Source organism: Cinclus cinclus, chromosome 28 (assembly GCF_963662255.1).
Source record: "Cinclus cinclus chromosome 28, bCinCin1.1, whole genome shotgun sequence".
Classification (NCBI taxonomy): Eukaryota; Metazoa; Chordata; class Aves; order Passeriformes; family Cinclidae; genus Cinclus; species Cinclus cinclus.
This window is the reverse complement of record NC_085073.1, coordinates 3175869-3229398: the sequence shown is the minus strand read 5'-3', so window position 1 is coordinate 3229398 and position 53530 is coordinate 3175869. Positions and strand designations below refer to the sequence as shown.

At 58.3% G+C, this 53530-nt stretch overlaps 4 protein-coding genes across 5 annotated transcripts; 2 read left to right on the top strand and 2 right to left on the bottom strand.

Moving 5' to 3' along the window:
* The first annotated feature begins 1069 nt into the window (after positions 1-1069).
* On the top strand, positions 1070-11022 carry ARRDC2 (arrestin domain containing 2). Of its 2 annotated transcripts, none has more exons than XM_062510419.1 (8): positions 1070-1563; positions 7664-7730; positions 7823-7970; positions 8309-8411; positions 8685-8941; positions 9057-9216; positions 9452-9603; positions 9689-11022. In XM_062510419.1, exons 1-8 carry the CDS (start codon positions 1308-1310, stop codon positions 9740-9742), a joined length of 1197 nt encoding a protein of 398 aa, XP_062366403.1. In that variant the 5' UTR covers positions 1070-1307; the 3' UTR covers positions 9743-11022. The 2 variants fall into 2 exon arrangements, with proteins under 2 accessions (XP_062366403.1, XP_062366402.1); XM_062510418.1 differs by lacking the exon at positions 1070-1563 and adding an exon at positions 6072-6875.
* An 8995-nt stretch (positions 11023-20017) lies between these two features.
* IL12RB1 (interleukin 12 receptor subunit beta 1) lies at positions 20018-24414 on the bottom strand. Its single transcript, XM_062509854.1, has 14 exons — positions 24053-24414; positions 23805-23974; positions 23553-23722; positions 23001-23043; positions 22763-22885; positions 22597-22679; positions 22293-22518; positions 22028-22198; positions 21845-21946; positions 21607-21747; positions 21370-21513; positions 21137-21335; positions 20962-21055; positions 20018-20867 (listed from the first exon to the last, which is right to left on the bottom strand). The coding sequence occupies exons 1-14, from the start codon at positions 24412-24414 to the stop codon at positions 20424-20426; spliced, it is 2472 nt and encodes an 823-aa protein (XP_062365838.1). The 3' UTR covers positions 20018-20423.
* A 2160-nt stretch (positions 24415-26574) lies between these two features.
* LOC134054248 (uncharacterized) lies at positions 26575-27423 on the bottom strand. The gene has a single exon (XM_062509853.1). It carries the CDS (start codon positions 27421-27423, stop codon positions 26575-26577), a length of 849 nt encoding a protein of 282 aa, XP_062365837.1.
* Positions 27424-33081: 5658 nt separating this feature from the next.
* On the top strand, positions 33082-53254 carry MAST3 (microtubule associated serine/threonine kinase 3). Its single transcript, XM_062510232.1, has 27 exons — positions 33082-33167; positions 38889-38977; positions 39211-39283; positions 39465-39485; positions 40659-40737; positions 41364-41521; positions 43146-43221; positions 43793-44002; positions 44085-44186; positions 44691-44823; positions 45327-45394; positions 45719-45804; positions 45926-46134; positions 46417-46555; positions 46766-46898; positions 47000-47165; positions 47404-47505; positions 47778-47900; positions 48206-48315; positions 48454-48599; positions 48882-49114; positions 49226-49426; positions 49510-49736; positions 49840-49962; positions 50081-50217; positions 50398-50579; positions 50688-53254. Exons 1-27 carry the CDS (start codon positions 33082-33084, stop codon positions 51713-51715), a joined length of 4440 nt encoding a protein of 1479 aa, XP_062366216.1. The 3' UTR covers positions 51716-53254.
* Positions 53255-53530: the final 276 nt, after the last annotated feature.

Here is a 53530-nt window from a genome sequence, read left to right as displayed (position 1 = left end):
TATTCCCTTATTATCTGTTTGGATTTTGGTGTCAAGGCCTGCAACCAAAGGTCAGTGAACAGTAGGACAACGAGGCAGCTCTGCCCAGCTTGTGATGAGTGGGCTGTTTTCCGAGAGGTGAGCCCTGTGTTTTTGTTGAGCTGGTCATTCACATGGGTGTCCTGACTGCTGAGCTTGCACTAACTCTGTTTGGGATCTAGGTGTGTTCCGGAGGGATCAGTGGGGGCTGGTCAGCCCCATCCTTTGGGGATTGAGAGAGCAGGGTGGCACAGCTGCCATTTCACAAGCTCTTTTCAGCCTTTTCATGCACATGGGTTTGATTCTTTGGACACAGGGCTAGAGAAGTTTCACAACTGCTTCAGTCTGTGTGTGAGCAGTGCCGGGGCCCATGAGCCCTGTACTTTCCTTTATGGATTTGACTCTTTATTTTTCAGGAATGGGACGGTCTCTGCTCCACACATGCTTCAAAGAAGCTGGGCACCCACATCTTCCAAGTGCATGCAGGCACTCACATCAGTCCATCATGCCAGCATGTTGTTAAACACCTCCAGTCAAACACCTCAGTTGCATCATTTGGTGGAGTAACAAGGACTTGCATCTGCCCCATTACTTTGATGTGACCCTGAGGTGGCACTGCCACCTGTGCCGCTGCAGGAACAGCCAGGGGGATAAGTGGTGGAATCACCCTTGGAGGCACCAGCTGGCTGGGAGAGCTATTGCTGGAAGTCCCTATGATTATTCACTGTCTTTTTCCTGTGGATTTTAATGCAACTTCAGACACGGAAAGCAAAGCTGTTTTTTGTAGTGAGTGACTCTGCTTTCTGAACTCCTCTCCCATTCCAGCAGTGCCCCAGGAATGCCTGAACCAGGAAGGCCAAACAAGCTTTCTTTGATTGCCTCGCTGTGTGAAATCTGCCAGCGCGGTTGGTGCTGTGTGACACCCCTCCCTGCCAGCGCAGCCACCAGCACGTCCCGGTGTCACGTCACCAGTGTCTGTGACTCAGAGATAAGATGGAGTCACTTTTTTTTTTGGGTTTTTTTTTCTCTTGGTCACTTTAAAAACACGTCCCATCCCTCGTCACCACAGCCCCGTCCGGAACACCTCGTCAGCCTCACGCACATGAGGTCAACGCTAAAGCACCGCTGCAAAAACAGGGGCTCAGTCCAACCCCGGGCAGGGTGGGGCCTGCTAGGAGCCTGGATAAATTCAAGGATTTTGGTGTAGCCTTCGCTCTTCTTCCTTTCCCTGGAAAGCTCCAGGCAGGCAGCGGCCTCGTGGAGCAGCGGGGTGCGGGTGGGCAGCAGCCATGCAGCCGCCGGGGCGGGTGCGCAGGCTGGCGGTGAGGCTGGAGGAAGGCCGTGCCCATGGCAGCGGGGAGCTGCTGCACGGGCGGGTGCAGCTGGAGCTGCGTGGGGCGCTGCGGGTGCGGGCGCTGGAGGTGTGCGCCCGGGGCATGGCCACCGTGCACTGGCTGGAGAGCCACAGCATCGGCCTCAACGTCGTCTACCGCGACTTCACAGCCTGCCAGACCTTCCTGTACCGCCGCCGCCAGCTCATCCCCGGTAAGCCCGCGGCACTGGGTGGGTGTGTGTGCCAGGACAGGGGGTTTGGACTCCCTTGGATGGGTGTGTGTGCCAGGACAGGGGGTTGGGACTCCCTTGGATGGGTCTGTGTGCCAAGACAGGGATTTGGGACTCCCTTGGATGGGTGTGTGTGCCAGGACAGAGATTTGGGACTCCCTTGGACGGGTGTGTGTGCCAGGACAGGGGGTTGGGACTCCCTTGGATGGGTGTGTGTGCCAGGACAGGGGGTTGGGACTCCCTTGGATGGGTCTGTGTGCCAGGACAGGGGGTTGGGACTCCCCTCGTGTGCCTGTGTGTCAGGGTGTTGGGTTGAACCCCCTTGGATGGATCTGTGTGCCAGGTTGTAGGGCCGGGACCCCTCAGGCTGCAGGTGTCCCCTCAGAGGAACCTCTGCCCTTGTGGGTGTTGCTGACCCACAGAGAGATGTTTGCTCCTCTTCTCACCCTGGCTGAGGGTTTCTTTCTCTGCCACTGGTTTCCAGGAGGCTGCTGGCAACCCCAGGGCTGGGTAGCACCAGAGATTTGTGGCTTTCTTTGTGTTTACACAGGGAAGAGCAAACACGAGTGTCTGTTCACAAGTGTGGAAAGAGCACTTAGTGCTTCAGGCTGTGTTTGTTTTCGGGTCCCTGATGCTGGGACTGTGTGCCCAGCTGGCATGTTGCTTAGCTCTGCTGCCAGAGGACAAGCCACTTGCATGCCACAAGCCATTCTTTGTGTGCTTGGGATGAAATGATCCAGAGCTGAGGGATATGGGATGTCTCAACCATTCATCCACTCATTAACTCTGGCTTTTCTTAGGAACGTGCATATCTTTTATCCTCCTCTCCAATAACAGTGTCACAGCCATTCCTCTGTTGCTTTTCCTCCTGGTCTCCCTCTTTCTCATGGCCTTGTTACTACCTGTGGTCTGGTTGTCCAGCCCTGGAGATGGTTGTAGGACTTATGCTGAGGGCATTTCATTGTGTCAGTGGCCAAGTGCAACCCAGAGAGTGGTGCCAGCCCAATCTGGCAAATGTAGATGTTGCAGGAATAAACTGGAGGGACGGAAAGAGGGCATGAATTGGCTTCCTGAAGGTGTTCCTGTCTCTGCACTGCACTGCACTGGGAAGGTAGTTTTCTCTGTTTCTGGATGACTGTGCCTTGCCATCTGCTCCAAACACCTGCACTGAGCTGGAGTTTGTGTCTTTTGGCAGCAGCTCTTCCATACTGTGCCTAAGGATGTCCCTTTGGCAGCTGCACCTCTACAAAGTGTCCAAATTACAATTAAGCCCTTGCCCTGTAGTCCAGCAGTTATGGTCCTGAGCACCTGGTCATGCAGTACTTGGCTCTGAGTAACAGGGTGAGCTCTATCCCCCATTATCCCTGTGGGGAATGTCTGTAGGGAAGCCACAAGCTGCTGCCAGCACGTTTGGATTCTGCTGCTGGGATTGTGTGAGATAGGAGCCCCTGGAGCCGTCTGGGGGAGGGCACTTGGCCAAGGGCTGCAGGAATTGCAGGAGCTGCTTGGCCTCACAGGCACCCTGCACACCTGTAGCTCAGAGCTGATGGTTCCTGGCCCTCCCTTTGTGCACAGGGAGCGCTGAGCTGGAATGCCTGGAGGGCAGAGTCTCACCAGAACTTGGGAGCTGGAATTTTATTGTCCCTGTCCGTACACAGATGCTTTTCTGCCTTGTGAGAGGGACATATGTGATCACCAGGGTGTTTTAAGGAAGGGAACAGCAGAGAGGGGCTGTCCTGCAGCAAAAATAACTTCCTTTGGATCCCGTTGTCCCCTGTTCTGTCCCCAACAGCAGCGTGAGAGTCTTCCTGATGTCAGCTGGTGAGAAACGTGCCACCATCCGACAGTCAGTCCCTGTGACTGCTCCTTTCTTGTTGCTTCTCCACGAGATCAGCTGTGACTGCGTGGTGTTAAAAAAATGCAGGTTTTGTCATGGTAACAAGGCAGTGCAGAGGAGGGAAGATGGGCACAGATAAGTGCCCTCCCTTCTGCTTTCCCCTCAGCTGAGTTTATCTGCAGTTTCCTGGCAGGGTGGTGAGTGCTGGCACTGGGGTGCTGTGCTGAGACAAGAAAAAAGTGTGCAAGAAGGATGTTCAGGCAGGGCCTTTAAACGTGTGTTGTGTAATTATCTGAGAGAGGGAGCAGGAGGAGAAGAAAAGACGGGGTGAATGGGCAAAGGCATCACAAGGAGAGCCCTGGACTCTTCTGCATGAGGTGATGGGAGGGTGCCCTAGAAAACATAAATAATTATTGTGCAGTGATCTTTTCTGTCCGAGGATCCTGCAGCACTTCCCAAAGGTGTAGTTCCTGCCCTGGTGAGAGGTAAACATCCAGAAGCCATTTGATTTTCATGGAGACATCCAGGAGAGTTATGGCATCGGGACTCTCCTTCCTTTGTGGGGTGGCCCTCAATTAGCACCCTAATCTTTGTCCATACACAGCAGTCCCAACTCTGGCAGGGATGGAGCTGGTTACTCAGTCTGGAGCACGTGCTTGTGCCAGGCTCTACATTGTGCCATCTCACCCCACATTGGGCTGCTGCCTTACCTGTTTAGCTGCTGCATTCCCTTCTCTCTGGCGTTCCAGGTCCCGTCGTGTGACCCCGGGCTCTATGGGGAGAAGCCACCAGGCCCCAGAGCGGGCCAGGAAAGGCTCAGCCCCCCATGAGCAGGACAGGGTGTGTGTGTGTGTCTGTCCGTCTGTCAGCTCCTGCTGGGAGCGGCTCCAGCCTGGCCAGACTCTAGATGGGGCTGAAGAGTTGGAGATCGTGCCCTGAGCGCTGTGCCCGGCACGGCTGGCTTTGCCCTCGGGCACCCAGCACCGTTCTGGAAAGCAAAGCCCTTGGCTGTGCTCCCCCGGCCCCTGGAGATGCCAGGAGAGAGGACAGACCCTGTCTGGGTGCGGGGTCCCAGAGGGGTCAGGGAGGGCACAGAACCTCGGTCCCGCGTGGCAGCAGCCAGGGACAGCCGAGGGCATGGCGTGCGCTGCCACGGGAGCGGGTTTGGGCTTTGGTTTGCAGGGATCCGTCCCGTGGGCGAGGCTGAGTCACGGCCCAGGGCTGTGTGCCGACAGGCGGGAGGAGGAGGAGGAGGATGCCAAGCAAAGAGAGGGGCCCAGCCAAAGCTCCGGCTCCTCTCAAGAGCCTCCCCACCTCTAATGTCACTGCAGGGACACCAGGAACCTTCCCAGAGCTGGTGTCACCAGTTAACTCGTGCTGTGACATGCCTTCCTTCCTCCTTTCCCTCTCCCTCAGAGTATTTGCTATGATTCATGTTTGCCCGTGGCAGCAAATTGTCGTGCACATAAAACAAACCACAGTCCCCTTCCCATGGGGAGGGACACAGACAATTCCAGTCCAGCCTTGGAAACAGCTAAAGCAGTGCCAGGCTTCAGCCCAGCTCACTTTTTAAGTGGCTGCGATCAACCGAGTTCAGCACAGCAGGTCCTGCCCCGCATGGCTGCGAGCAACTCAAAAATCCCCAAAACTGAGGCAGCCAAATGCTGAGTAACATTTCTAATGCCTGTTCTGTCTTATCCCCTGCCTGTGCCGGTGTGCAGGGCTCTCTCTGGTGCTCCACAAACACGAGAGCCATCACTAAAGTGGAAGTTTCTGCGGCTACATTAACCCTTTTGGGGGGCAGAGATTCCTTTCTCTTCCCTTTTACAACATCTTGGGGTGCTGCTGATGGTGATGTCCACCCTGGGAATCACCAGTTCCAAGTTTCCACTCCGCCTGAGCACCAGGAACCGATGGAGTGTGTCCCTGTGCTGCTCCTGCCCATGCAGGTGGAATTTATCGCGGGGTTTTGGACACCAATCCCAGCAGGATCTGGCGGAAAACTGGCGCTCGCCTGGTTAACAAACTCAGGGAAGAGGATTGCTCACCCTGTTTGCACAAGCTGAACCCCAGCCAGTTCTTGATTTCTTAGAACTAAGTGAAGTGATGTCCCAGACATCACCGCGTCACCAGTTGGCCGTGTCAGAGCCCAGATCCAGTTGTGGCCTGTTCCCAGCCCTGGGAATGGCTCTTGGGAAGGGAAGGATATGGGTCAGTGTGTGTGGTGTGGCCCTTGGCTCTGGCCTGGGGACACTGGAAAGAAAGAGGCTTCCAGTGAGGAATCCCCCCTGGCCACAGCCCATGGCTGTGACGCTGGGAAGGGGGATTCTGGACAAAGATGGGGTGGGATGTCAGCACTGGAGCTGCATGGGGAGTTTGAGGGGCAAGGATAGAAGCTGGTGAGGGAGCTTGAGGGGCAAAAATGGGAGCTGAAAAGGAGCTTTGGGCGACAAGGATGGAGGCAGAGGGGAAGTCTGGGGGGCAAGGATGGAAGTTAGAAGAGGGCTTGGGGTTCGAGGATGGAGATTTTAAGAAGCAAGGATGAGGATTTTGGGGGGCAAAGATGGGGATTTTGGGGGTCAAGGTTAGGAGCTGGAAGGGAGTTTGAGGGGCGAGGATGGGAGCTGGAAGGGGATTTTGAGGGTCAAGAATAGGAGCTGGAAGGGAGTTTTGGGGTGCAAGGATGGAGCTCGAAGGGAAATTTGGGGGGGGTAAGGATAGAGCTGGAAGGGAAATTTGTGGGGCAAGGACAGAAGCTAGAGAAGGACTTGGGGACCAAGGATGGGAGCTGCAGGGAGTCTTGGGGGGGCACTGAACGACCCGGCAGCACCAGGGGTCATCCCCGGAGCACCGGCAGGGCTCAGCCCCTCTACCCAGCCCACGTTTCCGCGGCGATGTCTCGGTGCGGCACCGGGATAAGTTGGGGAGCCCCGCCGGGACCGGACACGGCACCGCACGGTCCAAACCCCCCCCGGGGAGCTCTCGTCAGCCGCGGTCCGTGCGGAGGGGCCGATCCGCACATGCTCCCTGCCTTGTTTTGCAGGGCTCGGCGGGGCCGTCCCAGCCCGGCCCGTCCCGCCCCGCCGGGGCCGCCCCCGGCCGCGCCGGGCGCTTAAAGCCGAGCCGTGCCGAGCCGAGCCGGGCTGAGCCGCTTCGAGCCGGTCGGGGCTGAGCCGCGCCATGATTTTCGATCGCTTCAAACGCTTCTCGATCGTGCTGGAGGGCTCGGAGCCGGACGGCCCGGCCGCCTTCAGCCCCGGGCAGGCGGTGTCGGGCCGCGTGGTGCTGGAGCTGGCGGCGGCCGCGCGGCTCGGGGCGCTGCGGCTGCGGGCGATGGGCGCTGCCCGCGTCCACTGGACCGAGTCCCGCAGCGCCGGCTCCAGCACCGCCTACACGCAGAGCTACAGCGACCAGGTGGAGTTTCTGAGCCACCGCGACACGCTGATGGCACCCCCAGGTACGGCATCCCCTGCCCCAGGGGCATCCCAGGGGCTGAAACAGCGGGGATATGGGGCAGCCTGGACAGCCCCGGCTGTTGGGTGCTGCGGACACCCCAGTGATGAAATGGATGAAATCTGGGTGCTCGGGGCCAGCTGCCGATGCTGGGTGCATGGCGCCCCAAAACTGCACAAATCTGGGGTCCGGGGACAGCTTGGCTGCTGAGTTCGTGACATACCAGCAAGATGAAATTTGGGTGCGTGGGGTGCCTTAGGGCCTGAGCGCTCTGGGAATGGGCTGTGTAGGTCCCTGCAGACACCGCTCGTGCTGGGTGCACCCTGAAATCTGCTAGGGACAAGACTCCCCCTTTTCTCTGAGCTGTCCATGGCAGGGAAGCAGCGTTGGAAAACTGGAGATTCAGGAGCTTGTTTTGAGCGGCTGGGGTTGGCCTAAATGACCCCCTCTGCAAACTCTTGAGGGGCACGGGGGCTTGGCTGGCCACTCTCCTTCCAACTGGGCATCCTGGGCTCTCACTCCAAAGCTGTGGAGCAGGGTGGCTGCAGGATGAAGCAGAGCCCACCTGGGAAAGCTGCCCAGCTCTCCGAGGAGGTTCCCCTGGGCCATGCAGACACATGGAATGCAGACAGTGCCCAGCTCTTGTGTCACAGCTGCTGCAGATCAGCCCTGGCAGAAACTCTGCTGTGCCCTCGTGCTGCTCCTTGCTGGGTGCTGCACACCTCTGTGACCTGTCTGGAGAGGAAGTTCTGCAGAAGGAAGCTAATCCTCCTCAATCTGTTTCACCCACAGACAATGGTGAGGCCACTGTCCTGCAGGCAGGAAGGCACGAGTTCCCCTTCACCTTCCAGCTCCCCGAGTAAGTTGGTGTTTTTTGGGGGAGAGGACATCTTGAAAATGAGTTTTTTTTTGAGCATTACCCTTCTAAAATTGTTTGTTGCTTGTGCCCAGGACCCTGGCCACCTCCTTCGAGGGGAAGCATGGCAGTGTGCGCTACTGGGTGAAGGCCAAGCTGCACAGACCCTGGTCAACGGTGAAAAAAGCAAAGAAGGAGTTCACAGTGATTGAACCCATTGACATAAACACCCCTGCACTGCTGGTGAGCTCCCCCTGCTCCACCCCGGGGCTCTGGCATCCAAAACTTACCCAGGAAGCCCATGGGGAAGGTATCTACCTCCCCTTCAGCATTATGGTGCAGGCCTGGTTTCCACAGGGAATATTTTCCCCCCTGTAACTTGTGCCCTCCAGCATTACCTGGGCTGAACAGAGGTCAGCTGCCTCTTTGCTTTTGGAAATTTTAATGCGTTGCAACAGCTTCTTGCATCAGATACCTGAGAGGTTGCTGATGCTCCCTGGCAGGTTCTTGGTGCCAGGGAGGTGATTGCTTTGAGTTTCATCCTTAGTTACTAAATAACCAAAATATTTCCCTTTCTCCAGGCTCCCCAGGCAGGTGCTAAGGAGAAACTTGCTCGTGCCTGGTACTGCAACCGTGGCCAAGTATCTGTGACTGCCAAGATTGACCGAAAAGGCTACACCCCAGGTGAGACCAGGTGGTGGGACCCTGGAACCTCAGTGGACCCTGGGGCAGAGCCCAGAGGAAGGGGTTTGGGTCACTGCGAGCTGGCAGGAAATCAGAGAGGTTCAGTGTGTGCCCCTGATGTGGGCAGCATCCTTGGGACGTTCCTCCTGGGTGAACCCATGTGCCTGCCCTGTCCGACAGCATGGCCAGCCCTCAGTGGGCCTGTGCAGAAATTCCTTGAGGCAGGACTGGGCTCTGCCTCCCCTCCTCCAATGCATGTGTGCGTTTTGGCAGGTGAGGTCATCCCCATCTTTGCTGAGATCGACAACTGCACGAGCCGTGCCGTGGTGCCCAAGGCAGCCATAATCCAGACCCAGACCTTCATCGCCCGAGGCACCAAGAAGCAGAAGAAGTCAGTGGTGACCAGCATTACTGGGGACCCCATTCCGGCCGGGAAGAGGGAGGTGTGGCACGGACGGGCAATGAAGATCCCGCCCGTGGGGCCCTCCATCCTCCAGTGCCGCATCATCCAGGTGGAATACTCCCTGAAGGTGAGGGAATTCCCTCCTGCAGAGCTCCTCTCTTCTGCTCAGGGGAGATGCCTGCCCCTTCAGACAGGGAGAATACCACAAGCTAAGCTTCCCTGCTGCTCTCTTGTCTCGGCAGGTTTGTGTGGATATTCCTGGGACGTCCAAACTGCTCCTTGAATTGCCTCTTGTCATCGGGACCATCCCACTGCATCCCTTCGGGAGCCGCACCTCCAGTGTCAGCAGCCAGTACAGCGTCAACCTGGACTGGCTCAGCACCATCCCGGAGCAGCTGGAGGGTGAGCTTCTTCTTCTCCCTGGGATAAACCCCCTGCTCAGGAGAATGAAACGCAAAGTTCTGAACTGGGCCAGTTTTGCTTTCTTTTTTAATGTAATTTTTTTGTTGCGGTGCTGAATCTCCTGGGTTCCTTCCTGGGAGGGTTTGGGATATAGTGGGTTTAAAGCCCTTTTACCTGCGTGTCCCCCATGTATGGTGAGTGTTTGCTATTCCTGATGGTTCTCCTTTCTCTTCAGCCCCCCCTGAGTACTCAGCAGTCGTGTCCAGCCCAGAGGCTGAGCCGATCCTGGCTCCTCCGTGCCGCAGCGAACTCGGGGATATCCTGGAGGGTCCTTTCTTTGCCTACATCCAGGAATTCCGCTTCCGACCACCTCCGCTGTATTCAGAGGTGATTAATCCCTCCAGGATGGGAGGCTGGTGGAGGCTGGGTTGTGCCACTGCTGAGGTTTTTTACTCTGGGCTTGGCTCTGCAGGTAGATCCAAACCCCGCGTCAGACAACATCCGCCCGCGCTGCATGACCTGCTGATCTTGTGAAGGCATGGGCTGCGTGTGACAGCGTGACCATCCCTGGGGATGGCAGCTTGCACCCTCACAGCACTTGGGTCTGGAAACGGCGATGTGAGACCCCGACCCCGCTCACCGCCCTCGGCCACTCCTGTCGTGACTGTGCCACGGGCCCGGAGCCAGCGCGGTGCCCTGGCCCCGGGCACGGTAGGAGAACACGAGGGGCTGGCGGTGTGGAGCAGCTCCGTGTGGGGCTGGGCAGGACACACAGGGTTCAGGACTGCCCTGGAATTTTGGGGTTAGAACAGGGAATACGAGCCGAGATTGCTTTCCCCTCACCTGCGGTGCCGTGCTCCAAAAATTCTGTCAGCTCCTGGTGTGGAAAACAGGAGTTTGAAGGCGTTTCTCAGGATTACTGGAGAATGTTCGGATGGCGTTCAGGGTTGGGCCCTGGGGCAATGCAGGTGCAGCTCTTTGCCTGTGGCTCACCAGGACTGCAGGTCCCCAAGGCAGTGAAAGGTCCTTTTCTGGCTGGATGAAGTAGAGGGCTCAGCCACTGCTGATAATCTTTGCCACAAGCCTGTGGGTACCTGCAGGGGTAATGGTTTGAGCCACTTAACCAAATTCTAAAGGCCTCCAAGGGCTGATACAAGGACTTGGTGGATGAATTTATGACCTGTGGCAGTGTTGGTGCCATTTACCAAGAGCAGGAAAGCTGGTTCATGTGTGTCAGCACCAAACCTGCACAGTGTGCTGGTGCCTCCCTCAAGATGGGGCTGAAACCAGCCCCCAAACTCTGGTACTAGCACAGGGGCTTGGAGCTATGGCAGGTGGCCAAGGAAGAGAGAGGGAAGCCCAGTCTGAGGCTGGTGGCAGCCACAGGTGCTGATGGGAGATGTGGAGTTGGGATGAATCCTTCAGGGCTGGGAGTCTTTGATGCCCATAGGGGGCTCGGAGGCCCTGATGGGGTGAGGACACAACAGCAACCTGTGCTCACTGGGGTGGGAACCAGAGTGGGAAGGGCGAGCTGGATGTTGTGGTGAGGAGCCAGGGGCTGACCCCGCTTGCTGCAGGGGGACCTGAGCAGAGTTTGGGGGCCAAGGACCTTTGCATTCCCTCGCTGAAACAATCCCTGGCCGTGCACAACCAAAGCCAGCGTGCCTTGAGCTCTGTGCTGGGGTTGCTCAGATGAGTCTTTTCTATCTGTGAACACTTTTGTAATGACCACTCTTTGTCTCTACTCTTTTTGTACAACTTTTTGGTGGGGAATTATTTTGTCTGAAATAAATTCTTTAAACCAAACTGTTGCCTGGATAGTTTTCCGTTCCTCTTTCTGCTTCCCGTTGTCTGGAGCCACACTGTGGCTCTTGGGATGTGGGAGTGCTCCCTCCTCTCTTTACTGCCCTGCAGGCACCCAGCTCCACCCTCCACCCAGTCCTGCACTGGGATTAACTGGGTCACTCGGCCAGCACTGCTCCCCACTGGATTGGTCCCTTGAGCCTCCAGCTCCTCCACATCTGCGCAATTTTGGCATTTTTTCCCATTACCTTGGATGTAGGGCTGCAAGCAAACCTGTTATATTTTTCCACCCTTGCTTCCTGTTTGTGTCCAGGCTCCTGGAGGACAGACACATTTTCCTCTATCCTGGAAGCCTGGCAGGGACCCAGCAGGTCCAGCTGGGACACTCCTGTGTTGGCTCAGCCAGTCCTAAGGAGGGTTGGGATCAGCCCTATGTTGTGTTGGCTGGGAGCTGCTGCCATGTGGGAAGAGCAGGGAGCCTCCTTCACCTGCTTCCTTGGGCTGGAATTTGGTTTTTCATAGCATTTCCGTGCTCCACCTTTCTGCTGGGCATGGCAAATCTTAGTGCATGCGAGGCAGGGTTTGAATCAGGGCTTTAGTTTTCTCTTCCATGGACTGTGCTGCTTAAAAATACTGCCACTGGAATGTGATTTCCCCCCCTCCCCCCCTCCCACTCCCCTCTTTATTTTTTTTTTTTTTAATTTGCTGAGCTGCTCAGCCCTTGCAGCTGTATCAGAGCACGTGCTCCTGCCCTGGGCCAGAGGAGAGAACTTGTCCCTATGGTTGCCTGTGAGAACCTGGTGCTCCTGCAACCTTTATTCAATTTTTTTTATTTGGCATCCCTGGTGCTGTGATTAATTTTTCCCGGGGGAGGATTAACCACCTCGCAGGGAATTTGTTTGCATCCCCATTTGGGGGGATCATGTCTGGATCTGCCGCTGGCAGCAGCAGCCATGGCCGGTGCTGCGTGGCCTCTTGGGGTGGTTTATTTTTTTTTTTTGGTGACATCAGAGGGGACGCAAAGGGGAGCACTGCACCCCGCAGGTGAATATGGCCCCAAAAAGCAACCCTGTGACCAGGCTGATCCCAGCCAGCTCCTGCCTGGCACAAGGGACCCATTCTGTGCCAGCAAACACCGAGCAGAGGGTATGGCCGGGGGCTGCTGGTCAGCCCCGGATCATCTGCCCCAGCTGCACAAGGGGACGTTTGTTTATTCCCAGGGCCGCAGGGGGAGGCGAGCGCCCAGCACCCCGTGTCTGTCCTGCTGTGTCTTTCTGTGAAAGCGCATCACACGGTGACGGGGACATGCCATGCTGAGCCGGGGAACCCCGTGCCCATGGGCAGCGCTCCCGGTGCCCCTGTGGGACTGATCTCTCCAGCAATTCTTGTGAACGCCTCCAGGTTCTTCTCCTGCAGTCGGGCAGTAGCGCAGCGATGTTGGGAGGGTATGGCCAAGTTGGGGTTCCTTCCAGGAAAGGGCTGCACTCCTGGATCCTGAACCCTGGAGGGGCTAAAAATACCCCGTCTGGACGTTTGGAGGCAGGGCACGGTGCAGACCCTTCCAGGGAGTGCTTTCATAACTGCTGGCGGTGCAGCCGGTGCTCCCTCCAACCTTCTGTTGTTTATCTGCCCCGGCTCCAAAGTCCTGATTGAACAGCCCGGGCTGTTCCAGGTTTATTGGCACGGGGGATTTGGGGTCCCTGGAGGTCTGCTGAGCCGGAACGGCCCCGTGCCCTGCGCGGCGATGCCGCGGCAGCACCGAGACCCGACCCCGGGCAGGAGGCGCGTGATGCAATTACTGTGCCGGGGTTATTTATGGCTCTTGGCCCCGTGCGCTGGAAAATGCTACCCAGACCATCCGCCAGAATCTGCTCTTTGCGATGGGCACGGAAACACACCCCCAGCCCCTGCTCTGCTCCTCTATCCTGTCATTTTTGCTTTTTCAGTCCCAAAGCTGTGGGACCCCTTTGCCTCGGCCGTAGGGCTGTTGGGAACCCTCTCCTCTCTGCAGCTCACAGCTCTGCAGTGTGCTGGGACACCCCGGTCCTGCGGGCCCTTTCTGCAGCATTTGGGGGGGCTCTCCCTTCCCCCAGCCCTCCCCATCCCCGGAGGATGCTCGGTGCCCTGGCGGTGGCCCCAGCCAGCAGCTGAGGCTGTTGTCCCGTGGCCTGGGGGGTCGGTGGCGGGGCCAGCCCGGCCCTGCCGGGGGACGGTGACTCGAGAAGCTTGTGGCCGTCCCGGCGCTGGCGAGGACAGAATGTGCCGGGGCTGGAGCAGCCCTGCGAGGGCCGGGATTAGCTGCGCCGCTGCTGCCTCCGGCCCGGGCGCCCGTCCAGCTCCCAAAACAAGCACCGCCTTCCTCCATCCCAGCTGGGCCGAGCCCTGCGGGGCGCAGCTCACCCCAGAACCTGCCCAGGGGCTCCCACCGGGGGCCGATCCTTTTGCACGGGGGACGGGGAGGTGGTGATAAATCTAGATTTCGGCAGAAGCGGAACGCCCCGCTCTGTCCCTGCGCTGGGGTCTGGGTTCAGGCACTGCCCGAATTCTGCATCTTTGCACCGGTGGGATGCTGGGCTCGCAGCTCTCGCACCCTGCGGCGCAGCAGTCGGTGCTGACGGAGGTTTAGGAGCACGGGGAGCACCCAGCCCCAGTTACTGTGTCCCTGAGCACCGCGGGGATGCACACAGTCCCCAGCAGCACCAGGCCTTGCTTTGGGCTGGCTCCAGCCTCGGGCGCTGCAGAAGCACCAGGGCTGAGGACGGCATGGCTTGGCCCTGACGGCATCTTTGGGATCGGGGATTCTGAGGCTCCCCTTCATGCGGCAGAGCTCTGTCAGAGCTCCGGGAAGCAGCCGTGCACCCCGACATGCCGGGGCGGCATCTCGGCCGCCCTCCGCCCGCTGACTCAGCCGCTTGTTTGCCGGAGCTGCTCCCGCCCACGGAAACCGCAGGCAAAGTCCCCGCATCGCTGCGCCGGGGCTTTTCCCTCCTGCTCGACAGGAATCGCAGCTTTTCCCCAGCACGGTGCGGGCAGCGAGCCCCTCCGGCTGCGGGGGAGAACTGCGGAGAAACCGCAGGATTTTTTTTTTTTTTTTCATTCCAAACAGGTTTTTTTTTAATGTAAAAACACGGGGTCTAGAGCAGCTGGATGGCCGTGTTGCACTTGTGACACATCCTGTGGTCCCCTGTGAGCATCGTGCCAGGAGCACGGTGACATCACCGGGACACCCCACAAACCCCGATGGTCACCGGTGGTGCCGCCAGTGTTATCTTTGCAGCAAACCGCCACATTTATTCACTATATCAAAACCAACCTCTTGGGGTTTTTTTGTTGTTCTGACCCCATATTTGGGGTCCCTCGCTGTTGGCACTGCCCAGCCCCTTGCACAGTGACTACTCGCTCCCTCCTCTCCTCTGGCAATGGAAAATTTTTGTGACTTTTTGACTTTCCTCCAGTTGTTTGGGAGCGAGGAAGGGGCCGGTGCCACGCACAAACATGTCTATGTATAAACACTGGGGACCACGCCAGGGATGGTGCTGCCAGCACTGGAGCCTCCTCACGGAGCCGGGTGTCTCCTCTCCTGCCGGGACCCCAGTGTGGCGTTCCGTGCTCAGTGACCCAGGGCCGTCCCCGTGGGGATGCAAATATTTTGGCTTTGTTAAAAACAAAACAAAACAAAACCAAAAAACTACAACAACACTTAAAAAACTCCTCCCCTCCCGGGTCATCCAGCGGTGGCACGTGATGTGTTGGCACACAGACAGGGAGCTTGGGGACGGGGCACGGCTCCCACGCCACGCGGGTGACACGGCCGTGCCCTGTGCCAGGGATGTGGCGCGATGGGACTTTGCTCCCAGCCCCGCTCCACACCCTGGCTGGGTTTGCCGTCATTCCCAGGCGCCGCTTCACAAATCGTGGAGAAATTCCCGTCCAACCCAGGGTGGGTCAGTGGCCCCCGCCGTGCCCAGGGGGATGTGGCACGGCGACATCGTGACCCCGCAGATAAAACCTTGCTCGTGTGGCATGTGGCACCGGGGAGGAGCGAGGGGCACCACGGTCACCGGTGATCTGCTCTGGGTGTCAGTGGGGACACAGCTGTCCCCAGCTGAGATGTGAAGAGTGCGGGGCTGTCACCCTCACTGCTTCCTGTCACCTCGGGAGTGATGGGGCAGCCTTGTCAAACCCCACGGCTCTGATCCCGCCCACGCCCCAACCTCAAAATCTTCAGAAACTAGGTTGTGCTCCTTTTTTCTTCCCTATCACCCTGCAACAAGCAGCAAATTTGAGTTGATTTCAACCAAAGAAATAAAAAAAAAAAAACCAACAGAAAAAAAAACCCTAAAAAACCAGACCAAGCTAGGTTTGTGGGGAGAAGGGTCCAAGCCGGCTCGCAGGGATGTCCACACATCGCCAGCAGCCTGCAATGAACCCCCTCCCATCTCCCAACCTCTTCAGCAAACCTGAAGGCGGTTTTCTTTAAATGCGAGGGGTTATGTGGAGCAGGGAGAGGCATTTTCCTGCTGAGCAGCTGTGTAAATGCCACAGCATCCCGGCCCAGCGATGGGGGCAGCGATAGCCCGGGGGGTCCGGGCCGGTTGGAGGTGGCTGCGCCGGGCAGTGCCGGTGGGGAGGGCGGTGCGGCGCTGCCGGACGGTCCCGGAGGGGCTCCAGCCGGTTCCCTCCGCTTTCCCGGCGGTTTTGGTGTGTGAAAAAAAAAAAAAAAAAAAAAAAAAAAAAAGAGGGAGAGTCAATCTGCCTGCAAAGAGCTGGTAAACACCCTGGGAACGGATCTGCGAGAAGGGGGGTTGCTCTTGGTCCTGTGTTTATCGCTGCAAAGCTGGGCTGGCGCCTTGCTGGGGTGAGACAGATGGGGGAGGCTGCTGTAAAAAGGCGATTTTTTGGGGGCTCTTTGGTTATCGAGTTGTCCTTAGCTCAACTCTGGCCGTCTGCTTGAGCAAAATATGTTTATGCTGCAAAACCTCTGGCCGGCTCCGCTGCCAAGGGGGCAGGGAACGCGTGTGGCGATAAGGGCGCAGCGTCCTCCCCTTCCCGATCACCCGATACCCAGGGGAGCGCACGGAGGCGGCCGCCCGCCTCCCGACACTCTGAGTTTATGATTTCTTTTACTATTATTACAAAGTTTCCGTTGAAATAAAGAACAAAACAAAACAAAACAAACAAAAAAAAACAAACCGAAAACAAACAAAAAAAAGGCAACTATAATTCAGTCGCTTTGCAGCTGCCAAAGCCTGGAAAGCTCCGGCTGTGCCAGGGGCTGAGCTGCCCCTGAGGCTGCGAGCAGCCATCCGAGAACATTCAAACTGCAGGGAAGAAAATGCTCCCTGCCATGGCAAGGCCGTTCGGGCAGGGAGAAGATGATTTTTCAACCATTCCTCCCAGCTGGCGTGCTGGGGCTCGCAGCATCCCGGCGGGGTTTGCAGTGATCTGAGCATCCAGTGCCGGCCCGAGGGCAGCTCTGAGCCCCTCTCGGTGGCTGGGGGGGAGATGAAATATTCACTTTTGCTGCTGCTTCAAGTCTTTTTCCGGCTAGGTTTGGAAATAGCCATGGCCCGGGTGAGGCTGTTGCAGCTGACGTGAGCAGGAAAGAGCCAGGGCGGCCCCGGGGCCTGTTTGTGAAGTAGAACCGAGTTGTTGTTGTTGTGACACCGAATGGTTGCAAAACGCTGCGCTGAAATCCCCGTGACTTTCAAAACAAGCTGAGCCCAGCTGCGGCCAGAGGCTCTCTGTCCACATGTGCCCGTCTGTCCAGCTGTGGGCCCTGCAGCCCCTTCCCCACTGGGCTGCCTGTGCCATCAATTCTTGTTTGGGGGGGGAGGAGGGGGAAGAAGAATCCCAGAAGCTTTTTTTTAGGAAAGAAAATCCCAAATTCCCCATCTGTTTTCTACCGCAGGGAACTGCCAGGTATCCTGCCAGGGGGGCTTTGCAGTGCTTGGGGGGTGGATGAGATGAGCTGTCTGCAGCCCTTGAATTCTGCTTAAATATAATAATAATAAAAAAAAATCCTAGGGATCAGTTTGTTTGCTTAGGGATTAAGTCACCTAATCTGCCTGGCAGAGGGTGGCATTGTGGAAGTGGTGGCAGTGATGGCTTTTTGCCCAGCAAATAATCCTACTCCCAGCCATGGCTGGTGGTCAGGCTTGGCTCAAACTTCTCACTGGCAGCAGTTCTTCTCGGGATGGGGTTTAGGGAGCAGGAAGTGGTGCTGGGTGCAGGGAAAGTGTTGGGAGAGGGATGTACGGATGGGGGAAGGGGCTGGGAAAGGGACGGATTAATGAGGGAGGGGGTTACAGGGCTGTGACCTCCTCTGCCCATGTTAAAGCCAGGCTGTGGCTCTGCAGGGCTGTTTCCCTGGGACTGGAGAACAGGTTAGATTTCTCAGCCTGGGAGCAAAACATCTTAATCTGGTGTTAAAATCTGGGCCTGCAGAGATGGTCCTCTCCATCTGGAGGGGCTCAAACCCCCCAAGGGCTGATGTTGATGGGGCTGTAGCAACCCCCTCTGGCTAGTGTATGTTCTATCTCTGAGATCACATCGCCCAAATTCAAGAGGAAATGGCTTCAAGTTGCACCAGGGGAGGTTTAGGTTGGATATTAGGAAAAATTTCTTCATGGAAACTGGCACAGGCTGCCCTGGGTAGTGATGGAGTCACCAGCCCTGGAGGGATTTAAAAGCTGTGTGTCTGTGGCACTTGGGGATGTGGACTAGTGGTGGGCTTGGCAGTGCTGGATTAGTAGTTGGACTCAATGATCTTAGAGGACTTTTCTGACCTTAACAATCCTGTGGTTCTATAAAATCAGGGAGCCAAGACCAACTCCCCAGGCTGCCACCATCTCCCTGCAGCTCCTTCTGGCTGCCCCACCTGCTTCCTTGGGATGCAGTGCTGAAATTTCCACTCCACAAGAGCAAGTGGAGACAGGTCAATCTATGTGCACATGTCCCCAGTGCCATTTTCTTTTGGGGACACAGCACAGGAACCCTGTGAGAATAGGGTTTTTTCCCCTTAGGGCAGGGACATTCCACGTTTGTGCCAGCAAATGACATTGTAGCCAGTGGTGTGTGGGCAGTGCTGGCACCGTTGGGTGTGAACAGGAGACCCCATGGAGTGATTTTGGGGTCGATGCATAATAATGGCACTGGGTTGACCTTTGTCTTCCCTTCTGGGATGGATTTTGGCTGCTTATCCCAGAGCTGTCCTGGAAGGAGTGCCCCCTTTGGTGTAATGAGTTCCCTGCTGTGTGTAATGAGGTGTCCTCAGGCTGTGGGTGGCAGTGGCTCTTGCCGGGCCTAACCACTGCCCTGTGGCACATCTAGGTGCTGTGCTGGGGTAGAGGACCAGGCAAGGTCACATCCTGGCTGCAAAAGCTGGCCTGGCGGCTGTCCTTGGGTCACCAAGCTCAGCATGGTGCCTGGGGACTTATTTGGAAACCAGTCCTGGGAAATTTAAACTAATTAGCAAGTCCTGAGCTGCTCACTAGCGCTAATTGGCAAGGCTGGCTTGATTAGTTTTCCAGGGCACGTCCATGGCTCCACATGGCACCGTGTTCCTGGCAGAGCACTGCCCAGCTTGGGACACGCGGGCTGCTGGTGGAGACAGGGCCATCCCTGAAGGTGTCAGAGGGGATGTGAGAGTCACCATGATTGGGATGGATCCCTGAGGAGTGACCCCATGAGGGCAGTGAGGGGGGTCTCGTGTCCCCTCCCTGCCCAGGGTGTTTTCAACGCGGTGGCCAGGCCTGGCTGTCCTGCTGTGAACTCGTTCCATGAACTGGAATGATTAACTGGCATTGGCGCTGGCCCTGAGCCGGGCCATGTTTACTGCTGCCACCCAACCGGGCTGAGCTCTCAGTGACCCTCAGCACTTTCCCTTATGGCTCTGACCCCCAAAACCTGCTGTAAACAGGGGCTGGGGCTGAAACCCGAGTGTGCCTCTTAGCCCGTAACCAGATACTTCCTCCACGTGTGCCTGGTGTGTTCCGAAGTGAGCCTGGCGTCACCCAAATCCCAACAAAATCCCTAAATCTGATCTCTGCGCTGGGCTTCTGTGTGGCAGGATTCCAGATCTTCCCCCTCAAGCCGAACCCCAGGGATCTGGGGAGCTGGAGACGCGAAGTTTCCGGGCACAGGGGCTTGGCAGAGACACTGGCACACGCTCCTGACGCACGCAGGGAGGGAACGGTGGATTTGCTCTGCCAAGAGGTTGGGAATCGCCGTGGGGACGTGGGGCTGGTGCCACCTCGTGGCTCCACCAGCAGCTGAGCCGGGCTGGACGCGCGGTGCCGGACAGCGGTGGCGCGGCGCTGGTGACACGGTGATGGGGGTCCCGCATGCGCCCATCTGGATGAGCCCCCCGGCCATGGGGGCGACAGCATCGCAGCCGCCCCACCCCTGGAGCGCTGGGAATGGCCATAAATGCAACCCCCGCCGTCTCTGGCCGAGGCCGGGGTGGAGATGCCGCCCCGGCGCGCTGTCTCCGCTCGGCATCGCAGCGGTTTCCGCCCGCGGGTGCCGCTGCTGCGAGCGCAGTTTGGGTGAAATACTTTGCAAAACACGAGTGGAGCCAAGAGCAGCAGCGGAGAGGTCGAGTGTCGGTGGCTGAGACACCGCGGCTGTGCCGCCGTGCCGCACCTGGATTTCCCCTTGTTACTGAACTCACGTAGCTTTTAGGGTTTTAAGATTTCATTTTGCCCTCTCAGCAAGTAAACACGGCCGCGCCAGGCAGCGAAAACCACAAATTGCTTTTCATCTCCTGTTCTGTCCCAGATAAGGCCTGAGGCGGCGGCGTGGCCCCACGGGAAGGGGCTGGGGGGGCCCCCATGGGTCACCCCCGTTCCGGCTGCCTGTCTGTGTCCTCCACAGAGCCGTGGATTGAACCTCGGCTCTAAATGCTTGCTGTAATCTGCTCCGGTCAGGCAAAGAAAACCCCCCTCTCATCTCTGCTGCTTTGTGCAGTTATTTATATATATATATATAAAGGTTGTTTGTTTGTTTGTTTTTCCAGGCAGTTGGTGTTTGGTGCGGGCCTTTTTGCATCTTCACCAGGATACTGGTTCCAGAGGTAGCAGCTGGCTGGGATGAAGCCCTGCCTCTCTTCCCAGCCCAGACATGGAAATACCCTCGGTCCTGGCCAGACTGCAGCCACTTTCTCTCAGCTTTTATCTCCAGTGAAAGGTTGAGACTGCAAATTGCGTGGCCAAAACTTGTCCCAGTGCAATGCTGCATCCAGAGGCATGGCCTTCCGTGTCCTGGAAACCAGAAAAACCCCTGAAAGTGCCGGTGCCACCCACGGACTGGGCACTCAGCATCCCACACAGACAGTCCGCATTCCATGGGACACCCCCGTGCCCTTCCTGCCGTCCAGCCCCGCTGCTCCATCCTGATGATGGCTACGGCACGGACTTCTGCGGCGAGGGATCCCACCCTTCCTCATCCCTGATGATGATGGGTTTGTCGGAGATGAGCAGGGCAATGGGGATCAGCAGCTGGTGCAGACCCTGCCTTGCCTCCTCTTCCTCCTCCTCCTCCTCCTCTTCCTCCCCCTCCTCTCCGGGTGGGTGCCCGGTGCAGCGGGTGCTGCCGGAGGATGGAGACCCCAGGGGGCTCAGCATGTCCTGCCTGCGGTAGGCGAAGGGCAGCTCGTCCCCACAGCCCGCCGGGGTCACCACCACTGCCGCCGGCTTTTCCAGCGCGGGGCCGGGCTGCGGCACGTCGGGCTGCGGCACCGCAGTCTGGGCGCCCGTGTCAGTCGTCTCTTGGCTGGGATTCGGCTCCGTCAGCAGCAGCTCGGCTGGGTTGAACCTCTCCAAGGGCTCCAGGAAGCCTGTCCGGGGCTGGCCCTAAGTGTTGGGAGGGTTTGTGGTTGAACATCCCGTGCCAGGGCTGTGCATGGGTGCTTGGGGATGTGGGATCTGCCCCCTCCTGCACCTTACACCTCACCTGGCTCATCTCGCTGGCCGAGAACTGGATGGCTTTGGCGCCCACGGGCTTGGGAAGGGGTGGGAAGAGGAGGCGGCGAGCCCTGGGGAAGGAGTGGTTGGTGAGGGGATGGGTAATGGTGGAGGTGGCCTGAGAGACTTTGGGGACGATGGTGCTCTGTCACCTCTTTTTGGTCAGGTGGTAGATGGCAGCTGCGGCGGGGAGACCAAGCGAAATGCCCAGGTACTTCAGATTGCCTCTCCACACTGCTCCCTGGGGACCTGGGGATAGGCATGGCTGGCTGGTGACATCCCTGCCCCCAACGGGAACACGGGAGACCTTTTGGGGTGAGGGTGAGCACATAGTGGAGTGAACACCCCGTAGGGAGTGGGGAGGGCAAGGGGTCTCAGCCATTACCCAGCGCCTTGGTCTGGAAGTGCCACCAAACCCTGCAGGTCCCCTCTCTGTCCTCTGTCACCTCCCAAACACCCACCCTGTAGGCTGTGCCAGGCTGGAGGTTTTGGAGGGTGTAGTTTGATGCCGTGGCATCCACTTCACTGTCTGGGCAAACAAAACCGAATGTGGGGCGGTCAGGCAGCTGCCTGCGGGCAGCACCCTCCTCCTGCCCCACGGGGATCGGGGGGTCCCACTCACAGGTCACATTGTCCCCCTCGGCCACGTGGCAGATGAGGTACTTGGCCAGCGCGCCGGGACAGGCGGCACGTGGGGACGGTTTCCACTGGAGGACAACGGCGGCGTCTCCGGTGCTGATGTTGATGGGCACGACCAGCGAATCTGCGTGCAAAAACAAAAAAAAACCCCAGGGGATTATTTCAGGAGAGCCCCTTCTGGAGTGAAGCCAGGTGCGGATGCTCGGTGCTCGCACACACACCGTTGCTGCTGTAGAGGTGCCACAGGGCGAAGGTGGCCCAGCCGCGCTCCGCGTCCCAGCCGTGCACGGCCAGGCGGTGACAGCCCGGAGCTCCCAGCGCTCCTGGGGAGGAACCGGGGTGCTGGTTAGACCCTCTGACCCCGGGTGAGGGGGGACAGCGGGGAGCGTGGGGAGCTCCTTTGCCTCTTTCCACGTGGCTGCTGTTGGCAGGGAATTCCTGCTGGATGCAGACTCCCTGTTTCGGAGGCCCTGGCAGTATCTGCTGCTCGAAGCAGAAGGCATCGCCAGGGACCGGCGCTTCCCAGCGCGCAGTCACGGTGCCGCCGGCCACGCTGATCTCCTTGAAGCTGAGATCTGGGATGAAACGGGGGATATTCGGGGCAGATGGAAATAAAATAACGCCCTGAGGGCTGCCGGGGGAGCTCAGCATTTCTAGAAGGGCAGGTACCCGCGCGCTGCTCTGCCGGCACACGGAGCTGCTGCGCCGGCCCCGGCCCCGCGGCATTGACCGCGCTCAGCAGGATTTCGTATTCCGCCCCGGAGAGGGTGAGGTTGCGCTCTGTCTCCTCCCAGCGCAGCACCACAGTGTCCTTCTCATCTGACTCTGCACAGCCGCACGCCAACATGTGGACGTCCAGCTTGTAGGTGACATCTCTTTGCTCTTTGAGGACTGGCTGGGAAGGAAAAGGGGGTGACTCGGGGGATGAAATGGTGGGGGACACTTAGGAGGGTCCCCAGGGATGCTGCTGTACCTGCCAGCTCAGCCTCAGCACCCGCTGCCCATCTCTCCCCAGTTTGCCCAGTTGATGGCTCAGCACTGGTCTCCCCAGGATTTCTGCAGGACGAAGAAGCCTGACTGAGCCATCAGCATTTTTGGGAGCTGTTGGGATCTCACCAGGCTCCTGTCCTCTTCCTCACCCTCGGGAACAGAGATGTTGCTGCTCCAGTCACTCCAGTAGCTGCTCCAGTGGGGAGGCTTTTGCCGGAGCTGGACCACGAAGGTGCCATTGACCCCCAGGGCACAGGTCACTGGAGAGGGGGGGCAGGGTCAGGTGGGGAGTGACCCCTCCTTTCCCCAACTTTTGGCCATCACAGGGTGCTGGCTGAGGGGCACCCCTAGGAGATGTCTGTCCCCAACCCCAGAGAATAAACCAACCTGAGACACCTTCACCTGTCACCATCACAGTCTCACATGTCACCTGCAGAGAGAACCAGGCATGGAGACACCCACCCAGTAAAACCAGTATTTTACTGGGACATCAGTGCTGCCCTGTGGTCTCCAAACATCCTAGGGGCTGGGAGAACCAAACAGTGCAGGGGACATGGTGGCCAGGGGTCCCCTCAATTCTGGGACCCTCCCGGCAGCAACTGAGAGGGATGGGGGGGTCTCCAGCTGTGAGAGCTTCGCTGGGGACAAGCATCTGGATTTGATCCGTTGTCGTCATTAGTATAATCTGGGGTTTTGTCTGTGTAATCCCTGAGAATCCTGTTATGGGCAGCAGCAGGATCCCACGGACAGAGGACAAGGCTGAGCTGATAACGCAGTGAAACAGATGGGACACAGCTGGGTTTGGGGGGGACAGTGACATCACTGAGCCCCCACACTCCCTGGGCTGCTGTGATGCTCCTGACTGTCCTGTCAGTTGCTGCCAGCTCCAACAAACAGCGTTTTTACCTGTGTTCAGTTTTTACCTGTGTCCAGTTCTTACCTGTGTCCAGTTCTTACCTGTGTCCACCTGCTGTCTCCCACCCTCCAGAAACGAGCTTCAAGCTGTGGTGGCTGCTCCAGGCCACGGCACTGTGGCTGTGGCACCTGCACTCTCAGCCGGCCACCACTCTTAGAGAAGGGCATCCCAGTAGGAGGTGGATCCAGTTTGACTGGAAAGATGAGGCATTTTTGGGTGGTCTGGCAGTTTTTAGTGTGGGTGCTGGCTGCCAGCATGGTCCCTGGGGCACTCACCAGCCTTGTTGAGGTAAAAGGTGTGGTTGGGGGTCCTATGGACCTGGTCCCCCCAGCGTGCCTCCACCCAGGCCGTGGTGTTCTCGAAGATGTACACTTGGCTATGCAGGGGGCTGTAGTTTGTCACTGTGCCCACCTTAAATCGGCGGCATAGGCTGTGATTCTCAAAGCTGGGGAAGGAGCGGGCACAGGGTGGGATCCAGACACATCCCGTGGGCTCCCCCTCCCCGCTGCGCTGCCCAACTCACCAGAAGTTCAGGACGTAGGAGGTGTTGCCGGTGGGGCCGAGGGGCTGCCAGGAGCAGTGGAAAAGCTTGGGGGTATTGCATTTCTTCCAGCAGGAGACATCGTGGGCTGCCACGGTGCCTGCGGGACAGGGCAGCGGCTGGAGGCTTCTGCATCCCAAACTCCATCCCGTGCATGGAGGGAGCAGTGGTGCGGCTGTTGTCAGCTTGCCATGATGCTCATATGGGGAATCAGAGCAGCTGCACCGGTGATTCTCACCCCAAACCCCCTGTGTTCCCCCTTCCCAGTGGTGCGGCGCTGGCCGCCGCCAGCGGGGATTCACCATCTTTACTCCATCCCTGTGGTTTTGGTTGAGTATCTCCATCTCTCTCCGGGAGCTCCCCAAGTCTTATCACCCCCGAATCATTCATTGAAAGTCTTCTGAATTTATCTCTCATCTCCCAGCACCGCAGGAGCACTTACCGCCCTGCGCCAGCGCCGCCAGCGCCGCCAGCAGCCACCCCAGCATCGCCCAGCCGGGTTGTCCCACACCGGGTCCCGGGCTCCGCTGCCCTTCCCGGCTGCCCAATCCCCCGGCACCCCGCAGGAGCCCCTCTCGGGCGTGGCGGCAGCCCCGGTACTCAGCGCAGCTTCCCGCTCTTGGGGTTTCCTCTTCTGTTGAGAGTGTGCCGTTCCCAGGCAAGGCAGAGCCCTAGACGTGAGTGCATGCCCCACTTTTACCAAAAACAAAAGAGAAAGCAACCAAAATATCCCCGTTTTTTGCTGGCACGGCTGCTGGGGTGAGGCCGAACCTGCCCCGCGGCTGCACCGCATGTGCCGGCCGCGCCACGTGCCCCGGCACGGAGAGAAGCGCAAGGTAAGCGAAAGATGAGGTGTTTTTTTTTTTTGGTTTTTTTTTTTTTTTTTTTTTTTTTTGTCCACGCGGTTTCTTTCTGGTCTTCTGCCTGTAACTGGGTGGATCTCCAGCGGCTGCTCCAAGGTTGGGGCTCTCTGGGTTTTTGGGGGGGGTGTCAATTGTGCTTGTCCCCAGAGCCACTCGTTCCCTGCTCCGCGAGAACAAAGCCCCAGTGAGGCAGGAGAGCGCGGTGGCACCGGGGCACCAGAGCCGTGTGACGGGGCGGGTGAGCCGGGACGGTGGAGCCGGGTGGTACCGAGGGCCGTGCACAGAGTGCCCTTGTTCCCGCAGAAAGCCGCCCCTTGTGTGGCTCTTGCTCGGGGCCGGAGGGCGGCGGTGGCGGGAGTGTCCCTGTGCTGGGACAGCGTGGGCACGGCCGGGCTGGGGGCACAGAGGGTCCCCCTGGCACCTCCTGACTCTCCCTGTGTGTTCCCCTGTGTGTTCCCGTGTCCTGCCCGGGGTGGGGGTACACACCAAGCCGTGCCAAACTGGACCGTCCGTGCGGGCTTTGCTGTGCCACGACAGACAGCAGGACAGGGCTGTACTGGGCTGTGCCATGCTGAACCAGGCCAGGCCATGCTATGCCATACTGGAGCACGCTGTGCCAGGCTTGGCCGTGCTGTGCCATGCTGGGCCGTACTGGGCAGTGCTGCCCCAGGCCATTTGCTCTGTCATGCACTGTGGGAACCAGGACAGACCTGGGCTGAACCACACTGACCTCCCAACCCCACGTCCTGCTGTGCCAGCCCAAGGCCTTGCCATGCTGGGCTGTACTGTGCCAGGCATACTGTGCCAGCTCCAGGTCATCATTGCCACGGTTGTTGTGCTGGGCTGTGTCCAGACAGAAAGACTGTGCCAGGCTTGAGCTGTCCCAGGCTGTGCTGTGCAGGCCTGGACTGTGCTGTGCCATGCCGTGCCATGCCAGGCCATGCTATGCCAGATTGTGCCATACTGGGCTGTACTGAGCCAGGCAGACTGTGCCAAACCCACAATGTACGATGCCCTGTCACCCCCACACCCTGCTATGCCGTACCAGTTCTGTGCCATATGCTGTGCCAGCCACATGTTGTGCCAGCCCCATGTTGTGCCAGCCCCATGCCATGTCAGCCCCATGCCATTTCAGCCCCATGATATTTCAGCCCTATACCTTCCTATCTGATGTTGTGCTGTGTCATTCCAGCCCTGGGCCATGTGGGTCTCGTCTCCATGATGTGCCATCCCCAGGCCATGCCAGCCCCATGCTGTGCCATGCCAGCCCTATGTCATGCTCTGCCATCTCTGTGCTCTACCATCCCCAGCCCCATGCTGTGCCACGCCACCTCATGCTGTATTGTGCTGGCCCCATGCCGTGCCAGCCCCACATTGTACCATGCCAACTGTATGCTATGCCAGCCCCATGCTGTGTTGCGCCAGTGCCATGCCATGCCATGCCATGCCATGCCATGCCATGCCATGCCATGCCATGCCATGCCAGTTCTCTACTGTGCCAGCCCTATGCCATCCCCAGGCCATGTCAGCCCTATGCTGTGCTGTGTTGTTTTAGCACTGTGCTGTATGGATCCCATGCCATGCTGTGCCAGCCCTGTGCTGTGCCAGCCTTGTGCTGTGCCATGCCAACCCCATGCCATATCAGCCCTTGCCATGTCGTGCCAGCCCGCTGCTGTGCCAGCCCCAAGCTGTGTTGTGCCAGCCCCGAGCCGTGCCGTGCCAGCCCCGGGCTGGGTGCTGATGCGCGTCCGGTGACGCGGCGGGGCCGCTGGGCGGCGCCCCGGGCGCACCGGCGGGGCGGACCGGGCGCACCGGGCGGAGCGGGCGCAGCGGGAGGCGGCGGCGGCGCGGCGGGATGGACGAGCCCAGCATCCTGCGGCGCAGGGGCCTCCAGGTGAGCACCGGGCACGGGCACCGGCAGCGTTGGCCGGCGGTGCGGGGCCGGGAGGGAGCGCGGGGAGCCCGCTCCCGGTGAGCCTGGGCTGGGGGGTGCTCGGGGTGCGGGTCTGCAAGGGGTGGGAGCTGCGGGGGCGCGGGGGGCGGGCTCTGTAGGTGAGAGGTGGCTGCTGTGAGTGAGAGGTGGGTGCTCCGGGTGGGAGGTGGGTGTTCGGGGTAAGAGGTGGGTGTTCCGGATGCGGGTCTGCGAGGGGTGGGTGCTGTAAGTTGAGAGGTGGGTGCTCCGGGGGCGGGCGTGCAAAGGGTGGGTGCTGTAGGAGAGCAGTGGGTGCTCTGGGTGCGTGTGAAGCGGGTGCTGTGTATGCAAGAGGTGGGTGCTGCGGGTGGGAGTTGGGTGCTCTGCGTGAGGGTGCGAGAAGTGGGTGCTGCGTGTGGGAGAGGGGGGCTCTGCGTGGGTGTGTGAGAGAGGTGGGTGCTGTGGGTGAGAGGTGGGTGCTGCGGGGGCCAGCGATGGGTGCTGTGTGTGAGCAGTGTGGGACAGGTGGGACAGGAGCCGGGCACCCACATGGGAGCCTGGCCGGGTCTGAGCCCCATCTATGTCATGGGATGTTGGTGGGGGGTACCCAAGAGAGCACCGTGGTCCCTCCAGCCCAGCTCCCGATGCCGGTTCGTGCCGAACCGCTGTGCCAGCCCCTCTCTGAGCCCCTCTGTTGCCTGGCGTTCCTGCTCCCTTAGGCAGGGGGACACTCATCCTCCTGCTCATCCCGCAGGAACCCGGCTCTCACTGCCGCGCTCGGAGAGGTGATGACGGGGGACCCCCCGGCTCACAGAGTTGAGCGCTGAGCCGGATTTTCCGGGTGATCTGACGCCTCCATCCCCATCTGCAGTATCCAGGGGGTCCGGGCGGAGCTGTCGGGGCGGTTGGAGGATGGCACGGAGCTGCCTTCATCCGAACTGGCAGCTCCGCGGGCAGCTGCGCTCCGCTGCACGCTCAGCCCGGGAGAGAGCCCTGTGCGGGAGCTGCCTTCCCGCGGGTGCAGATGGACAGAGCCATGGCCGTGGGCTTCGGGGCTCTTGGATGTAGGTGTCGTTCCTGGCAGTCCCGGGAAGCGCAGAGCCGTGGGACTCGCTGGGTGCCCACACGCCCATGGCAGGAAGGGTGGGAAGGGGCTCCCACCAAGGACTTAATCCCAAAGCACTGAGCAGCAATGCCGTCCCCGATGCTGTCCCAACGGATTCCTTATTCTGTCACTGATGCCATCTCTAATGCTATCACTGATGCCATCCTCGGTGCGGTCCCTAATGCTGTCCTCACAGGGATCAGCTGATGGTTAATCCTGGCTCCTACCGGGATTTGCTGAAGGGAGATGCACAGTGCTGGACTGGAGTACCATGAACCCTGTGGGTGCTGGCTCTGTGACACTACCCCACATGGGTCCTCAGGGCCACCGGGGGATGCTCTGGGTGTCCCTGGGGACACAGAGTGGCCGGAGAGCCCCTGGCAGTGAAGGGTGTTGGGTTCCCTGCGCTCTTGCACCCATAGATGTGTGTGGGTGAGCACGGGGGACAGCCCTCTGTCCCACTGTTCCATCTGAGCAGTACAACCCTCAGTGTGACCCTCCTCTGCCTCCTCCCCTGTGCAGGCGCTGGTGGCCAGTGGCACAGCTCCGGGCACGGGTGGGGATCCAGGCTGGGTGACAGCAGGGCTGGATGAGGGTGCTGGTGCGTTCCCCCTCCATGTAAGGACTCCGTATCCCCTTGCCCAGCCGGGCCTGGGGTCAGCCCCAACTGGTTGCACAGGGACACCCACACCCATGCCCTGTCCCTGCACCCACAGACATGTCCCATGCCACCCCGGAGCAGACATGCACCCGTGGGCCCGGGGCTGCCGAGTGCCTGTGCACCCAGGCATGATGTCACCCGTTGCCATGGCAATGCTGCTGCATCACTGCGTTGCAGCGCGCCCCAATCCAGGGATTTCCACAGGGGATGTGTGGCGTGGGCAAGCAGGATAGGGCATGGGTACCTCGGGACCTGGGGGGTGTATGGGTGCTGCTTGGAGCCCCCACATGGGGGGCAGCAGCTCCAGCCCGCAGGGAGCACCATGCCTGTGCCAAAAATGGGTCTGGGCTGCTCAGGGGCACAGGACCAGTGGGCACAGCATCAGGGCAGTGATGGGACATTAACCAGGACTTGCAGCTGCCACATGCCCCTGCATCCCATGTTGTGCCAGGGCACACATCAGCCTGTCCACATTGTGCTACTCACAATGTGCTGGCAGAATGTGTGACACTCTGTGGGGTGACAGGTGGCACACGGGTGAGCACCAGAGCAGTGCTGGAGCCGGATGGTGCCCAACATGCCAGGACGATGGCCGTAGCCTGGGTTCCTGTCCCCAGCTGCCCTTTGGGCTGTTGCACCACCTGTGAGCAAACAGTTCTCACAAGAAATATTCCCAGAGGCTGGAAAAGTAAATAACGTAGGGGCTGTTCACTGCTCCCCACTCCCAAGGTGGGAGGGGACGAGGGTGAAGCCACCATCCTGGGACCATGCTCCAGCTGGGCACATGGGTGCTGCTCCCACTGCACCACCACTGTTCCTGGGCCTGGCCATAGGACCACCAGCCCTGGGGACACTGAAAGATGTCCTTTTGTGCTGGCCCACGGTGAGTGATTTGTCACCCTCACTCTGGCACTGTGGGTGGGGATCGATCCTGCCGTCACAGCCAGGTGTGGAAGTGGAGGTGCTGCCAGGCATGTGGGTGTGGCTGGCAGGAGTGGGGTCCTGCAGGTGGGCACCCCCCAACTCCCAGGGCCACACTCTGACCCCACCTCTTGCTTGTCTTGTTGCAGAAGGAGCTGAGCCTGCCGCGCCGTGGAAGAGCGTAAGTCCCTGAGCTGGGCCACCCTGGGTGTGGGGTAGGGTGTCACTGGGACGGTCACGCTTGGGGACACAGCACTGGCACTGTGGGTGGCAGCAGGGATGGCTGTTGAATGGCACCAGGGCTTGCTGTCCTGAAATCTGGAGTGGCATCATTATGTTCTCTGGCACTGGAGGGACCTGACTGCGCATCTCCTGGGGTGCACTGGGATGTGCTGGGGTTAACTGGGGTGTGCTGGGGTGTGTTGTGCTCTGCTGTAGGTGTGTTGGGGTGTTCTAAGCAGTACTGGGGTGTATTGGGGAACACCGGGGCGTGGTAGGAGCTGCAGAGCTGCCCTGGGTATTTGTGCTGGGCTGTGCTGGGGATGCACGGCAGGAGCACCGGGCCGATGTTAGGGATGCACTGCAGCCATACCGGCACGGTTAGGGATGCACTGGGGCTGTGCCGGGGCTGTACAGGGGCTGTGCTGGGCTTGCGGTGTCTCAGCAGCGGCAGCGCCCCGGCACATCCCGGGAGCGGTGCTGATCGGGGCCGCCGCTGGACCGGGCGGGCCGGGTCGGTTGCGCGGGGGTCCGGGAGCTGCCGTTCCGTTCCGTTCCGTTCCGTTCCATTCCGAGCCGTGCCGTGCCGAGCCGAGCCGCGGGGGCGGGCCCGGGCCCGGCAGGCCGGGCAGGGAGCCCCGTCGAGGCCGCCGGTGCCGCCCGCCCGCGGGAGCCGCCCAGCGCGGGGGCAGCCGGTGCGGCGGGAGAGGAGCGGAGCGGAGCGGGGCGGCGGCGGCATGAAGTCGCGTCGGGACAGGCTGAAGATCCCCTCGCTGACCTTGGAGTGAGTCGGAGCCGGGGCGGGGCGCGCCGGTACCGGCACCGGCACCGGGGGAGGGCGCCAGGACCTCGGGCTATCCCCGTCCCGCTGCTTCCCTGTCCCGGCACATGCCCCATCCCGGTCCACTCCTATCCGTCTGCATCCCCATCCTGGTCCTTTCTCCTGCAGTAACAGACCCGGACTCTCCCGGTGACGGCCCCCGCAACAGCGCCAGACCACCCGCTGTCTTTCCCAGCCACAGGCTTAGACCCTGCAGTGTCCCTGCTGTCCTCTGCGTTCCCCCTGCAGCTCTGCCTCACTTTCCTTGCCTGACCCCTCCAGCCCATGTCCCCTCTGCTCCGGGTCCCCGACCCCCTCCAGACCCAGGGTACTGTGCCACCGAGGGGCCACCAGCGCCATCCATCACCCACTGACACCGCCCCGGCACGTCTTGCCTTGCAGCTTGTCTCCGAGCAGCCAGAGCCCGACGCTGCTGAGCCCCTGCAGCCCCTGCAGCCCCTGCAGTCCCTTACTAACCCTGCATCCTTGGAGGTAAGACCTCCCCAGAACCCTCCCTCGGAACCGTGGCTACCTGCTCCAGGGAATGAGGGGGTAGAGGTGGAGATGGGGACAGGAAGGTGGGTCCTCTCCACTAGGGATATCCTGGGGCACCCCAAAAGGGTATGACTGTCTTTGATGGGACACATGGAGTGATGTGACTGGGGTCTGTGCCAAACCCTGCACACCCCAAAACCAGCCTGGTTGTGCTGCTGGTTTTGTTTTGCTCATGACTGGCCCATTTTCGGGAGCCCCAGTGTGAATGTTGTGGCAGCAGCTCAAGCTCAGGCTCTGAGCACCCCTGTTGTGAAGGGGGCTTTGGGAATGGACCAAGGCAAGGCCCTGTGATGGGAGCAGGGTGGGAGTGGGGATGGCACCTGGGAAACCTCCTTCATCACCTTTTCTGCTCTGCCGTGGGTTGAAGGTGGGGGTGGGGTGGGTTTCCCCTGTCTACTCCCTCCTTCTACTCCCACCTCTACCTTCCCCCAAAATGCCACAAGCCCTTTGCGGTGCCCCACCGGTGGAGCTGGTGGCCAGGCCCTGCGCCCTGTGCCAGCTGCGCTCTGCCCTGGGGACAAGGTGCACCAGCTGTGCTGGCACCAGTGGTCACACCCCGCCCTGTGCCCCGTGGCACCCACGGTACAGAGCTGCACCTGCCTGGCACCCGGGGCTGACTCCGGTGCCTCCGGCTGTGTCGGGGAGAGCAGCTGGTGAGGGCAGAGCTGGATCCGGAGGGGAGCTCTGCTGGTGCTCAGCAACAGGCAGAGCCATTTGTGGGCAGCATGGCAGGGGAGCAGGTGCTGCCTGTGCCCAGCCTGCACACGGGGGCCCTGCCCGCTGGCCCCCTCCGCTAGCCCTGCCTGGCCACTACTTGTGCCACAGTGACTGCAGCGTGTGGGAAAACCAGCGTGGCCTTGTGAATGCTCAGCTGAGGCCTTGAGGAGAGAGTTTTTGGGATGCTCACGCTGGGGATGAGATCGTGACAAGGTGGGGAATGAGGATGGAGACAAGGACAGGCAGTCTGTGCTGGTGTCTCCTGGCTGCTGGGCAGGACCTAAGGGGAAAGGTGCTGAGCCTCTGCCCAACTGAGCAGTGCCAGGATTTCTGGCTGTGGCACTGCCCTGGTGAGTGTGGCGATGCCATCCCACTTGGCTCCGGAGGTTCCCGTGGCACTGGTGTGCCACCACGGAGGAGGATGGGTGTCACGGGGTCTGTGCTGGGATCTCCCTGGCTGAACGGGAAAGCCACCATGAGCGGGAGGCTGCAGGATGGGTGCCCTCGGAGAACACATCTCATGGGTGCCAGGGTGCTCCCAGGAAACCCCAGGCTTCAGGGCTGCCCCCGCTGGCTTAGGGGATGATATTTGTGCCCCTCGAATGCATCAGCAGCAGATGTTGAATTTCCATGGCAATCCTGACCTCATTTTGGGGTGCTGCCCTGTCTCTATGGTAACCCAAAGCCCATTTTGGGGTGCTGCCCTGTCTCTATGGTAACCCAAAGCCCATTTTGGGGTGCTGCCCCATCTGTGGGTTAACCCTGATCCCATTTTGGGGTGCTACCCTGTCTTTATGGCAATCCCGATCTGCTCTTGGGGTGCTGCCCACCTCCAGGCCAACCCTAACCTTATTTTGGGGTGATGTCCCATCCCTACCGTAACCCTGACCCGTTTTGCGCCGCTGCCGCCTCTCCGTGGTAACCCCCCCCACCCCCACTTCCTCTCCTTTTGGGGGTGATCCCCCCATCTCCATGGAAACCACGACCCGGTTTCGGGGCGCTGCCCGTTTCCATGGTAACCCCGTCGCCGCCGGGCGGGAAGGGGCGGGCGGCAGCGGGAGGCGGCGGCGGCGGCGGCGGCGGCGGGAGCCCGGCCCCGCTCCCGGCCCCGCTCCCGGCCCCGCTCCCGGCCCCGCTCCGGGCCCCCGGCGCGGCCCCGCACGGTCCCGGAGGCGCCGTTCGGTGCCCGGGGAGCCGCTCGGTGCCGGAGGACGCGGCCGGGCCCCGGCGGGGCCGCGATGTCGGACCCGAGCTGCTGGGGAGCCGCCCCGCCCGGTTACCGGAGCCAGCGGGCGGCCGGCGCCCTCCTCCAGCGCTCCAAGAGGTACCGGCGGCCACCACCGGCACCGGGGGGCACCGGCGGGAGGGGCTCAGGGTGGGAGCGGCGCCGGGGTGCGTGGTTTGGGGGGGATTTCAGGGGGGGATGCACCGGGGTGCGTGGTTTGGGGGGCACAGGACACACCACCGTGCGTGGGGGGTGGGTACCGGTATGCGTGACTGGGAGGGGGTGTTGTGTCTTTGCACCGGGGGCACACGTGGTGTGTGGGTTTGGGGGTCCTTACACCGCGGGGGCTCCCTGGGGTTTGTGTTTTGGGGGGGGGTCTGGGTGCACCAGAGGATGGGCCAGAGTGTATGGTCTGGGGGGGGACACGTGTGTAGTTTGGGGTGGTGTCTTATCACGATGGGGTGTGTGGTTTGGGGGGGGTCTGTGTGCATCGTGGGATGCAGCAGGGTGCTTGGTTTGGGAGAGGCAACAATGCATGGAGGGGGTGGGCACCAGATTGTGTGATATGGAGGGGGGATGTGCACCAGGGTGTGTGGTTTTTGGGGGGGGTCGCAGCACTGGGGGTCACATGTAGATGTGTGAGTTTGGAGGGGCCGTGCACCACAACTCCATTTTTTTGGGGGTGCTGTGCACTGAGGCAACACCCTCCAGATCCCGAGTGTGGCAGGGTGGGCTGTGCCGTGTTGGGTGGGTTGCTTGGGACCCCAGTGCCCTAAGGGATGTGGGGTTTAGGGTTCCAGGGCATTAAGGGATGTTTTGGGGTGCTTTGTACCCATCCTTGGTGTGTGTGGTTTTGGAGGGGGTGTCTTACATGTTCGAGGGGGGATATACCCTTGTGACAGTCTGTGCCAAAGTGGACACTATCTATGGGATGGATCCCATGTGGCACATGGCCTGAGCCAGGGCAAGGGTCCTCAGGATGCCTGGAGGGGTGGGAAGGCGTCAGGGCTCCAGGGGGGCAAAGAACTCCCACCCCTTTTGGCAGCAGGGCTGGGACCGTGGTGGGGGTGCATAAATGGGGTGCAATGGGGCTGTCCTGGGTCTCCAGCTGCAAGGCCAGGCCTGACCCAGGCAGGCTGGGGGGACACATTCCTGAGGAGGGGGACAGGAGGTGCAGAGCACTCCTTGAGCTCCCCAGGTGTGGGTGGTGGAGGCTGGGACCTCCATCCAGCGGGTTTTGGGTGCTGTTGCTGGCTCAGGCATCAAACCCTCCCAGTGCTTTGTGTGACTGAGGTGTTTAAGCTGGTGCGGAGGCAGAGCAGAGAGATTCCCATTGTTGCTGTCTCTCAGTGTCAGTGTGAGCTGGCACAAAGCAACACGGTTGCTTAGCAAAGGTATCCATCCCATCCCAGCCCTGCCTCACCTGGGCTATGGGAATTCCTGCTGCCAGTGCACGAGGACAGGCAAAGAGGGCTCTTAATAATTAAGAAAAGGCACTGGATGGGGTTTTCCAATCTGAGGTGGCCAAGCCGAGGGGGGGGGGGGGGCGGTCTGGGAGAGATGTGTAATTGGAAAGATGATCCAGGCAGTCATCTGTCTCCAGATGAGCATGATGAGGTTGTAATTCTCATGAAGGGCAGAGGATTTGCTCTTCTTTCATTGGTATTCCTAGAATCCACGGTGAGGACCGCTCTGGCCTATTTAACAGAAAGCATATGATGTTATTAAGTGGGATTAAGAGGTTTGAGGGATCCTAATTTCCCATGGGGGGACACAGAGATGGCCAGTGCAGGGCAGGAGAGACCATGGTTCGATGCTGACGGGGTTTTCCTTCTCCGTGGATGCTGCCCGCGGCTGCTCACACCTCAAACAGCACAGCAGAACAGCCCAGCAAACCGAACAGGTACCATTTCCTACCCACCATGGGAACCTGCGGTGCAGGGACGTGCAGGGATGCACCTCAGGGTGCTGGGCAGGTTCTTGAGGCTTTTTTTGCAGCGCAAAGAAATAAATAAGTCTATACCTAACTTGTTACCCTGTGATTCCCTTTGAGGATTTAGGATTTTGCTCTTGGGAGGTGCCTGATGTGTTACTTGGTGCTCCAGGCTGGGTTGACAGGAGCACCCACAGTGCTTTCAGCTGGGGCGGGATGAGGGGCCAGAGTGAGGGTGTGGGGGGGTTTGTGCCAGGCAGCGTGTTGCATTTCACCATCACCATCCAGACCCTGGTCCTCATCCCAGCTCCATTCCAGCCCTCTCCCTGCCCCATCCCTGGGGACAGCCGAGTTCAGCGCTGTCACAAGTCCTGGAGGACAAATGTCATGGAGAAACTTGGGATGCAGCTGCTTGGTTCAGCGGGTTTCAAAGTTAAACATGAATTCATCCCACTAGAAAGCAATTTTTTTCTCGCGGACGCGGTGATTCATGGCACTTCCCCAGATCTCCAGGCACATTAGAGCTGTTGGGGGATAAGAAGCCAGCAAGGAAAGGAGCTGGGAGCACACACACGTGCTCTCGGTCATGCAGCAGGAGCGGAGCCGCCTGCTCTGCCCTTTGAGATTTCGCCTATTCCCTTATCACCGCCCGACCCCGCCCTGCTCCCTCCACCCCGCACCCACTTTGTCCCAAACCGGCTGCTTTCTGCCTCGGGTTCTCCTGCCTGCAGTGCCCGCCACCGGGCTGGCAGCTGGCACGCGGTGCTCTGATGTCCTGGGAAGTTTTAGAGGCGGATCCCTCGGGAGAGGAGCGGGAGCCGCAGCTCCTTTGTGGACTTCCCTGCCTGACTCTCGGTGTTTCACAGCCCTGACCCCCAGCCACTCATCCCTGCTCGCCCAGGTCCTGGCAGAGCCGTCTGCCAGTTGAGACATCGGTGTTGTGCTGTGCATCCTGCTCTTCCCTGAGCTCCATGGAAGCGCTCTCGGGAGCATCCCCTGGGAGCTGCTCGTGGTACCCAGCCTGAGCTCAAGGAGTGTTTGGACAACTCCAAACAGGCTCCAGGCACTCCAGGCACAGCGTGGGATTGGTGGGGAGTTCTGTGCAGGACCAGGAGTTGGACTCGATGATCCTTGTGGATCTCTTCCAACTTGAGGATATTCTGGGATTCAGTGGAGCTGCCAGGTTCTGCTCCATCTCCTGCCTCTGGACATCTCGTGCCAAGGCCGGGTGCTGGGAGATGCCGGTTCCTCCTCCCAGGCAGCCTCCCGATGGGTGACACACGATTTTGCTCCAGGCTTTGGGGTCACACTGGCTGTCACACACTTTCCATGTCCCTTGAAACAAGGGCTGGACGGCAGCGGCAGTGCCGCGGCCGAGGCATCCTCAGCACGAGCGGAGCGGGAGATGCTGACAGCGATTTTCCACTCCATTTTTGGTACCAAACGTGCAATTAGGTGATGGAGGCAGAGAGGGCAGCAGCCCCAGCTCCTGCCATCGGGGCTCGGCAGCTCGTCTCTGCCCTGGGGCTGCTTTCTAGCCCGAGGTTTCCGTGCGGGAAGGATGGGAAGCAGCTGTAGATGATGTGTCAGGCGGAGGGGGGGGTACAGTGGCGCAAGATGGTTGTGGGAGCCGAGGGTGGAGCGCGCGGAAACAGGAAACGTCGGCCTCGCTCTGTGTCACCATTACTGGAACTTGCTTCACTAAAGGTTTGTTTTCACTTCCAAAATGAAAGCGAGGGAGGAGAGGTGAGCCCCTCGTCCCCCGGACTGTCCCCTCTGCAGGACAGAGACGCACCGCGGTCCCTGTGGCAGGGCTGGCAGTGAAACAGTGTCAGAGCTGGCAGCTCTTTGCACCCCTCCTGGTACCTAAACCTCTTCCTGTGCCACTGCGGTGCTGGGGCAGGGCTGCTCACGCTGCCTCAGTTTCCCATCCGGCACACGGAGCCGGCGGCAGCTGCGGCTGTGGGCTCTGGCTGCAAGTTTGCAGCTCTAATTGGGGTTCAAGCCTGTGTTTAAGTGAGAAAAATCAAACTCTGGAGGAAGGAAAGAGAGTAGAGTTAGATGGGATATTGGGAAGGAATTGTTCCCAGTGAGGATGGGCAGGTCCTGGCACAGGGTGCCCAGAGCAGCTGTGGCTGCCCCTGGATCCCTGGCAGTGTCCAAGGCCAGGTTGGACACTGGGGCTTGGATCAGCCTGGGACAGTGGGAGGTGTCCCTGCCATGGCAGGGGTGGCATTGGATGGGCTTTGAGGTCCTTCCCACCCAAACCATTCTGGGATTCTCTGATTCCAGGAAGGGGCAAATGATTGCCCCTTTGCAGGGGTAGGGAAGGTTTCTGTCTCCCCCCAACATCTGAGCTCAGCCCAAGTGCTGAGAGTGAACTCTGAGCCCTCCAGGGTCACTGCAGCTCCAGATGAGCTCAGAGCAGTCACAGGATGTGTTCCAGGGGACACCAAGAGACCACTCATCCCAGGTTTGCCAGGCCCCAAGCAGCTTCCCTGGTGGCCAAACCTTCACAAAAGTTGGGGCTCCTGGTTTTAGCTCTGCAGGGGAGAGATGCCAGAGGGAGGTGAGGGGTGCTGGATGTCAGGTGTGGAGCTCTGACCATGCCTGTAAAGCTCTGACCATGCCTGTAGAGCTCTGACCATGCCTTGCTGGTTTTGGCTGTTCATCAGTGTCTTATACATCCACCTGGAGGGACCTGTTGTGAATCATTGTCCTTTTCACCCTGGATGCCACATCTGCCACTCTCTTCTGTTTTTGGGATCTGGGGAGAATCCCTTTGCTTCCAGTTCACCCCCTCAGTGCTGAGGGTGTTTGTGGCCATGGTGTGATGTTAAACAGTGTCCTTTAATTAGTAGCATCTGTGTGGGTTCCTGTTCCCAGCTTGGTGAGGAAACTCGGTGTCTTTGTGGAATCTGCAGCCTGAGGAAGCGGAAATAGAGGAAGGGGAGGGTGGTCCTTGTGCTTGAGCTTCTGCTCTGTGCTGTGGATATTTTCAGTTTCCTCTTGGCAGAGCAAAGGAGAACTTTGAGCTCATGGGGTTGAAATGTGAGAGCGGGGTACGACAGGAGTGGGGCTGCAGCAGTGGGAATTCTTGAGGTTAAGCCACTCTTGCAAGGCAGCCTTGGGCTCAGGGCTGAAAGGAAAGGAAAAACAAAATTCCTGTGAGGATTGAAACCCTTGTGAGCTGGGAGGGTGGGAATGGAGACAGGGATGTGAAGACCCAGGGATTGTGGCCTTGCAGAGGTGCTCTGTGGGATGCTGGGCTGTGGTACCGGGGTGGGATTTTTGGGGAGTTTTGGGGTGTCAGGGTGCTGGTGCTGCTTTTTCACCTGGTGCTGCTGCATGTGTCTCCCTCTTGCTGCTGGACAGAGCATGGCCCAGACAGGGTAAAATTCCCACAAATTCCTGGTGACCCTGCAGCCTCAGGGAGTTGTGACTGTCCTCTCTGCTGTGACATGGGGACCACCAAGGACAGGGAGATTTATAGGAACTGGGCCATTTTCCATGCACTGGAGCAGGTCAGGCTGTGGCTGCTGGGCATTTCCACTGCTTCCTCCTTTTACATCCCCTTTTCTATTCCTGCCCTGGGGCTGTTGCCCAAGGCAGCTCCTGCCTCTGCCCTCTCCAGCAAGCCAAAACCAGAAGTGGGACCTTGATGGGACAGTTCTTAGTTAAAAATAACCCTGTCTGCCCATCTCCAGCAGCACTGGGCCTGGGGATGGATCTTCCCTGTGGCAGGAGATCTTTAATCAGTGGGGTGACAGCAGCTGTGTTCCCTGGCACAGGAATTCACGTGCAAGCAGATACTTATGTGCCTGAGCCCATCCAGCTCTGGCTGTCACTGATTCCCTAAATTAATTCTCTCTCTTTTTTTTCCCCAGTTGCAGAAGCAGCAATAGGAAGAGCTTAGTGGTGGGCACCCCCTCTCCAACCCTCTCACGGCCTCTCTCCCCTCTCTCCGTGCCAACAGGTAAGGGATTATCCCAGTGCATGGGTTCAGCATCTCCCAAAATTACCCAAATATTTTGCAGGGCTTTAGCACCTTGAGCAATGAACTGTTTCCTGGCTGCCAGGTGCCTTTTCCAGGGGGGAGATAGGTTGAGAAGAGACTTAAACACTTTCCCCTGAAGGAGCAGCCTGAAGCACCCTGGACATTGTACTGGGGTAGGTTTTGGGATGAATTTTCCCCTTTTCTCCCTGCAGCTGGGAGCAGTCCCTTGGACAGCCCACGAAACTTCTCTGCCAGCACCTCCATCAACTTCCCCTTTGCTCGCAGGTGAGCTCCCAACCCCAGTCCCAGAGCAGTAAATATTCAGCAGTAAAGATCATTTCCCCACCAGGGAACTGTTCTGTTGATCTCAAGTGACTCGTTTTGCTTTTATTTTTGCTTTTCTTCTGCCTGGTTTCTGTCCTGGTGGTGTTTCCCCTGCCACGACTGGTTCCTCCCACTACCCCAGCCATGCTCCTCGGACTGACAGGCAAGTACCAGAGATGGGCAGGGGCTGCATTTTGGGGACGTGTCTGCTCCACATCATCAGGGACCTTCTTTTCTAAGTGTTCACAGCCAAGCTGGACAGGGCTTGGAGCAATCTGGCCAAGTGGAAGTTGTTTCTACACATGGCAAGGAGTGGCACTGAGTCTTTGAGGTCCTTTCCAATGCAAGCCCAACTGGGACTCTGTGATTCTTTATTTGCATCCCTGGGCAGGAACTTCTGCACCAGGACTGTGCTCCCTACAGCTCTGGGAGCAGAAATATCTCAGTTCCCATCACACCACCCCTAGCCATATGTTCAGCCCCATCTCGGACTCCTGATGGATTCTCAGAAGATGTCCAGGAATGGATGCTCATCCAGGTCACCACCGAGGCAGATCCTGCTGCATCCCCTCCCCAGCCCACACCGCCAGATGCAGCCACCAAACCCTGTTTAACTAATTAATTAATTGCTCACATGGAGGGCGGGTGGCTGATTTTAACCCATCGATCGTCACATGGAAAAACGCCGGAGGCTCTGGGGTGGTTTACACACTTGTAGCAGAGGGAGCAGCCAGGCTGTGGGGTCAGGAGTTTGCTGGAGCTGGATGTGGCACCCTGCCAGCTCCTGCTGTCCTTGACCCCACACGGGAAATGGCCCTGGGAGGTGAAGGGCCTCGTCTTGACCTGGATGTGTCCCCATCCCTTGGAAACATCTCCAGGAGGAAGCATTTGCCTGCGTATGAGCAGTACCCTTCCTGTTTATGGCTAGGCTCTGCTCCCTGTGGCCTCAGGATGTGTCTTTGGGAATCCCAGTTTCTCACCAAGCAAACTCCCAGCAGGCAGAATTTTGCTCTAATTAAAAATCAAACTCTTGGAGGTGTTTCTTTTTGCCCTGTCTGAAATGGATTTGATGAAGCCCCAGCTCTGTCACTTCACAGTGACCCTGCTGCCTGCCACTGTCCTTGTCCCTGCACACTGTGGCTGCAGAACAGCCCCCCTCACCTACAAAGCCCTTACTTCACCCAATTTCAGTCCATTCTGAAAAGAGGTTTCAGGGCTTTATTCCTCAAGCCACGCCTGTGTCCTGTTCCCCAGCTTTTGGCTCTGATGTTGTTGATTTGCATTTAGATGTTGTTTTTTTTTTCCCTGTATGTGATTGTCACGTTTGCACTTGCAGGGCTGATGGCAGAAGGTGGTCACTGGCTTCGTTACCCTCCTCTGGCTATGGGACCAACACCCCCAGCTCCACGGTCTCGGTAACATTTGCTTTCTCATGGTGGTGGATAAGATCCTGAAACCCCTGATTTTTGATCAAATGCCTCCCAAGCTCCATGGGGCTGGGTTTTAAAGGACCATATGCTTTAGCTGCATCCTGCTTCCCAAATGAGCTTTTAAGAAAGTCATAAGTCTTGCCTATGGGCTTGCAGCATCCCTGAGGGTTGCAGTCTCTCATTGCAGCATCTCTGGGTTAACTTCATCCCTGGGGTTACAGCATCTCTGGGAGTTACTGTGTCCTAGGGTCACAGTGTTCCTGGGGTTACAGCATCCCTGGACATTAGAGCATCCCTGGGAGTTACAGCGTGCCTGGGTGTGACAGGTCTGAGCTGCCTGGGATGCTGGAGTTACAAGGGATGGGGCTCAGTGGTTCCAAACTGAGTGAGAAAAGGGGAGATTCTGGGCTGGGAGTGAGCAGTGCAGACCTCTCCAGACTGCTCCTCTCCACATTTCACACTCCTAAGCCCAGCCCATGCTGCCTGTCTGTGTATCCAGCCTCCTAAGAGGCTCCAAGGGATATTTCCTTCGCGGGCTTGCTGGTTCCCACCCCACCACTGGGAAGCACGGACCCATCCATGATCCCCTGCATCCCTCTCTCTCTTCCCAGTCATCTTCATCCTCCCAGGAGCGCCTGCACCAGCTGCCGTACCAGCCCACCCCCGACGAGCTGCATTTCCTTTCTAAGCATTTCCGCAGTACGGAGAGCGTCACGGATGAGGAGGGCAGGCACTCGCCCTGCCTGCGCCCACGATCCAGGAGCCTCAGGTGGGGCACCCCCGCTGGCAAGGAGCTCCCAGGACAATGCACTGGCTGCTGGCATACCCAGGGCATCCTCTGCCCTCTCGCCCCCACCTGCGGTGTCCTGGTCCTGCTAAACCTGACCCAAAGCCTGGCATGGGTTTTCCCCTTGCAGGGAAGTGGAGAAACTTTGGCTTGAGGTTGTAGGAGCCTCATTCCTGGAAATATTCAAGGTCAGGTTGGATGGGGCTCTGAGCGACCTGGCCTGGTGGCAGGTGTCCCAAAGTATTCCATGATTCTGTGTTCCTAAGCTCCATGGTCTGGTTCTCAGCACCTTCTCAGCTGTTGGGACGTGGCATTGCTCTCCTGGCAGCAGGCAATACCTGTCTCCTAGAGCTGAAGCTGGAGAAACTGGGATCTGTTCTACAGTAGCTGGTTTGCAGCCTCTTGCTCAGTTGTCTGAATGATTTTGTTGGTGAGGAAGGGATCACCAAGCAGAAGCCCAAGCAGTGGCCATCCTTGTATGACTTACCTGCTGTTTAAAAATAAAAGTCCCATTCCTGAGCCTGGATCAGAAAACATCACATTTGCTTGATGGGACTGGCCTTTGCCTCTGCAAAAAAAACAAAAAACAAAAAAAGCCAAACAACAAACAAACAAAACCAACAACAAAACAAAAAACAAACAAACAAAAAAAAACAAACAAAAAAACCCTACAAGGAGTGCAGGTTAATGGGCACTTGTGGGCTGGAGAGGGGAAAATTTGAAGGCATCAAGCCAGTGGCCATATCATGTGTGAGCTGACCCTCAGCTGTACCTGCTGAGCTCCACCTTGCTGCTCCAAAACCATACCCTGTGCAGTGAGCCACCCACATGGCCCAGCACCAGAGGCTTGTGCTTTTTGCAGGGGATGTTTTGATTAAATCCTCTTTTTCCTCTGAAAAATCTCCCGGCCCTCTTTGTTACCAGAGGCAGAGCCACAACCCTGTGTGTTGCCGGCTGAAATTTCATTAAAATCAGATTAATTATCTGACAGGGGTTTGTAGGTGGTGAGGTTTTCACTGAGGAGATGCCAGTTCTGCAGTTGGCACAGCAAAGGCTGGGGCAGGGCTGGGGCTGGCTTTAATCACCATGTTTATTATTTTATAGTGGTTAATGTGTTGCTGGCTTCTCCTGCAACTTGCTTTGCATAACGGGATCACCAGGCAAAGCCCTGGGAGGGGCAGGGCTGGGGGAGGGAAGGAGGAAAGCCAGGTTTAATGAAGGTTGCTGTGTCCACCACCAGGTTCAGTTGGGTTTTTTGTTTGCTGGTGAGCTACAAAAATGGTGACAAGGGCAAGAAATGGTAGGCTCCAGTGGAAGGGAAAGATGAGCTCCTTCTTCAAAGCCGAGTGGATGATGAACAAACAGCCTCTCAGTTCTGGATTTCCAAGTGACTCCTGTTTGGGGACCTGGGTTAAGCTTTCCTAGACCACATCCCAAGGACCTCCAGTGGTTGAGATGCTGCTGGGAGTGCTGGCCCAAGGCTGATGGCTCCACTTGGATGAGTTTTAACCACTTGGAACCAGGAGTTACGAGGAGGAGTAGTGTCTATTCGCATTGATGTAAATGACCTGAACCTCGTAACGCCGCCGTTCTCCTCCCTCTGCAGCCCTGGACGGACGAGCGGAACGTTTGATAATGAGGTGGTGATGATGAACCATGTCTACAAGGAGAGGTTCCCCAAGGTAACTGCATCCACAAGGACTTGGGGGATGGGCTTCCATGTTGGTGACTCCATGGCAGCCTGGCAGCACCTTCTCCAAAACAACCCCTCCTCTCTGTGGGATTATGGGCTGCGTGGGTAGATCATGGAGGGTGTTGAGGACACTGGAGACATAACAAATTTGTGGCTTATTGTCCACACTAGTGCCCCATCACACAAATAGGCAGACGTCTCTGGAGACTTTGGTGGAGACTTTGCAGTCAGTTGGAAGCTGGGTCCCAAGTAGGGCCTTGATGTGTATGTGGATATTTGAGCTGCAGGAAGGGATTCTGGATGGCCAAACACAATCCAGGAGGTGGTAGGGTGAGATCCTGGATGGTCAAACCAAATACAGGAGGTGGTAGATTCTGACAAAACCCAGTGCAGGAGTTTGTAGGGTAAGATCCTTACTGATAAAATCCAGTGCAGGAGGTGGTAGGGTGAGGTTCTGGCTTGCCAAACCCAGTCCAGGAGGTAGGATGAGATCCTGGCTGTCCAAACCTATGGCATAGGGATGTGTGTTCCTGGCCATCACCATCCACTCTGCCTTGCAGGCCACAGCCCAGATGGAAGAGCGCCTGCAGGACACCATCACAAACTTCTCCCCAAGCAGCACCCTGCCCCTGGCTGATGGGGTGCTGGGCTTCATCCACCACCAGATCATCGAGCTGGCCCGAGACTGCCTGGCCAAGTCCCAGGGAGCTCTCATCACCTCCCGCTACTTCATGGAGCTGCAGGAGAAACTGGAGAAGATGCTCCGAGATGTGAGTACGGGGCAGTTCCCTGCCTGGTGCCACCTCGTGAGGCCACCAAGAGACACCTGGCTTCTGCCTCTGTCCCCAACAGGCTCAGGAGCGTTCTGAGAGCGAGGAAGTGAAGTTCATTGACCAGCTGGTGAGGAAGCTGCTGATCATCATCTCCCGCCCTGCCCGACTTCTGGAGTGCCTGGTAAGCCATGGAAGCTCCTGTCTTGTCTTTCATGGTCTGTGGAGCCTGGAGAGGAGGCAAAGCCTCCAGGATGTCCCTGGATTCCTGGAAGTATCCAAGGCCAGGCTGGATGGGGCTTGGAGCAGCCTGGGAGAGTGGAAAGTGTCCCTGCCCATTGCAGGGGGGTGGAATGAGATGATCTTTAAGTTCCCTTCCAGCCCAAACCATTCTGTGATTCTGTGGTTTTCAGGGTCTTGCTTTTTTTAAATTTTTTTTTCTGAATTTCTAAAGCAGTGACCTTCCTTGTGCTGTGGCTCCTGATGAAATTTTCATCTCCCCTGGTTTTCCTTCCAAGGCCAAGTCACAGAGCTACAATTTTTTTCCATCACCCTTGACATGGGGAGTGACAGGGGAACAATGAATCCCAGGCCTGTCCCCAATTTCAGGTGTCACCTGCAAGGTTAGAGGAAAAGTTTAACTTTGCAAAATCTCTCTCCTCACCTATGTTTGGTTTTCCCCACCCAGGAGTTCGACCCAGAGGAGTTTTACCATCTCCTGGAAGCTGCAGAAGGACACGCCAAAGTTGGACAGGGAATAAAAACTGATATCCCCCGATACATCATCAGCCAACTGGGGCTTGTCAAGGACCCACTGGAGGGTAAGGAAGCGCTTGGGCTGGGGCCTCTGGCATCTGCAGCAGGATGTGGACTCCCAGTTTGGCCACTGGCGATCACGACTTGAGCACTGGGAGGTGTCAGGGAGACCTGTGGGGCTGAGCTGGTGTCATGGCAGGGAGGTCACAGCAGGACCAGGATGATGGCCAAGTCCTTCTGGCCAGCCCCACATCACTTATTATTGCTTCCAACACGTTCAGCAAAGCAGATTAAGATCAAAAACACTTAATCCGTGGCCCTGGGGGGGAATCATAATCCCTGGAGAATGCAGGAATGACTATATAAAAAAAAAGAATTATATAAATGTTTAACCTCGTGTTGAACTTCTTAACGTCATGACCTGAATTTCTCCATATGATAGCTCGAGCAAAGCATGTGGCTAAATCTCCATGGGGTCTCTGAGTTTGGAGGGAGAGTGGTTGGTCAGGGAGTGATTTTGATGGGTGTTGAGCATGAGGAAAGTGAAATCCATCCCTGTCATCTGCAGAAATGGGGCAGCTGGATCACTTTGACAGTGGGAACACCATCACACCGGAGAACGATGACACCTGTGAGGTGAGTGTGGTCCCACCTGGTGCCTCCAGCTTCCTCTGCCTCACCCCACACCAGAGCTCCTTGCAGCTGTCCTGGACTGGGAGATGTTAATTTTGGATTGTTCCCTGGGGTGATTGATGTATTCAAGGGGAAGATCTCACATTTCCTCATTCAGCTTCCAGAGTGGACAGGGCTCAGAGTGGGCTCTTGATCTGCAGAGTATCTTGGGCTTCTGGTTTGAGTTTTGTGACTGGAGAGGGCTCTGGCAGGAAGAAGATTTTGGAGGTGGTACATGATGGTGCTGGGTGAATTCCTGCCTACATTAAAAACCTGTGTCTTCTTCAGAGCCAACCCTCAGTCACTGTCCCACGGAGGAAACCCTGTGAGGGGGACTTTGAGACCATCAAGCTGATCAGCAATGGGGCTTATGGGTGAGTTGGGGAGTTCCTATCAGCTGTCTCCATCTGTAAATGACTCCAAAGCCCTTCTTTGTCCAAACCCCACGGTGTGGGATGGTCAGTGCTGGTGGCTGGAGGACATGTGTTCCTCCAGGGCCGTGTTCCTGGTAAGGCACAGGGAGACTCGGCAGCGCTTCGCCCTGAAGAAAATCAACAAGCAGAACCTCATCCTGAGGAACCAGATCCAGCAGGTGTTCGTGGAGAGGGACATCCTCACCTTTGCTGAGAACCCCTTTGTGGTCAGCATGTTCTGCTCCTTTGAGACAAAGCGACACCTCTGCATGGTCATGGAGTACGTGGAAGGTGAGAGCAGGACTTGGGGATGGATGGTGCATGGAGGAGGGGAGGATATCAAAGTCTGAGCATCAAGGACACCACCTGGACATCTCCTGCCCTGATTTGCTCCAGGGGGCAGAGGGAAGCACAAGGAGATGATTTTGTGATCCTGATCTCCTTGATAAAGGTGGTCACCTAGGAGAGCATTTGTGCTTCATGCCTGGGGATCAGCTGCTCACAGGGGCTGGCTGGGAGCCTGCTGCTCCTGCTGACCTCACTGCCTTCTCTGAGCCCTCGGTGCTCCCACAGGGGGGGACTGTGCCACATTGCTGAAGAACATGGGCCCACTGCCTGTTGACATGGCAAAGATGTACTTTGCTGAGACTGTCCTTGCACTGGAGTATCTCCACAACTACGGCATCGTCCACCGGGACCTCAAACCTGACAAGTGAGGATGTGGGTCGGGTCTGAGAAAGGGTGGGGGTGGCTTAGGATGGGGAAGGGAAGGCCAAGAGGGAAGGGCAGAATGGGTTTTGTTCCCCAGAGACTGGTTCTGTACCAATGCATCAGGACCAGAGGCCCTGGGGTGTGGCTGGTCCACCTCAGGTCTCCGCAGAAGCAAACAGCAGCATTGTGGTGTGTCTATCTTCTCTTGCAGTTTGCTCATCACCTCCATGGGTCACATAAAGCTGACAGACTTTGGTCTGTCAAAGATTGGCCTGATGAACATGACCACCAACCTCTACGAAGGGCACATGGAGAAGGACACACGAGAGTTCATGGACAAGCAGGTACAAGGTCCCACTCCACATTGCTGACCTGCCATCTCAGATAACCTTGGCATTTGTTGCAAAGGTCACTGCAGAGGTGTCAGCCCCTGCTTCCCACACAGGTGTGTGGCACCCCAGAGTACATTGCCCCCGAAGTCATCCTCATCCAGGGCTACGGGAAGCCTGTGGACTGGTGGGCCATGGGCATCATCCTCTACGAGTTCCTGGTGGGCTGTGTCCCCTTCTTCGGAGACACCCCTGAGGAGCTCTTTGGGCAGGTCATCAGTGGTGAGTGTCAGGGGCAATTCTGTGTTCCTAGCAGCCAAGGCTCATCCTTTAACACATGGGAAGCTTCATTCCTTCCTGTCACACTCGGCTGAGTGAACAGTGAGGAAGCTCCTCAAGTGTTGACTTCCCACTTTGGGAGGGCCCTTCCCCTGCTGCAGCTCCCAAGAGACTTTCCCATTGCCCAGAAGTGCCTAAACCCTTTCAGCCACCCCAAACCCCTTTCCCTGTTTCCTTACAGATGAAATCATGTGGCCAGAAGGGGATGAGGCTCTCCCTGCAGATGCCCAGGACCTGATCACACGGTTGCTCAGGCAGTGTCCCCTGGAGCGCCTGGGCACTGGTACGCATGGTAGACCCCTCAGGGAATGACCTGGCACCTTGAGTCTCATTAAATTTGCGTGGCTTTGAGTCCAAAGCATGTCCTAACATGCCAGGGATGCTCAGAAGAGGTCTCCTGCTCAGAGGTCCCCCCAGGAAGGCTGCACAGGGCTCCTGTCCATCTTTTTTAAGCCATTTGCTCTGTGTGGAGGAGAGACGGTGCTGTTTGGGGTGGGAGTGGGAGCATCCTGAATCTTGCCCAGTGCCCCTGACACGGGTTTCTCTGTCTGGCAGGAGGTGCACATGAGGTGAAGCACCATTCCTTCTTCCTCCATCTGGACTGGAATGGGCTGCTGCGGCAGAAGGCTGAGTTCATCCCCCAGCTGGAGTCGGAGGATGACACCAGCTATTTTGACAGTGAGGCCAAATCCATCCCTCTTCCAGTTCTGCCAATCCATTATCCCAGCTGCACTTTGGATGCTCCCATGGGGATGAAAATCTCCTGGGTGAAGCTGGTCACTTTACAACCCAAGTCACAAAACGGAAACAATCCTCTGTCCAGGCTGCTCACCCTTACCAGCTTCTTCCCCCCTAAACTCCCCTGGGATTTGGGAAAGGGCTGTCACCCTATGGGTATGGGTCCCACCTGGCCCTGCTGCAGGCAGGCTGTGGGGTGTTGCAGGGAGGGTGACAGCCCTTTCCCTTCTGGCTCCTGCTTTCAGCTCGTTCCGAGAGGTATCGTCACTTGGATTCGGAGGATGAGGAAACCAACGACGAGGAATCATCGGTAGAGATCGGGCAGTTCTCCTCCTGCTCCCACCGCTTCAGCAAGGTGCTCCAGTCCCTCCTGCAGCATCCAAAATGCTTTGGCACCACAAATAGTGTGGCTGTGCCAAGAATCAATGGCTGACGCTAGAATACCCAAATTCCCAAATTTCTGCACCTTGCTGATGGCTCCTCCCCTTCTCAGGTGTACAGCAGCTCAGAATTCCTGGCGGTCAACTCCACCCTGAGCCTCTCCTCCTCTGACCGGAGTCACTGCGATGACAAAGAGGAGCGGTGGGACCGGCACTCAGGAGATGAGGACAGGAGCAGACCAGCAGGCACTGAGCCCCGGTGCGTGCTCCAGAGGACTGCACTGCTGGTGTGGGCTCTTGCCAGTGCCCAGGGTTTATGCCAGGACCAAGGGTTTGTGCCAACACTGAGGGTTTGTGTCAGGACTAAGGATTTGTGCTGGGACCAAGGATTTGTGGGTTTGTGATGGCACTGAAGGGTTTGTGTTATTTCTGAGGGTTCAGTGAGGTCAGTGGGACGTGTCCTGGGGGTGCTGCAGTGGCTCAGTGCCACCCCTCTTGCCCACCTTGGGCTGTCCTGAGCCCTCCTGCTCTTCCCACACAGCCTCCGCTCCTGGACGTCGGGCAGCTCCACGCCGTACACCTCCCGGCACGAGCGGAGCCGCAGCCCCACCGCGCTGCCCAGCACCCTCAGCCTGGACACCATGCCCAAGTTTGCCTTCTCCTCGGAGGATGAGAGCCCTTGCGTGGCATCCTCCAAGCCAGAGAGACCCAAGTTTGTGGTGGGAGACTCGGAGGCAGGGACTGGCAGCGCAGTGAAGCAGTCGGCGTTATCCGGTGCGTAGGCTGTGGGCACCGGTGCGGGGTTCTCTGCGGGCAGCCAGGACCCTGCGTGGCACGGGACGGCTTCTCCGCATCCCTAAACTCTCCCTCCTCCCCTCTGTGCAGCTGATCTCGTCAGCCTGAACCGCATCCGCCTGCGGAGCAACAGCACCGGCACCAAGAACTCGACTCCCCGGAGCCTGGAGCCGAGCGGGGCCCGACGGCTGAGCACCCAGAAGGATGTGCCGGAGAGGCAGAGAGCTTCCCTGGGCAGCCGTGTGCCCAAATCTGCCTCGGTCTCAGCCCTGTCCCTCATCATCACCTCAGGTCTGTGTGCTGTGTGATTTACCCCACTGCATGGCCACTGTCGCATGGTTTTGCCGCGCTGAGCTGGCTCCTTCTGCTTGCAGATGACTTTGGTGGTAGTGCCCTGATGAGCCCCATCTCCCCTCACTCGCTCTCCTCCAACCCCTCTTCCCGGGACTCCTCACCCAGCCGAGACTCCTCACTGGCCATTGCCAGCCTGCGGCCGCCCATCATCATCCACAGCTCAGGGAAGAAGTACGGCTTCACCCTGCGAGCTATCCGCGTCTACATGGGTGACAGCGACGTCTACACCGTCCACCACATGGTCTGGGTACGTGCCCTGGGGTCTGGTGGTGCTAAACACTGCCTTTCCCAGTGGGAAAACCCCAGAAGGAAACTTGCATTCAAATAAAATGGCTGTGTTTGGGTTGCAGAGTGTGGAGGAGGGGAGCCCTGCACAGGAGGCCGGGCTGAGGGCAGGCGATCTCATCACACACGTGAACGGCGAGTCCGTGCTGGGTTTGGTCCATCGGGACGTTGTGGAGCTGCTGCTAAAGGTGGGTGACCAGAGCCACTCTGCTCTGCCAGGGCATCAATTCAGCAGCTTCCTGGCATTGCCTTTGCTGGTAGCTGAGGCAGATCTGGTGCTGCAAAGATTTGTTTTCCATCCCCCAGAGTGGGAATAAAGTGGCCCTGCGGACCACTGCCCTGGAAAACACCTCCATTAAAATTGGTCCTGCAAGAAAAAACAGCTCCAAGACAAGGATGGCACGGAGGAGTAAAAAGAGCAGGAAAAGGGATGGCCAAGACAGGTAGGTAATACCGGGATAAAATGGCATTTGTCCCAGTGTGTGGGATACTGGGGGAATGCTCTGGATCTGCCATACTGGGATGTCCAACGGGGTCTGGTCCTGCTGCCACCAGGTTAGCGGACTTGAGACTTAACAGCTGTAAGGAGAAGTCAAAGCTATTCCTGTCCCCCCCCACAGCAGGAGAAAATCCCTTTTTAAGAAGATCTCCAAGCAGTCGTCGGTCCTGCACACCAGCCGCAGCTTCTCCTCTGGTCTCCATCACTCGCTGTCCTCCAGCGAGAGCCTCCCAGAGTCCCCCACGCACAGCCTGTCCCCGGGTCCCACGACGCCGTGCCGCAGCCCCGCTCCCGACCTGCCCTCAGGTACCCCAAGGGGGGGATATTGGTTCAGGGCAGGGCAGGATGCCGCGTGTTCCTCGGGAGGGCCGTGTCACTCCGCCCCTACAGTGACCTTTTCTCTTTGTACGGCAGATGCTGTGTCCCCTCAGAGCACCTCTCCCTCCTCCAGCACCCCAACGTCACCTGCCGGCCACGTGCGCCCCAGCTCCCTGCACGGGCTGGCCCCCAAACTGGGTGGGCAACGCTACAAAGTGGGACGTCGCAAATCCACCAGCAGCATCCCCCCCTCGCCCCTGGCCTGCACCCCCTCCTCAGCCCAGCGCCCGCCTTCGCCCCAGCGCTCCCCATCTCCGCTCCCTGGGTACCCCAAAACCCCCCATTCCTTCCAGGGCAAGACCCTGTCCCCCCCCACCATCGTCCGGCAGAGCTCCCGGCCCCGCAGCGCCGACTGCCCCCGCTCCCCCCTCCTCAAGCGCGTCCAGTCGGCCGAGAAGATCGTCACCATCCTGGCCGAGAAGAAAACCGGCAGCGGCCGCAAGCTGGGGCTGGAGATGTCCACGCTGGATGGGGAGGCCATCGGGGAGGGCGACGCGCTGCCGTACCCCGGGGAGCACGGGTACCACCCCGCCAGCTCCCGGCTGGGAGAGCGGCACGACCGGGACCAGGAGATGGTGGTGATGCGGCGCCTGAACCTGTCGGAGCGCCGGGACTCCTTCAAGAAGCAAGAGGCGGTTCAAGAAGTGAGTTTTGACGAGCAGGAGACAGCGGCAGGAAGCGAAGACGGCGGCAAGAGTGAAGAAGAGCAGGGCACGGCTGCCCAGGGCGGTGGCACGGCCGGCGCGGAGCCGCTGCCCAAGATGAAGCCCGGCACGGTTCCGCAGATCGCAGTGCAGGGCTCGGAGAGCGATGAGCAGGAGCCGGCGGTGGCCGAATGGGAATGCCAGGGCTCCTACCCCATCAGCAGCACTGAGCAGCCAAACAGCAGCATCTCCTTGCCGTGGTGGGATGGGTGTGAGCACCGGGACCGTGGCTCCCAGCAGCAGCGGAACTGCGGGCAGGGATCACCCGGCCACTGGCAAGTGCCGGCACAGGGCCAGGAGCCACCGGGTGCTCATCTCCCGGCTCCCCGGGGCATGTGGAGTGGGGCCAAGCACGCCTGAACCCCACGCTGGCACCAGGGATGGTTCAGGCTCCCTGTGGCAGCCCAGTGCCTCCCCGGCACCCCGTCCTGTGCGGCAAATCCATGAGAGAAACGTCCCCGGAGCCGCTCTGGACCCTGGCTGTGCCGGCTGTGTCCCAGCACTTTGCCCCCTGGAAGGCTTTTTGTACTCCCTGAAAGATGCTCATATTTTTATAGAGACGCAGGAGCTTTTCTGGCAGTGGCGTTTCCCCAGCTGGGCCCCAACCTCTGTGTACAGAAAGGACTCGATGCAAATATTCCTTAATTAATTTATTACTTTTTATAAGCTAAACAGGCAGTGCAGGACTGTCGCAGGGGCCAACCCAGCTCTGGGAGTCCCAGCCTTTCCCGTGCGTCTCCCGGCTCCCAGCCCACTGTTTTCTAATCCATTTGCTTTTCCCTACCTTTTAACTTCAATTCTAGCTGGAAACAGCCTGGATCTCCTAAGAACCCCATAATTCTAATATTTAAAATTTAAACAAAACCCCAAATCCACAGCAACATCCCCCAAATGCTGGTGCTCCAGGCTGGGATGCAGAGGGGGAGATATTCTTTCCAAATGGATCATCAGATGATGAGCATACAGATCATTTTATAAGCTTATAGGAGACATAAAAAGGGTTTAATTATTTTAATTATTTTATTTTTTATAGCCACCTGGCTCCATTGGCCCTTCCAAGTGGGGAAAACTGAGACATTCCCCAGATGGGAATATTAATGGGATTTTTTAGGGTCAGTTTCTGCTCCTTCCATTTCTCTCACACAAAATCCCATGGTGTTGCTTGGTCAGTGCACACCTACAAAATCCCAATTTATTTTTATTTTTATTTTGTTTTTAATTTAAATCCCCCCAACTCAGTGAGCACCTGTGCTGCTTCACTTGTAATTTGGGAATTTCATCCATTTCTTTCCCACCCCCCATTGCTTTTTATCCAACAAACAACAGCTCGACCCAGCATTTCTCCCCCATTTCTACCAGTTTCTGGGATATAAACGTTTCCATTTGTTGATGCATGTTCTGGCTTTCCCCCCCACCTGCCGTGGTGCTCTGAGCACCGTGATGGTGACAAGGGGACATCCCTGGTTTGCCAACCCTGCTGCCATCAGGCATCACTGTGCCCTCGGTGGATTTTTGGGCTGCGTGTTGGATTCTTTTGTGCACGTGCGGTTTGTGCCAGGCTCCGTATCCCGCTTCTCCTGTTCAACTGGTGCTGTTAAACCCCCAAAAAACTAGCAACCAGAGCAACTCTGTGTTTCCTTTGCTTCTGCCTCCACTCTCTGTATTAAGGTCTTGGAAAGGCAGTGGGGTTTTGGGGAGACACTGGGCACTCCCTGCCCGCTGACACGGCGGGATGGGGGGGCTTGGCTGTGCACCGGTGGCGTGGATAGTGTGGGAAGAGGATTTTTTAATGCGAAATGTCTTAAAAGCCAAGGGGACTGTGTCTTCCTGCCCAGTGCCCGGCTCTGTTCGTACTTTTGGGAAGTTTTATGTTGGATTAAAATTGTCCCTTGCGCTGAGTGTGGTGTCCAGTAGCACTGGAGTGTGCAGGGCAGCGAGTGCCCCCTCTGCGGGCGATGGCAAGGGGTGAACGGGGTCCCAGCACAGGTGGGACAGGAGGGGAGGTGGCCCTGCAGTGGCACTGGGATGGCTGGCACCCAGCCTGGCTCCGGCAGTGGGTCCCAGCTGTGGGTGCTCCGTGAGGTGCTGGTGCTCAGAGCAGTGTCCCACACCCCTGGTGCTGTCCCAGTGCCGTGACCTGTGCCCAGGGTAGTGGCCCATGTTTGGTGCCATGCC

Coding starts and splice junctions, on each gene's coding strand:
- MAST3 (XM_062510232.1), top strand. CDS start 33,082: ATGTCGGACCCGAGCTGCTGGGGAGCCGCCCCGCCCGGTTACCGGAGC. Junction 45,805..45,925: donor ATCAGCAATGGGGCTTATGG/GTGAGTTGGGGA, acceptor GTGTTCCTCCAG/GGCCGTGTTCCTGGTAAGGC. Junction 50,580..50,687: donor CGCTCCCGACCTGCCCTCAG/GTACCCCAAGGG, acceptor TTTGTACGGCAG/ATGCTGTGTCCCCTCAGAGC.
- LOC134054248 (XM_062509853.1), bottom strand. CDS start 27,423: ATGGGGCTCAGACCCGGCCAGGCTCCCATGTGGGTGCCCGGCTCCTGT.
- ARRDC2 (XM_062510418.1), top strand. CDS start 6,599: ATGATTTTCGATCGCTTCAAACGCTTCTCGATCGTGCTGGAGGGCTCG. Junction 8,412..8,684: donor CCGAAAAGGCTACACCCCAG/GTGAGACCAGGT, acceptor GCGTTTTGGCAG/GTGAGGTCATCCCCATCTTT. Junction 9,604..9,688: donor CACCTCCGCTGTATTCAGAG/GTGATTAATCCC, acceptor TTGGCTCTGCAG/GTAGATCCAAACCCCGCGTC.
- IL12RB1 (XM_062509854.1), bottom strand. CDS start 24,414: ATGGAGATACTCAACCAAAACCACAGGGATGGAGTAAAGATGGTGAAT. Junction 22,199..22,292: donor GCCGGCAGAGCAGCGCGCGG/GTACCTGCCCTT, acceptor GTTTCATCCCAG/ATCTCAGCTTCAAGGAGATC. Junction 21,336..21,369: donor CTTCCAGACCAAGGCGCTGG/GTAATGGCTGAG, acceptor CTCCCCACTCCC/TACGGGGTGTTCACTCCACT.